Source organism: Salmo trutta, chromosome 3 (assembly GCF_901001165.1).
Source record: "Salmo trutta chromosome 3, fSalTru1.1, whole genome shotgun sequence".
In the NCBI taxonomy this organism is placed as follows: Eukaryota; Metazoa; Chordata; class Actinopteri; order Salmoniformes; family Salmonidae; genus Salmo; species Salmo trutta.
In genome coordinates, this window is record NC_042959.1 from 52,608,040 (window position 1) to 52,680,128 (window position 72,089).

At 41.4% G+C, this 72,089-nt stretch overlaps 2 protein-coding genes across 4 annotated transcripts in view; both read right to left on the reverse strand.

Moving 5' to 3' along the window:
* Positions 1 to 4,103: 4,103 nt before the first annotated feature.
* Positions 4,104 to 60,568, reverse strand: LOC115178180 (inactive phospholipase C-like protein 2). 2 transcript variants are annotated; one of them, XM_029739246.1, is made up of 6 exons: positions 60,122 to 60,568; positions 25,203 to 27,686; positions 21,140 to 21,343; positions 13,535 to 13,610; positions 8,641 to 8,750; positions 4,104 to 5,774 (listed from the first exon to the last, which is right to left on the reverse strand). In XM_029739246.1, exons 1-6 carry the CDS (start codon positions 60,368 to 60,370, stop codon positions 5,568 to 5,570), a joined length of 3,330 nt encoding a protein of 1,109 aa, XP_029595106.1. In that variant the 5' UTR covers positions 60,371 to 60,568; the 3' UTR covers positions 4,104 to 5,567. The 2 variants fall into 2 exon arrangements, with proteins under 2 accessions (XP_029595106.1, XP_029595115.1); XM_029739255.1 differs by lacking the exon at positions 60,122 to 60,568 and adding an exon at positions 48,911 to 49,104.
* Positions 60,569 to 71,179: 10,611 nt separating this feature from the next.
* The window catches only part of LOC115178188 (cysteine-rich venom protein ophanin), a 7,183-nt gene continuing 6,273 nt past the window's right edge, over positions 71,180 to 72,089 (reverse strand). For both annotated transcript variants that reach the window (XM_029739270.1, XM_029739281.1), the window contains one exon: positions 71,180 to 71,958. In XM_029739270.1, coding sequence (XP_029595130.1) covers positions 71,831 to 71,958 — 128 coding nt within the window. In that variant the 3' untranslated portion in view covers positions 71,180 to 71,830. The remainder of the gene's footprint in view (positions 71,959 to 72,089) is intronic.

A 72,089-nucleotide genomic window follows, 5' to 3' on the forward strand; every position in this document is an offset into this window, starting at 1 on the left:
AGGAAGCAACACTGATTGACAATAAATTTCACATGCTGTTGTGCAAATGGAATAGACAACAGGTGGAAATTATAGGCAATTAGCAAGACACCCCCAATAAAGGAGTGGTTCTGCAGGTGGGGACCACAGACCACTTCTCAGTTCCTATGCTTCCTGGCTGATGTTTTGGTCACTTTTGAATGCTGGCGGTGCTTTCACTCTAGTGGTAGCATGAGACGGAGTCTACAACCCACACAAGTGGCTCAGGTAGTGCAGCTCATCCAGGATGGCACATCAATGCGAGCTGTGGCAAGAAGGTTTGCTGTGTCTGTCAGCGTAGTGTCCAGAGCATGGAGGCGCTACCAGGAGACAGGCCAGTACATCAGGAGACGTGTAGGAGGCCGTAGGAGGGCAACAACCCAGCAGCAGGACCGCTACCTCCACCTTTGTGCAAGGAGGAGCAGGAGAAGCACTGCCAGAGCCCTGCAAAATGACCTCCAGCAGGCCACAAATGTGCATGTGTCTGCTCAAACGGTCAGAAACAGACTCCATGAGGGTGGTATGAGGGCCCGACGTCCACAGGTGGGGGTTGTGCTTACAGCCCAACACCGTGCAGGACGTTTGGCATTTGCCAGAGAACACCAAGATTGGGAAATTCGCCACTGGCGCCCTGTGCTCTTCACAGATGAAAGCAGGTTCACACTGAGCACGTGACAGACGTGACAGAGTCTGGAGACGCCATGGAGAACGTTCTGCTGCCTGCAACATCCTCCAGCATGACCGGTTGGTCGGTGGGTCAGTCATGGTGTGGGGTGGCATTTCTTTGGGGGGCCGCACAGCCGTCCATGTGCTCGCCAGAGGTAGCCTGACTGCCATTAGGTACCGAGATGAGATCCTCAGATCCCTTGTGAGACCATATGCTGGTGCGGTTGGCCCTGGGTTCCTCCTAATGCAAGACAATGCTAGACCTCATGTGGCTGGAGTGTGTCAGATGTTCCTGCAAGAGGAAAGCATTGATGCTATGGACTGGCCCGCCCGTTCCCCAGACCTGAATCCAATTGAGCACTTCTGGGACATCATGTCTCGCTCCATCCACCAACGCCACGTTGCACCACAGACTGTCCAGGAGTTGGCGGATGCTTTAGTCCGGGTCTGGGAGGAGATCCCTCAGGAGACCATCTGCCACCTCATCAGGAGCATGCCCAGGCGTTGTAGGGTGGTCATACAGGCACGTGGAGGCCACACACACTACTGAGCCTCATTTTGACTTGTTTTAAGGACATTACATCAAAGTTGGATCAGCCTGTAGTGTGGTTTTCCACTTTAATTTTGAGTGTGACTCCAAATCCAGACCTCCATGGGTTGATAAATTGGATTTCCATTGATTATTTTTGTGTGATTTTGTTGTCAGCACATTCAACTATGTAAAGAAAAAAGTATTTAATAAGATTATTTATTTCATTCAGATCTAGGATGTGTTGTTTAAGTGTTCCCTTAATTTTTTTGAGCAGTATATTTTTAAACCTGCATATTTAGCTAAAAGAAATCCAGGTTAGCAGGCAATATTAACCAGTTGAAATTGTGTCATTTCTCTTGCGTTCATTGCACACAGAGTCAGGGTATATGCAACAGTTTGGGCCGCCTGGCTCATTGCGAACTAATTTGCCAGAATTTTATGTAATTATGACATAACATTGAAGGTTGTGCAATGTAACAGGAATATTTAGACTTAGGGATGCCACCCGTTAGATAAAATACAGAACGGTTCCGTATTTCACTGAAAGGAAAACATTTTGTTTTCGAGATGATAGTTTCCGGATTCGACCATATTAATGACCAAAGGCTCGTATTTCTGTGTTATTATGTTATAATTAAGTCTATGATTTGATAGAGCAGTCTGACTGAGCGGTGGTAGGCAGCAGCAGGCTCGTAAGCATTTGCGTTTCAAACGTCACTCGCTCTGAGACTTGGAGTAGTTGTTCCCCTTGCTCTGCATGGGTAACGATGCTTCGAGGGTGGCTGTTGTCGATGTGTTCCTGGTTCGAGCCCAGGTAGGAGCGAGGAGAGGGACGGAAGCTATACTGTTACACTGGCAATACTAAAGTGCCTATAAGAACATCCAATAGTCAAAGGTATATGAAATACAAATCGTATAGAGAGAAATAGTCCTATAATTCCTATAATAACTACAACCTAAAACTTCTTACCTGGGAATATTGAAGGCTCGTGTTAAAAGGAACCACCAGCTTTCATATGTTCTCATGTTCTGAGCAAGGAACTTAAACGTTAGCTTTTTTACATGGCACATATTGCACTTTTACTTTCTTCTGCAACACTTTGTTTTTGCATTATTTAAACCAAATTGAACATGTTTCATTATTTATTTGAGGCTAAATTGATTTTATTGACGTATTATATTAAGTTAAAATAAGTGTTCATTCAGTATTGTTGTAATTGTCATTATTTGAAATAAATAAATAAATCGTCTGATTAACCGGTATCGGCTTTTTTGGTCCTCCAATAATCGGTATCGGCGTTGAAAAATCATAATCGGTCGACCTCTAGTCTACAGTGCCTTGCAAGCACAACTGCATAAACAAAACAAACACATACAGCATGAGAGGCTGTCTGTCCTAAAGCAAACATTGGATAGTTAATTTATTAGCCAACGCATCACCCACTAAATATCTACATTTAGACCTTTCACAATGTTACAAAGCAGATCTATTCCAAACGTTCAGATTTATTTATGGGGAATGTGTCCTCACTGGTTGTTGACGTGATCGGCGAGGCCCTGTCTTGTCTGTGGTGCGACTGATGCTAACCAGACACTGTTTGTCATGGGCATCCAGAATTGCATTCGACTGGAATCCATTCCCCTCTCTTCTTTGAGATTGTTTAACAGTAAATGTTGTATTAGTTTATACACAGGTTGCCTTGTTTTCAGGTGTAGTCATTAAAAAAAATACATTATACCCAGATTTGAATCATTGCTATAGATGGTGCAGCTCAACTGACATGAATCCCAACTCTCATTATGAGGACTATATGTTTAATTAATTAAAAGCATGACAAAAATACTGTTCAAAAAAGGTTCATCCTCAACATCACCGGGGGCACACTACCTGGCCTCCAGGACACCTACAGCACCCGGTGTCACAGGAAGGCCAAGAAGATCATCAAGGACCTCAGCCACTGAGCCACAGCATGTTCACCCCACTACTATCTAGAAGGCGGAGACAGTACAGGTGCATCGAAGCTGGGACAGAGACTGAGAAACAGCTTCTATTTCCAGGCCAACGGTCACCACTAGCTGGCCTCCGCCCATTACCATGCCCTGAACCTTAGTCATGGTTCTAACCGGGTACCACCCCGTACTCTACCCTGCACCTTAGAGATTGCTGCCCTATGTACATACTGTAGTCATTAAACACTGGTCACTTGAATAATGTTTACATACTGTTTTACCCACACATATATAAATACATACATACACACACACTGTATTCTAGTCATGGCTTATCCTATAGAATGTCTTTTTAATGATTTGTTCTAGTGTTTTTTTTTATTGCAAGGTATTACTGCACATCTTCAAATCTGTGTATGCGACCAATAAAATTTGCTTTGATCTATTCTAAATGCTATTTTGTAGTGCTGTACTCTGGTTTGACTTACAGGGGACACTCTTTCTTCTTTTCTAAGAACATGTCCTGGGGCCTTTGTCCTGTGATGTGTTGGGGTGCTTGTTTTTCTGTGCCGACAATTGACCACAACGCAGTGGTCTATCAGGGAAATAAAGTGGAAACAAACTGTGTCTATGTTTTTATGGGTTATCAGCTGTGCGTGCAGGTGTGTGTGTGTGTGTGTGTGAACATGTGCCAGACACGTCTGTGGTTCGCTAGATATCCCTAGGCTCTTTCCACTCCTATCAGCACACTGTAAACGAATCTATAGAGATCCTTCAGTTCCTCTAGCAGCTCCATGCGATGGCTGGGATATCCAGACCCTGCAGTGTCTGTCTGCCCTTGAACAGTAATAGCATTAATACAACAGAAAACAGCACACTGTAGAATGTTATTGAATGTTCATACGGTCTGTCATTGAATCTGACACCAGATACCATAAACGATTTGACGTGGTTTATTCAGAAGGTTTCGGGAATGAACAGAAAAGCAAAACCGGTATTTTTTTTTCTTCTCTCCATCGGTAAAAATGGTTAACAACAGTTATAAATACAACAACTGTCACAGCACTGAAGTTCATGAATTACTTTTTTCCCAGTGTGGGCCCAGTTAAAACACTGGTGGTGAGATCCAGAGGTGGTGGTGGGTGGCTAAAGTTGACCAGGAGCAACACTGTTTCAGCACTGTGGAGAGACTGAACAAAATACAAACTAGAAGTAACTGGTGGGGAAAAGCAGGTTAAGATGGATGGATGTGAGGAAGAGTATCTCTTTCCTCACCATCCATCCCCTTTGTTGACTGATTTGTAGCAATGAGGCACCGTCATATATGAAACAGTATTCATGAATAGGGTGCTAGTTTGTTACCAGGATGGGTTGAGAAGCTATTATTACTTTGTACACCTTACTCTAACCTCTCACGTGGAATGGTGAAACGATACCAAAACGTAGGCCTAACGAGTTACTCTTCTCCATGGTTCCTTCCCAAAGCAGTTGCTGGTTGTGTTTAAGACTCAACTGCCACCCTTGGACCACACACTGAGGTTTAAAGTCTCTATCCGTCCCTCGTCTCGACAAAGGAACTCTCCAGTGGGAAAGTGTAAAGGACACCACAATTTCACATCTGTACAGACAAATAAAATAGTTATTTTTCATGGACGAGCCATTTCCTTTACAAAATAAATCTTATTTCTCAAGAATACAATAATAAAATGAAGCACGTTGCAAAAAAAGTAACAGAACTCCATATATACACATACTATTTTGGCAGACAAGAACAAGTTCATTATTGTAAACAGCTCTCGCCTCCCTTTTCTTCTTTCCTTCTCTCCATTGTTCCTGTTTCCTATTACATTCACAGCTCTAATTTCTGGTTGGTAAGAAACCCATAAATTGTGCTTAAGAAATCCTTGGACCGTTTAGAGCAGCTCTCCTAGGGTCAGACCCTGGGGTCTGCCTGTAAATAAGTGCACTGTCTCTACAGTAGGTCACTGCTTTAAGACTGTCCCGTGGCTGCAAGTTCACTTGACCCTCCTAGTTGACCCGCAACATCTTGCTGTTGGACGTTGAGGTGGGCAGGAGGGGTTAAGGGCTTTTTGTGTGGTACCTGGTTAAGCAAAGGGAGGTTTGAGTGAGATTGGGGTGGGAATGGAATGGTTGTATACGGCACTGGAATAAGAAAAGTTTTGTGTGGCAACGGCACTAGAACAGTTTTACTGTAGTTAGGTTTGTGTGGGACTGCGGTAAGGAGGTTTATGTATGCCACTAGGGTAGGGCAAGGGGCTGGGGGGGGGGTGAGTGCCACCACGGTAGGGCAAGGGGCTTGGGGGGGGGGGGGGGGGGGGGTTGAGTGCCACCAGGGTAGGGCAAGGGGCTTGGAGGTATGAAGAGTTTAGGGCGTAAGCCTTCAGTTGTCCTCCTCAGAGAGCTCGTCCTCCCCCGTGGCTTTCTCGGGGATGGCGTCCAGGCTGCGTGGTCGGGTCCTGGACTCGGAGCCTGCCGTGCTCCCTGATGGCCCGTCTTTACTGAGGTTACAGGTGAGGGCGGCATAGTGGATCTGCTTCAGGTTCTCCTGGACCTCACTCTTTGCGTGCTTCAGCAGGTCCGCCTGGCCCTGGAGGGGAGGCAGGGACATGACAAGAATGGCAATATAGAGACAATGGAGCATGTATCAACAACTTGAATCTCCAGTTTAAACAGAAAGACAAAGGGTGAAACCAATTGTACCTTCAAAAAGGTCACAAAGCGAGAGAGTAGTGTGGTACTAACTATTTAATCTTAGTTGTATGCGGTCAGACATTGGAGTCCTACATCTCCCCAATCCCCACGGAGCGTAACCGCTGCTTCTGTGTATAATGAATTATGCAGCGTAGCCAAACACTCACCAGGCACCAACTCAATTTCCCGGGGACCATGTATAAATGATGAGCCCAAACGCTCATGAGGTGAGCATGCAATTAACGCATGCAAATATCACAAATAAATATGCGGAAGGTCATTCCTCGATAATTACCCCTTGCATTGACACAGGGATTAAATGAACGGCATAAAGACAAATACATCAGACAGTGTGTGCAATCTAACTAGCTCAGACATAGGCTCTTATTCCACCGCGCTGCAGCTGAAAAACAAATGTCAATTTAAACCTAGCTACCTTATGTCCCTTCTGTAAACAAACTCTCAAAAAACATTGTTTTTTTCCTTATTTAGTGAAGCTCAACTGCACTGTGGAATCATAATCTCTAAAGTGTTCGCTCTGAAGTTGTTTCTTGAATATAAACTCACTGCTTATGTCTGTCCTCAAAACAAACATTAAGTTAAACCTCTTACATGTAACTAAATGTAATCGAAAATGTAATCTACGTAATCCCCAAAAGTAATTATTTATCATGAGATAAACAATAACTAGTAATGCGGCATACTCCAAGGTTAAACTCTCACTTTTCTAGTAAAAATAGTTATAAATTGCAGAGGTGTAGTCACTGTTGAGGACACAAGCTTAATTACACAGATCATATTTTGATTATTTCCTATTCAACAAAACTATGTATAAGGCTTGAAATTTCATTTTTTTCAAATCCATTAAGATTTCACTTTCCTTATAACTTTAAAAAAACATATTTGTATATTTAGTGTTAGAGAAAAGGTGCAAAGTTTCTAAAGGTCTCTCGATCAAAACATCGACCACATCGCTTTGAACGTCTCTCAGAGCTCTAGCTTGGCTTCCTGAACTCGTTAGGAACACGCCTTTCATCTCATTTCAATATTCTCCATCTACGACAAACAAAGTATTTTTTGTTAATCTATTAATTATTTTAAAAATATTACATTAGTATTCAGACCCTTTACTCAGTACTTTCTTGAAGCACCTTTGGCAGCAATTACAGCTGAGTCTTCTTGGGTATGACGCTACAAGCTTGGCACACCTGTATGTGGGAGTTTCTCCCATTCTTCTCCGCAGATCCTCTCAAGCTCTGTCAGGTTGGATGGGAAGCATTGCTGCACAGCTTTTTCAGGTCTCTCCAGAGATGTTAGATTGGCTTCAAGTCAGGGCTCTGGCTGGGCCACTCAAGGACATTCAGAGACTTGTCCCGAAGCCACTCCTGTGTTGTCTTGGCTGTGTGCTTAGGGTTGTTGTCCTGTTAGAAGGTGAACCTTCGCCCCAGTCAGAGCTCTGGAGCAGGTTTTCGTTAAGGATCTCTCTGTACTTTGCTCCGTTCATCTTTGCCTCGATCCTGACTAGTCTCCCAGTCCTTGTTGCTGAAAAACACCCCCACAGCATTATGCTGCCACCACACTTCACCGTAGGGATGGTGCCAGGTTTCCTTCGGACATGACCCTTGGCATTCAAGCCAAAGAGTTCAATCTTGGTTTCATCAGACCATTGAATCTTGTTTCTCATGGTCTGAGAGTCTTTAAAGGGCCTTTTGGCAAACAGGCTGTCATGTGCCTTTTATTGATGAGTGGCTTCCGTCTGGCCACTCTACCATAAAGGGCTGATTGGTGGAGTGCTGCAGAGATGATTGTCCTTCTGGAAGGTTCTCCCATCTCCACAGACGAACTCTAGAGCTCTGTCAGAGTGACCATCAGGTTCTTGGTCATCTCCCTGACCAAGGCCCTTCCCTGATTGCTCAGTTTAGCCGGGCGGTTCCTGCTCAGTTTGGCCGGGTGGTTGGTGGTTCCAAACTTCTTCCATTTAAGAATGATGGAGGCCACTGTGTTCATGGGGACCTTCAATGCTGCAGAAATCGTTCAGTACCCTTCCCCAGATCTGTGCCTCGACACAATCCTGTCTCAGAGCTCCATGGACAATTCCTTCGACCTCATGGCTTGGTTTTTGCTCTGACATGCACTGTCAACAGTGGGACCTTATATAGATAGACAGGTGCGTCTTTCCAAATCATGTCCAATCAATTGAATTTACCACAAGTGGACTCCAATCAAGGTGTAGAAACATCTCAAGGATGATGAATGGAAACAGGATGCACCTGAGCTCAATTTTGAGTCTCATAGCAAAGAGTCTGAATACTTACAAAAATAAGGTATCTGTTTTTTGTTATTAACACATTTCCAAAACATTTCTAAAAACCTGTTTTCGCTTTGTCATTATGGGGTATTGTGTGTAGATTGCTGACGAATGTGAAAAAAGTCAAGGGGTCTGAATACTTTCCGAGGGCACTTTAGGCTTCAGACAGGAGTTGATAGACAGTCGGAAGAGCGAATTAAACGGTAGGAGGGACATCCCTGCTGCAAGTGGTGTCAGATTTCACATCCTGCTTCATACAGGCAGAAGAGACATACTCCTGTGTCTGAGAATCAGGGCTACCACTCAATGCAAGCCATTTTGATCTACGGTGTCCACAGATCGATTGAAAACAGTTTATTGGTAGCTAAAATAGATTAAACAAAAGCTAAAAACTGTCACAAAAAAAAAAGATTGCAAAAACAAATTACTCAAACTAGGTGGTCATTATCCTTACCTTGAGGATAGTTATGTTCCATGTGAAGCTCTCCACAGCCTTGGCCAGCTTCCTGCCCTTCAAGCCCTCCTTTACCGCCATGTCATGGAGGTTCTCATGGAACTCCATCGCTGGGGACAGAGGGGTCAGGGGACACATGAGTTTTACGCTATGTATTCACTGACATTTGTCACAGAGGCTAGCATTGACGTACAATGCTCAATGCATTTATATGCTAGGTTTTCATGAAATGCCAATTGGGGTTAGGCAAGTGTCAGCACTATGGGAAAAGCCTTAAGTTAAGGCCTTCACACATTTGGTTTCATTCTTGACGTGTGAGACAATGATAAAACACCAACACACTTTAGATGATCATACGTTAAGTATTCATTTCGGATTCAACCATCTGTCTCTGTCAGTTTTGTATGTTTGTCTCTCAGTGTGCATACAGTACTAGAACTACCTGGTTCAGTTTTTGTTTTCATTGTCTATAGAAATTACACCAGCCTGAAAACAGCTGCCCAGCAGACAACATGAGGTAGGAAGCAAAGCTGGTGAGGTCAAGATGGAGTGCGATACATCTTCTCTTGAGAGCGTGAGAGAAAGAGAGAGCAAGACTAGCATGGGCAGGGCAGACAGACACGACATCGCCTCACTGTGGATTAGCATCAAGGCGCTGAGCAGAGGAGGGACTTGTCTCCCAAGGAGCTCCCTTCCTCCTCTCCTTCCCCTCTTTCCTCCTCTCCCTCTCCTCTCACTGCGTGCTGCTCTCCGTGTGTTTGAGTCACGTTGCAGTGGAGTCCACAACATCAGAGCAACAGCTGAGGGTCTGGCCGTTAAGGTGCTCTGTAACGGGAGCTTGGTATACTACTAATAGCTTCACCAGACTCAGCTGATGGCAGACACACACACACAAACACAAGCTGAAACGGTCGTACTGAGCATGCTCAGATCTATCGCGGCGCTCTATCAGCTCTGGGTCGGTTCCCAGCCCTGTTGGTATTGTTTCCATGGCAACACCAAATACCGTACATTTGAGATATACAGTGGGGTGGGTGTGGGTTGGATGGATGGATGCTGAGGAGAGGAGATTCTGAGGTCTGTGATATCGGCACTCCAGCAGTTAGCACATACCTGACCTAGATGAAGAGTCGAGACAGAAAATGGCCAAAGAAATGTTCACAAATTAGGCCCTGGTTGAGGCTAGTGTTGTATTCTCTTACAGAGAATGCATAGGGCATATACTTTTTTTTTTTTTGACCATACACAGCGCTAATAATCTGTTCCTCCCAGTCTTTTTATGTTGTGCACTGTGAAACATCTGAATGATTCCAGAATGATTATCCCCCACCCTCAGGTGCTGTGCTGCTGTAACTACAGTCACTACTGTTGTACTCATGAAGCATGACTGTGCTGAAAAGACACACACCAACTCTCAGCAGGGGTTGCTTAGCAACGCAGTGTAGAGTTGGGGGGGGACTAATTCTGTAATTCTGAGCAAACCCTTTCAAACTCAATTCTCTGCAAGCTTATGCTCGCTGACAGAGACTGTATAGAGCCACCAAAAGGTTCTCAGTCACCTTTGACAGTCCATAACCGAGGGGCAGGTAGGAAAGGGGCTTGCCGTGGCCGATGACAATACAACAGGGATTAGCTTCTTTATATGGTGTAATCTTCTCCCTCGTCTGCCTGGAGCTCAATAACTCAGCATAATGAACTTGGACCAGAGTGCCCAGTCATAGGAAATATTTAATGAAACCGTTTCCCCAACCTGTATTGTAGCCTAGGCTAAAATGTTTACTAGCTTTATTAATAATGGATTGAATCGCAAAAGCAACACATTGATTGAGTGTCCCCAATCCTCCTGAATAGATTATGCATTTGACCCTGTAGAATAATCACCATTACTGTAATCGGGTTTTTCCATTCATCTTATCTTCCACATTTTCACTTAAGCTTGTTTTTTTTAGGCAGTTTGTAAAAGTTAACCTTAGCGTTACTCTGTCCAGACTAGGTGTATTTTGGGGTTCAGCTATTGAATTGTCCCAGATGTTATTTGGTACCTGGGTGAGTGTCAAGTATTGCATTTGATCTGTGCGCTTTAGACAGTAAGTCTAAAGGGGCGGCAGGGTAACCAAGTGGTTAGAGCGTTGGGCTAGTAACCGAAAGGTTGCAAGTTCGAATCCCCGAGCTGACAAGGTACAAACCTGTCATTCTGCCTCTGAACAAGGCAGTTAACCCACTGTTCCCAGGCCGTCATTGAAAATAAGAATTTGTTGTTAAATAAACAAAATAAGTACTGATCTTTGTTTATTGTTACCCAGAGGGTCTTTTGAGGCGGTTTGCTCTCTCTGAGCGGTTATGATGGATTACTCCGAACTCCAGTAGCTTTTTGCTGGAATGTTCAGCTCACTGTCCGGAGGGAATACAGTTTGTATTGACCCATTTTCCACTCACACTCACAATACGTATCGATGAAATTACAACATCCAGCCCAGTAGATTTGATATGGTGCCTGGTAGTGACCAGAAAGAAGCCTTGGGCGGCTAATGTGGAAGCCCATGTTTAACTTGTTTAGTTGTCTTGTGTGCCCATATTAACTAATGAAATAATACAAATACATATGAAGCATTTCCTAGCTTCAGTAGCCTATCGTTTTGGCTCAGCTGAGTGGCCTAGTTAGGTACATCTTAGGGATGGGAATTTGAAAGAATTTCTGTGTTTGAGTACTCATGGAAATAATTAAGTACTCACATGTTAGTGTGAAACAGGGCTGAAGGCAAAAAAGTTTACGCTATGCTGGTTGTTCTGATACACAACTGAAAACCAAACTTAACACATTTTTCACTGCACTTGACATATTCTTTGTGGAGTACACACACACCTTACCCGAGTTTGAAATTTGTCAGTGCTTATAAATGTAACCTACTAAATAGTTGCATTTGTGAATTTCGAGTACTTGTATTCAAGTAATTAGTAAACAAATGCAAACTTTAAATCCAGTACTGTGTATGTGTGCCCATCCCTAGTTACTTTTAGGTTCATTTTTTATAGACATTTCACAGATTAGAGGCATATAACCATACATTGAAAAAATGTGATGGTTTCATAGCAACTTTGAAGAGGAATGCTTTCAGACTATGGACACAATATACTGTAATACTATAGATCTAGCGAACACCAAAAAGTGAACCATCTGAGCACAATTCCGTATCACCCTGCTGCCTCGAGTAGGAGTTGTTTTTGTTGTCTCTTTCAGCACCATTCGTTCAGGCAGTTCACATCTTAACTTTCAGACTACCAACGGCTAATGTCTCGGGCAGCAGCAGGTCCTGTAGGTGTTGTGATGAATACTAAGAGAGGAGATGATGGCCAGAAGCCATTGATTTTGCGACGCACACCTCAGTTAAAAAGACACTCCTCCGCCCCTTGATGAGCCAAGACAATAGACTATGAATATTTTATATGTCATCCATCTGGAAACCAATAAATCCCAACCCCCGGAACGATGGCCTGTTTTCACTCACTCGGCGCTCCAAGCAAGTTACTCCATGATAAATGAAACATCTACAATGCTTAGATGGGAAACGTTGCTGAAATACGCTGCATTAGATTAAAAAGACACAGACGTCTAAATTATCCTCTCATTCAATATGATTTTATTTGTACTGTAGTAAATCTACAGGTCAATTCTATGCTGCTTTTAAAGCACACAATTTGGTTTTGCAGAGTTTGCACCACTAGAGCTCTTTCCGGAAAAATCCACCTTGTTGAGTTCCCCTCATAATGGGGGAAGGAGAGGGTGAACATTCTGACAGCTTCTCAAGCCAAGACTCTCCCAACCTTGGAGCGAGGGGTGGGATCTCTGCCAGCGTGTTCCATTGATGAGCTGCCAATCACACAATCAAGGCTCCAAGATCCTCCCGATCCCCCACGCCCCAGAGCAGACTGGATTAGCACTGCCCCTGCCCAAGTCAAGTCAACACATTATGCAGGGCCAGAAGGCTATTCTCACAGAGACTCACCAGAGGAACGGGATAAACAGTACTAAGAGCACAGATATAATACAATTGCAAGAGCACACAAGCTGCAATATTCACACCAAAGTGCAAACGCAGAATTCTCCTAACAATGAGATCAATTATTTTCTAATCAATTGCTAAAATTCATTTTTTTTTTTTTGTATAAAATATTTTCATCCATTCTGGTAAATGATTCCCGTTCATTTGTTATAAATGAGATTGATCTCATTCTGCACGTCTTGTAGTGGTGCGGTTCCTGGTGGAAACCAGGCATAAAGAGACCGCAGCCGCCTGCCAGTCTTTGATGTTGTTCTGTTCAGAACCTGGGTGTTTACCACCTCAGCTGCAACCCTCCTAATTAGAGGAGCAGCGAGGCCGACGCCGTGAGAATCATCAAAAACCAGGCACATCCAAAGCAGCGTTTCAAAGCATCCGGGTCACAGAAATGAGCATGAATCAAATGTTAATAACTCTTATGTAACAGGGCCGGCATAATCAGTCCATCTTTTTTGTTAGCTGCCGCTCTCCATGGCATACTTCAGAGAGGGGGGATGATTGTATATGAAAGGAAGAAGGGAAGATCTGAGGGACAGTGGATCTTTGCAGAGAAATGGGCATTTTATGCTAAACGTCGCTCTTTATTCAGCTATATCCCTCTCGAGCGTTGGGCCAGTAACCGGAAGGTTGCTGGATCGAATCCCCCGAGCTGACAAGGTAAAAATCTGTCGTTCTGCCCCTGAGCAAGGCAGTTAACCCACTGTTCCCAGGGTGCCGAAGACGTGGATGTCGATTAAGACAGCCCCCCTGCACCTCTCTGATTCAGTTAAATGCGGAAGACACATTTCAGTTGAATACATTCATTTGGACAACTGACTAGGTATCCCCTTTCTTACCTGCTTTCTGGGTCAGCAGTATTCGGTCGTAGACTCCCTCAGAGTTCTCCAGCAGAGTCTTGCTGGTCTGGATCATCTGTCAGGAGAGGAGAAAACACAGTCCATTTGAACCTTTTTATTCCCTTTACAGCAGCCTGGCATCCTGCGGTGGTGAGCAATCTTCATTTTTTTGTTTGTGGAGTATGTATCCAGTACGGGGGAGAAAGAAGCCTAGGCCCTTATTACAGAGATAGAGGGCCAAGCAGCGGGAGTTGTGCTGAGGCACGGTAAAAACCGAGGGAGGGGAGTGTATCAGAGCATGTTATTGAAAGATGCAAGACAACTAGGGTATTACAGTAATTGCGTGTTACCGTTATAAAAGTCCTGTTTCAGAGTTGGTCTGAAAACGTGATTTCAAGAGTAGGTTATTAATGTTTATAACAAAAATCTGTTGTAAATAGGAGGCCTTGTTCGGAGGCGTAACACAGCCTTATCTGTGGCATTACAGCTGGGTAGCGGACTGCTACATTTAGCTCCCTGCCTTAATTGAGTGCACACACTTCTGACCTCCATGACTGTGTTGAAATTGTCATTGTGGCTCTGATCACAGATAGAAGTGCAAATGGGCCTCTAATGCCTGCCCTAAAAAATAAACACCCCAAAATACATAACTGGTACATCGGGGGTATTTCGGGAGGTTAATGATGCGTGTGTTTACTGTCATGGATCCTGGTAAATACCCACTGCACGACCCAGGAGACATACACACGGGTACGACCATCTGGATCTTTCTCCCTTCTTACCGTCTCTCGGAGTGCAATTAATATGATCATCTAAAGGAAATGATGTATCATCTAAAATTAGAATAGGTTTCTTAATGCGATTCTGGGGCGAGATGACACAGTTACGGCAGCCTTCCGTTTCAATTAGTGCCACGGGTGCTGGGCTTTATGTTCGCTGCTCTGCCGTAATTGACTTGTACATTCCCTCAGTGACTTAAGAGCACTGCAAGGTCACATAATAAAAGCAGGCAGTCTTGTTCCATGGTCAAGGCAGACCGGGCGGGGGGCTTGGGGTGGGCAGCTATTTCAGCAGCTGCTCCAGTTGCCAAGTCAATCTCTGACGGTCGGCCAGTGACCCAACATGCCCCCCTCCGCCCCTGAGATCGATCCTTTTACTGTGCCAGTTTTCCAGCCAGTGAGAAAGAGGAGAGTACCTACTTAGGAGCGATGTGACAGGAGATAAGGGGATCAGCAGCACTGTGACTGTGTGTCTGTGACAGCCTGTCCATGGTGGACTACTGGGCTGGGCGTTCCACTTCAGGCAGTGAAAATGGAGATGAAGGTTTCAAACAGAGACTCCAGCCCTCTACACCCAAGTGGGGATATTAGGTAATAAAGCAATTAGAAAATGTTCTTTGGTTATACATCATTTGAAAATTAGGACTGACTTACAAAATTATTCGAAAGCACTGACAATTAATAATATGGCCTATATATTTATTGAGGTGGGCATCAAACTTAGTTTTACGAGGGCAACCCAGAGCATTCCTACAGTCTGATGAGTGTAACACGTCGTGACTAAGCTGAGGGAGGCGGGCGGGGTGTGTGAGGGAGGAGGGGGGAGGCTGTTGGTGACAGTCCACAGCTGCAGTAACGGGGCTGGAGGCTGTCAGGCACACTGATTACTTTACTAATGGGTGAAGAAATTACAGCCTTGGTGACAGACACAGCAACACGGGGAGGTATTTATAGTGGATTGAGAGGTAAGCAGCTGAACTGAACGCTGGCTTTGCTCGCTAAATACTAGCGATGGTGATTTGTGTATTTTGTGGTGCTACTGGTAGTGTTTTACAAGGCTTCAAAATTGTAATGGTTATCATAAACAAACTACTACTTTGTAACACATTGGTACTTCCCTTCCTTTTATTCTAGAAAAATCTACACAATACATTTACAACACGAAGAACAGCACATTCAATTTAGACAATTTCTGCAGAGGAGCACTTTGAAGATACTTGAAGAATCAACATATACTTTTCATCTGCAAACAAAACCAGACAAACCCATAATAGAGTAGTTTATCTCTACAGTTGAAGTCGGAAGTTTACATACACCTTAGCCAAATACACTTAAACTCAGTTTACACAATTCCTGACATTTAATCCTAGTAAAAATTCCCTGTCTTAGGTCAGTTAGGATCACCACCTTATTTTAAGAATGTGAAATGTCAGAATAATAGGAGAGAGAATGATTTATTTCAGCTTTTATTTCTTTCATCACATTCCCAGTGGGTCAGAAGTTTACACTCAATTAGTATTTGGTAGCGTTGCCTTTAAATTGTGTAACTTGGGTCAAACGTTTCGGGTAGCCTTCCACAAGCTTCCCACAATAAGTTGGGTGAATTTTGGCCCATTCCTCCTAACAGAGCTGGTGTAACTGAGTCAGGTTTGTAGGCCTCCTGTCTCGCACATGCTTTTTCAGTTCTGCCCATAATTATTCTATAGGATTCAGGTCAGGGCTTTGTGATGGCCACTCCAATACCTTGACTTTGTTGTCCTTAAGCCATTTTGCAACAACTTTGCTTGCAAGTATGCTTGGTGTCCTTGTCCATTTGGAAGACCCATTTGCGACCAAGATTTAACTTCCTGACTGATGCCTTGAGATGTCGCTTCAATATATCCACATAATTTCCCTCATGATACCATCTATTTTGTGAAGTGCACCAGTCCCTCCTGCAGAAAAGCACCCCCACACCATGATGCTGCCACCCCTGTGCTTCACAATTGGGATGGTGTTCTTCGGCTTGCAAGCCTCCCCCTAACGATGGTCATTATGGCCAAACATAAAAAGTACGATCTTTGTCCCCATGTGCAGTTGCAAACCGTAACCTGGCTTTTTTTTATGGCGGTTTTGGAGCAGTGGCTTCTTCCTTGCTGAGAGGCCTTTCAGGTTATGTCGATACAGGACTGGTTTTACTGTGGATATAGATACTTTTGAACTGTTTCCTCCAGCATCTTCACAAGGTCCTTTGCTGTTGTTCTGGGATTGATTTGCACTTTTCGCACCAAAGTACGTTCATCTCTAGGAGACAGAATGTGTCTCCTTCCTGAGCGGTATGACGGCTGCGTGGTCCCATGGTGTGTATACTTGCGTACTACTGTTTGTACAAATGAACGTGGTACCTTCAGGCGTTTGGAAATTGCTCCCAAGGATGAACCAGACTTGTGGAGGTCTACAATTTCTTTTCTGAGGTCTTGGCTGATTTATTTCGATTTTCCATGATGTCAAGCAAAGAGGCACTGAGTTTCAAGGTAGGCCTTGAAATACATCCACAGGTACGGCTCAAATGATGTCAATTAGCCTATCAGAAGCTTCTAAAGCCGGGGCATCATTTTCTGGAATTTTCCAAGCCGTTTAAAGGCACAGTCAACTTAGTGTATGTAAACTTCTGACCCACTGGAATTGGGATTACAGGTAGACCGATTAATCGGAAGGGCCGATTTTAAGTTTTCATAACAATCGGAAATCGGTATTTTTGGACGGAGATTTTTTTTTTTTTTACACCTTTATTTATCTAAGCAAGTCAGTTAAGAACACATTCTTATTTTCAATGACGGCTTAGGAACGGTGGGTTAACTGCCTTGTTCAGGGGCAGAACGACAGATTTTTACCTTGTCAGCTCGGGGATTCAATCTTGCAACCTTACGGTTAACTAGTCCAACGCTCTAACCACCTGCTTTACATTGCACTCCATGAGGAGCCTGCATGTTACGCAGTAAGAAGCCAAGGTAAGTTGCTAGCTAGCATTAAACTTATCTTATAAAAAACAATCTATCAATCATAATCACTAGTTAACTACACATGGTAGATGATATTACTAGTTTATCTAGCCTGTCCTGCGTTGCATATAATCGCTTAAGTACACATTGCGCCAACGTGTACCTAACCATAAACATCAACGCCTTTCTTAAAATCAATACACAAGTATATATTTTTAAACCTGCATATTTAGTTAATATTGCCTGCTAACATGAATTTCTTTTAACTAGGGAAAATGTGTCACTTCTCTTGCAACAGAGTCAGGGTATATGCAGCAGTTTGGGCCGCCTGGCTTGTTGCGAACTGTAATGACTATTTCTTCCTAACAAAGACAGCGACTTTGCCAAACGGGGGATGATTTAACAAAAGTGCATTTGCGAAAAAAGCACAATCATTGCACGACTGTACCTAACCATAAACATCAATGCCTTTCTTAAAATCAATACACAGAAGTATATATATTTAAAATCTGCATATTTAGCTAAAATAAATCTAGGTTAGCAGGCAATATTAACCAGGTGAAATTGTGTCACTTCTCTTGCGTTCATTGCACGCACAGTCAGGTTATATGCAACCGTTTGGGCCGCCTGGCTCGTTGCGAACTAATTTGCCAGAATTTTACGTAATTATGACATAACATTGAAGGTTGTGCAATGTAACAGGAATATTTAGACTTAGGGATGCCACCCGTTAGATAAAATACGGAACGGTTCCGTATTTCACTGAAAGGAATAACGTTTTGTTTTCGAGATGATAGTTTCCGGATTCAACCATATTAATGACCAAAGGCTCGTATTTCTGTGTGTTTATTATATTATAATTAAGTATATGATTTGATAGAGCAGTCTGACTGAGCGGTGGTAGGCAGCAGCAGGCTCGTAAGCATTCATTCAAACAGCACTTTTGTGCGTTTTGCCAGCAGCTCTTCGCTGTGCTTCAAGCATTGCGCTGTTTATGACTTCAAGCCTATCAACTCCCAAGATTAGGCTGGTGTAACCGATGTGAAATAGCTAGCTAGTTAGCGGGGTGCGCGCTAATAGCGTTTCAAACGTCACTCGCTCTGAGACTTGGAGTAGTTGTTCCCCTTGCTCTGCATGGGTAACGAGGGTGGCTGTTGTCGATGTGTTCCTGGTTCGAGCCCAGGTAGGAGCGAGGAGAGGGACGGAAGCTATACTGTTACACTGGCATTACTAAAGTGCCTATAAGAACATCCAATAGTCAAAAGGTATATGAAATACAAATCGTATAGAGAGAAATAGTCCTATAATTCCTATAATAACGACAACCTAAAACTTCTTACCTGGGAATATTGAAGACTCATGTTAAAAGGAACCACCAGCTTTCATATGTTCTCATGTTCTGAGCAAGGAACTTAAATGTTAGCTTTCTTACATGGCACATATTGCACTTTTACTTTTTTCTCCAACACTTTTTTTTTGTTGCATTATTTAAACCAAGTTGAACATGTTTCATTATTTATTTGAGGCTAAATTGATTTTATTGATGTATTATATTAAGTTAAATTAAGTGTTCATTCAGTATTGTTGTAATTGTCATTATTACAACAACAAAAAATAATAATAATAAAAAAAATTTAAAAAAAAAAGAATCGGGCGATTAATCAGTATCGAATTTTTTTGGTCCTCCAATAATCGGTATCGGCGTTGAAAAATCATAATCGGTCGACCTCTAATTGGGATACACTGAATTATAAGTGAAATAATCTGTCTGTAAACAATTGTTGGAAAATTGACTTGTGTCATGCACAAAGTAGATGTCCTAACCGACTTGCCAAAACTATAGTTTGTTAACAAGAAATTTGTGGAGTGGTGGAGTGTATGTAAACCTCCGACTTCAACGGTATTTACCTAGTCGGCTTGTTGTTGTGTATTCTATGCAAGATAAATATTCCTCACAAGGCGCATTCAAGTTATGAGTGCCAAAGGGAGGGAAACCTGCATTCTGACAAGCAGTCAATGCACAACAATTCTTAATTCAATCGTGGGGGACAATAACAGTTTTAAATAGCATTTGTTAAAAAAAAAGAGGTGGATCCCGGCTTTCCATTCATACTTATTTCTCAACTCCTAAATACACTGAACTGCACCATTTTAAACCGAGAGTTTTTAGCAGCGGCATGGTTGAGCACGTTACCGCTCCGCAATTCACCTCGAGTACATAGAGAGTGGACCTAAACTTAACACAGGTCAATTGTAGGGTAACTTGGGGTAAAACACTTCCCTACCTCATCATTTTTGGGAGTGATGAGACCGATTACATATTTAGTTGAGCAAGAGTAGTGGCAACCAGGGAAAGTGTTGGGGGGGGGGGGGGGGGGGGGGGGGTACATGAAGTGGTTTCTGTGAGAAGTACAGGCAAGGGGCGTGTCAACATAATTGTATTCATTCCTTTTGGAGCAGTACGTCCTTTTAAAATGTCACCCAAACTGAGCTTCTCAGTCCTTCTACATAAAATGTATCCAGGGGACGACGACACACGACTGGATCTTCGTTCACCTCACATTTTCATCAAATTTGCTGAGGACACATGAGTCTAACGCTTAACTCATGATCCAAACTTCACTGACACCTGTCCATGACTCACAATGAGTGAGACACTTTTGAGTAATATTACGCATGACTCATTTGTTGTCAGGTTAGTTAGCACATAACCTTCATGCTCTGTGTGGGGGTTCTAAAGTCAAGAGAAAGACATTATGAAGACATTAGGTAAATGACATGCAATGCTATGCTAATGGTGTACTAATGCAGTCTGTAGCCTTTGACCTGTGTTTCTACAGTGGATAATAAGCTTCACCAATACTTCTCCAGGATTTATGCTTTGTACACGGCAAACATGTCTGACACAGAAAACAGCTGGTGTCAAATAGAAATATCAAAAGTATGAATATTTTAAAGCGTATTCAATACATATTCAGAGCAAATAGGCTACAGATGAGAATGAAATATCAGATGTTCCTTAAGTGTTTTTCCATGGCCACGTTGGATAATATAGTAGAGCTTTCAAGTTGTTGTTAACTTGTGCTCTGTATCGTAGCAAATACAGTAGTAATGAAATATTCAAAATGGGGGACGAAGGGCATTCTATAACACTCTTGTATTATTAAGGTACAGTGATCACGGTGAGGTGTAAGGTGTAATAGGTCTGTATTGAAATAGCCTCAATGACGCATTATAAACTGCTGATTGACTGACAGCCGTGGTATACGAGACCATATACCATGGGTATGACAAAACACTTATTTTTACTGCTCTAATTACATTGGTAACCAGTTTATAATAGCAATAAGGCACCTCGGGGGTTTGTGGTATATGGCCAATATACCACAGCTAATGGCTGTGTCCAGGCACTCCGCGATGTGTCATGCTTAAGAACAGCCCTTAGCCGTGGTATATTGGCCATATATAATTAAGGCCCGAGGGGGTGTGGTATAACTTCAGTCCTTTGTCAACATTGATTAAATTACTTGATTAAAACAACTCTCCCCTGCCCTATTACCTAACCCTCTTAACCCCATGCTACCATTCAAATCCCACTAAACCCCCTCTTGACTTGATTAGAATCAAACTAATGTTCTAGGTGTTTTGAGGTTGTTTTTACAATCAGCACATTCGTGGTGGTCTTAATGAGAAAGGCTTTTATTAAGATTAAAATATGCAGTAAGATCCCAGATTTCAAGTCCTGGTCCTAAAAAAGAATGTCCTCGATCAACTAACCTTACAAAACAAAGGAAATACATTTAAAAAACATGATACTCTTCAAACAAAAGTCCTCCTGTACTCACCATGTCATAGGTGGTGACCACCTTCTTCAGGACATCTGGTAGCTGGCCCTGGGGCTCCATGGTGGGGTACTGGTCCTTGAGGTTGAACACCAGGAGGGGGTTGTTGTCAGCCCCTGTCAGCCGGGAGGACAGGGCCAGGATGCACTGCTTCAGGTTGGCCACTGCCGAGAGGCCACATAGTTCCTTGAAGGGCACTATGGCATTCTGCAAAGGAACATGAACGCTTGGGTTGGTGTCCTGATGATGAACTAAAGACTAAGCATGTTGTTGTATTGAAGACAAAGAACACTGGACAAAGTGGAAGATGAAAGCTTGAGTTGGTTTCTATAATAGACAAGATGCAGCATATTGTACTGCTGACTAGGGATGTGACAAATTAAACCATTTTGTTAAAACAATAAGAAAAATTCATCAAATTCCATGTGAATTCACAATACAGATGCGCTGCTGCCAGCAACGGTTTGGGTCTCACGGTGCGTCCCTTTGATGGTTAAGCATTGCACCTGTACTGCCATTAATGTACCTCAATTCCACCTCGCAATGTTTGCATTTCCTTCTCAAAGTATTGCCATACAGGACTTCGCTGCTGTCGCTTGCCTTTCTCTGCCATTTTTCTAACTGTTAACGATGATGACGTAGTGGTGGAGAGTAGACTTCAAAATAATTGATTCCTCGACTCCCATTTGAGTGTCAAGATTAGATTCCGCTAAGAACTGACTCCTAAGATTTAGTATTTTTAGAACGGCGGAGACTGTGTTTTTGGAAGTACGGCAACTAATCAAACACTTGCATCTTTCATAGCGAGCTAGCGAGGGATGGAGAGAGAGAGGGGAGGGGCACAGTATAGGCAGGTCGACCAACAGTCAGAACCGTGCACTAGGCCTAGGCTATCTATCGGCAATCAAAAGCTCTCTCGCAAGTTCTTTTTCTATCTCGCAACTTCAGTAAAGCAGGGCCTATCATCAATGAATAAGCTAGGATATAGAGATGAGAGAGATGGAACAACGTCACTATCACATAGTATCTGCACATATGCATGGGTTCGCTTCACGCCGTTTACTTTCTAGATCTACATTAAAAAAATATACTAATAAAAATTTCGGTTAGGGATCCCAATTTCTTTAACGCTAAAACGTTCACACCCCTATTGCAGACAAAGTTGCAAAACAGTATTAGCCTCAATGATACTAGGGCATGACTGACAAGTGAATTATTACGGTTCAGAGTTCCTGTTTGTTTTCATTTCAGTTTGGTTTGGTTTTAGTCATTTAAGATAAAGCTCACTGCCGTGACAGTTCACTTGAGTAATTATCTCAATCAGCTGGTTCATTTAATTCATTATGAATGAAGATCAGTGATTAGATGATTCCTAATGCTTTCAATTATCTAACGTAGAAAATAACAACTGAGCTCTGTTAAGTTACCTAAGTTAATGTGGCCTATGTAGTTACTAATTAATAGGCTAGAAGCAGAAGTACAGAGAAACACCCTGTGATAGGAAGTAGTTAAGAGTACATGTTACCTTCAAAAACCTTTGTTGGTTTTTGTTAGTCATTCGATAACACACACACACACACACACAAATCCTAACCTTCCTGTGAAAGGCCCAATTTAAACAGCGTGTAAACAACCGGGAGGAAAAACAGCCACAGAGAGAACGCCCAAGATGTGTTAGTCTCATTGCCAGTGGCCTGTTATCACATAATGACTGCAATGTAAACAGAGCGACCAAAATAAACCCTAATACACAATGCACCACAAAAAAACAACCACAGAGGGGGGAACAATCGAGTATGTGACTTCCTTCTGACACATTGCTGGGAATTGATTCAGTGGGAAAAAGATGGCGAAGATCAGAAAAGACCAGCTGTTTGAAGTAGCTAGCTCATGGGGGGCCTAGTGGGAAGCTAGTGAGCACACAGGAATGCACAAAAGCAGATGGATAGTCTGAACAGGCTAATTGTCATGTGGGTACTGGGTAACAATAGCCTACTGTTCATCTTTTGGTCGATATCTTTCTGTTATGTCCTGTTTCAACCAATAAAAGATTGATCATTGCTCCTAACAGCTTACTGAGTGCAAATTTGAAGTAAGACACCATATCTGTTTTTTTGCTCTTTTAAAATAGGTGACGCACTAGTCTCGTTTCCACTTCAATTCAACATAATTTGTGGTAATCTGTCCTTTAGACTGCATACAGTAATCTCCTTCTAGAATTATTACTGACAAGCCCATAAGCGCCACAGCGCAGTATTACATAACACGTTTTCCATTTTATATATTAGAAGGTATGCTCATAAGCCACTACCTGGATATCTGAATATCAGCCCCAGTCCTCAGTGCTCCAGTGGGGATGTCACCAGACTGCCTCTGAGCTTCGAAGTATCCTCGAGTCTGTCTCGACTGTTGTGCAATAAATACGGATTAGATTAAATCTGATTAAATCAAGCTTGGTGGTTTTGTTTTCTCTTGCCAAAAGGGGCTTTCTTTTTAGATGCTACACAGCCTTTGTAGTAAATCTCGCTCTGATCCCCACTTGACTCTAGGGGTCAGTGTTCATATTCTAACAAAAACATTCCCATGTAGGCGGATGAGTAAATAAACTTGATTCAAACGACTCATCCATGACTTTATTAAAGCATGCACATTCCCCCCAAAATATTACATAATGTAGGCTAGCCTGGCCAATATAAACTGGGCATAAATTGGTGATGTTTCCCTAAGTCAATCCTTAGGGATGGATCGAAATTTACAGAATAGTTACCCAGGCCCACCTGTTTGACAGACTACATTAGGCTATAGGCTGCTATAGCCATAGATTTGTCAGTCAATTCCTCCACCGATCATGCATTCTTTAAATATCCTACCCCGTGTCAGTGAAGGGCTGTTAAGTTAAAACCAACACTCAAATTGAGAGGGTATGCCATAGGCCTATCTTCTATTTAAAAAGCACAGGCCTACCCCTATCTTCTATTTAATAATGGCAAAAAGCACAGGCCTACCCCTATCTTCTATTTAATAATGGCAAAAAGCACAGGCCTACCCCTTGTTAGCGTAAGATTTTGAAGAAAATAAAATGGGATCCGATTATGTAAAGTGATCTATAACACCGCTTTGGTCCGCAATGTTTTATGCTAGAAACAAGCTGTAAAATACCCAGGAAAGACGTGACTCCGATGTATCCTTTTTTTGACATTAAGAGGCTGAGCTACAACCTTCTATAGCCGATGAGACAAAACAGACTTTGGTTGGGAAGTAATCTAATTCTGTCACTATCAGTTGATTAAGCTGTCCACTGTGTACAATAGAAGATGTTTCAACCCAGACAGCTGTTAGGGAAACGCTTCTGACCATCTCTCGTTGGGTTAAACCACGGAAGAAAAGTGGCCAGCAGATAAAGCTTACATTTGTATGAGTCGGTAGGCCTACTCTGTCTGGGGTGGAAAGGTAGGCCTAACTTTTAAAAGAACCCATGCTCAGATTCCTAATCATTTGCAAACACGGACAGCTTCGTTGCAAACCAGACACACTGATTTGGCATTGGAGAAATATGATAAGATGAACACATAAGCTATTGCTCAGTCCATCCTTAGCCTGTAATTTTGGTAATTAGTGTGGTATTAAAAAAGATTATGTAGAATTGCATGACATTTTTATAAAAATATAAATAAATCCTCGGACCTGCAAATACAATAATAGATTCACGCAATGATTTTACTATGAAGGAGATCTTTCTATCCCTACTGTTGTCCATGGTGATCTGCCAACCCATAACCTTCTGGCCCGCAGCCCTGTGCACTATAAAGAATTCCTGCGTTGCCATGTAATACTCTGGTCTGTCCAAGACGTGAGGGTAAACGGCAGACATGTTCTCTGCTATCCACTTTGTTTTAATTATTATTTTGGGTATAGGGGATGGTCACTTTTTTTCCTCTTTTTTTTAATGTTCAGTAAGGGATTAGGTAAAATATATTTTGCTTAAGGGAGGGCCATCCAGTTTCATTTCAGAGAGGTTCGATTTTCTCCATGTAACCCTTATTACAAATAATGTTCACTCCCTTACCTGCATGTTTTCTCTGAGGTCGGTGGCTTCCCTCAGTGGCAGTATGGCTGTCTTGAAGATGTCGTCCACAGCCTTGATGACCAGCACCCTCATGGTGGCGTACTCCCGACTTCTCTTGCCCTTACGCACAGACAGTCCCCTCTTGTGAGGCTTGCCCCCGCCCCTTCGGTTGGTGATGGCCACATGGACAAACAGCCAGGCGTGGGGAAGGACTTCCCCCGTTAGCGATTGTAATGGTGTGTGCCGGAATCCCGGCTGGAGACACTCGAAGGGGATTGTGTACTGGCCGATGAACTCGTCGCCAATGTAGTCATCATCAAGCACCACGAAGCGCACCATGGCCAGCTCAGGTAGGTTTATCTGAAACTCAAAGCTTTCGTCAAACAGTGGGTTCTCCCCATTCTGATTGACCGTTTTAGTCCTTTGCTCTGCACAATCAGCAGGGATGCCATGGATCTCCACATAGACGTAAGGGTCAACAACATCTCCTTTGGCGCCTGCGCCTTTGGGTTTGGGGAAGTTTTGTCCACTTATGATCTTTATGTGCAAGAGCTGAGGAGACACACCAGGCACTGAGTCTTTAGTGTTGGCACTGAAATATGACACCTGCTCCCTCATTATGGCTGGTCGCAGCACATAACCACAGTTCCCATTCTGACGGAACCAGCCAATGTTTAGGTCCATCATCAGGCCGGGGGTCTGGTAGTTCATTGCCACGATCTGGCAACCACACTTCCAGAAGTCCTGAGGGTTCATGTTACTGGAGTCAATCCGCATTGGGCTGGGGTAGACTCTCGCCAATAATTTCTTGTTGTAGTTAACAAAGTCGCCTGGGAATTCACTGGCACAGCGACTGGCAAAAACCTCATTGAACGAGCAAAGTTCCCAGTGCCTCTGGCTTTGGAAAGCTGTTGGGAAGTCTTTGAACGCAATCGATTTACACAACGTTACCAGGTCAGAGAGGTCCTTGGACAGCTGGAACTTTTTCAGTGGGATGCTCTGTTGTTCGTCGGCTTCAATGTTCATTCTTTGGGACATCTCAGCCCCCTCATCCTCATCAGTCACTTCGCCCTCCGAGCTAATGCAGATCGTGCCCAGCTTCTTCCCCTTCAGCAGGATTTTACACTTGAGGTCAAAGGGTGAGGGCAGGTAGCTGTCCTCAGATGAGGGTGGATCCATGTGAATCTTATCACCAAGAATCTTTTTCAAGTGCTGAAACATGACCCTCTGCTGCTTTAAGGAGCAGTGGTTCTCCAGACACAATATCACGGGAAAGTCAGATGCAACAAAGGCATATTTGTTGATGACGTCACAGACACTGCGGAAGACTATCTGCGAGGTCATTGTGTGGCCAGTGTAAATGACAGGTTCATTATCTGGTCCATCCCAGACATCTAGTTCTACACTACGACAGCCCATCTTGAGGGCACGGATGTAGCCTGTAACGTCAGAGGGGCCTCTAAACTGATCCTCGATCAGGTATGTGTTGTGGGAAGCGTTGATGTAATAGTGGGACAAGGGCTGGTTCATGTCCTGACACACTGTTTTTTGTTCAGGGTCAAAGATGTGGCACTCTGGCGACATGAGATAATTGGTAAACCCATCAAGGGAGAGCCAGCCCTTGAGCTGCCCCTCTTTGGAAGGTTCATAGCTCTGAATGACCTCCAGACTGGTGTCTTCACTTACTTGTGCCATACCCTGCTCAGCCTCCAGAAACATAGTTAAGTCCTTGGTATCTAGAAATTCCTTGTTGCTAGAGAACTGGACAAGAAGGAAATACATTTCTGGTCTTGTGCAAAGGTCATGAAAGACTTCAATGAACTCCTCCTTAGTCACACCACATCCCACTTTATCTTTAGATTTGTGAAACTCCTTGAACTTGAGTTCAATCTTAATGTTTTTGAGACCAGGGTTTAGGTTTTTAATTAGCTGAACAGCAGCACATAGACTGATGTGCTTGCTGTTGTTGGCATCAGCCTCCTCAAAGAGGTCACCGAGCCAGGAGGAGCGCATGTTGTTCTGGTTGCTTTCAATCATATTCAAGGTGTGTTTCCCATAGGATATCAGGTATCTAAGCCCGGTCACCCATATGTTGGCCATATCGGCAGAGTTTGCAATCAAGTCCAAAGACTCATAGTTCTCCCCATAGATGATTGAGAAGGCACAGTCCTCTGATATCTGATCATATATTCCGTTGGTCCTAAAGGTTTCTGTGTTTTTCCCTGTCCGCACCTCTTTGATGGACTTGACATCAATTTTGGCTTTCTCTGACTCTTTTTTGGAGGGTTCCCACCTTAGAGACTGCATGTCGGCGTCCAGGAGGAAGTAGCGGTGGTAAACGCGGGAGTTGGAGCGGACCTTCTTCAGTTCAGAGCCGTCCACCATGGCGTTGATGCAGTCGCTCGCACTGCTGATCTTCTTCTCAGTGGGCATGCTGCTGAACGAAACCGTCTTCTTCCTCTCTTTGCGCTGCCTCGAGCCATCCTAAGGAAGAGAAAAGCAAAAACATGAATAACTGATCTGTAAACCAGTAGAAAATAAGTATATCACTTTAGATTTAGAGGCAAAAAGAGGAGCTGAATATTCTTTCAATCACTTCTCTGAGCAGGAAGCAAAATATTTGATTTGAGATATACTATAGGCCAACTGAAAACGTGGGAGTGGGGGTATTCCCGACTCTGTATGACTAAGCATTTGCTCATGTGTCTGGATATTGAAATGGGTTGATTATTTCACTGCCGTTTGCGGTGAAATCTATTTAACTCCTTAGCATTCCTTGATGATTGGAGCTGCCTAATGTCAGTGTTTGACTTCTAACTGCATTATCGTGAGCATTGCTTTTCATAGAGAAAACTATTTACTATAAAACAGTATTTTACCGCTCAGGCTTAACCCCTGAGGAACTATGTATTCATTAATTAAGCACAGTTTCAGATGACCAAAAGAACACTGATATAATTTATGTGAAGTATAAAACATAATGTTCAAATATTGGGCATAATGCAGCGGTATGGCAGCCTGCTAATTCTCTTTGTCCATGTTGCTGCTGGTGATGGCGGGCCTTTATGGTCTAGAGGTCATCAATGTTTCCTTTTCAGCCCTACCTCTCAGAGCCCAGAGGGAGAGAACTATCGAACTAAACTTGGTTCAATAAAGAAAATAATTACAACATTTCTGTGAAATGCGTGCAGTTAAATTCTTGACTCTGTGGAAGCAAGTCACACTCAGATCAAACAGGAAGAGGCCAGTATATGGGATACAATCAGTTGGGCTAAGGCAGTAGGGATGGGGATTTTAAATTAATTTCACTATACGAATAGCAAGAGAGGCTCAAACATTTTATTGGTCGTGTACACAGATTTGCAGATGTTATCGTAGGTGCAGTGAAATGCTTGTGTTTCTAGCTCCAACAGTGCAGTAATACCTAGCGATAAAAAAATAAAAGACAATCCAGAAAAATTAAGAAATATCAGAACGAGCAATGTCAGAGACTGGAATATTAGACAGGAGAGTAGAGAGAAAGAGACATCTCGGCTATAGCCAAGACTAGCTAACTTGTAGCAGCCACAATGTTATATATCATCCCATACAACAGTACCTGTCTTGCCTGGAGCAGCCTAGAGAAGCTATAGCTAGCTAGGCTAAATGCTGCGCTTTCTCCCCAACCCCATTCAGATAAAACAATAGCCTACCTGTTGGTTGCTCGTTGTAGCCTACTTCTCATTTTGCTAACTTTTAATTCCATAATTGTATTCCATCTTGCATTGAATTAGTGAACACTCACTCCATTTGCTACATATTGAGCCTTCGTTGCCACTTTGATTGGCCAACATAAAACAACAAGCTACACACGACACCTGAAGGCTACCGGTCAGCTACCTGTCTTTTTATGGGGAGCAGGCAGCACAACATTTTAAGATGAATTACATCCTCTAAGGAGCTATTCTAATGTCTATAAATATTTTACCTTGGATAAGTGCTTCATACTGAAACTATAGGCTGTAGAGAGCTTAAAATAACTCGGCTGAGAGGGAACATAAACAATTGTTATTGTGGGTCAATTAATGCATCATGTCTCACTCTAATATACAGTATCTACTGCTGTACATATTCTTAGTATATCTTGTTTAAATTCATCAAGTGTATATATGTATACATTGCATTTGGATTACTGTTACAGTGCTATTCGGGTTCATTCCGCCATTTTTGGGGGGATTATTTGACATTTTACTGCATTGTTAGGCGCTAGTAACATAAGCATTTCACTGCACTTAATATAACATCTGCTAAACTGTGTACGCATCCAATAAACTGATTTAATGAGATGCTAACAAAGAGGTCAAAGTAAAGTTGAGAGCAGCATACCATATATATGGTGTGTCACATGATGTGCACAACAATGGTTGTTGACATATCTTTTGTGAATACGTCTTTCCTAACGCCCCCCAACCCCTTCTATTTTTCTTGAGAACTGAGGCGTTACCTTGAAGGAACTCCTTGAACAATTGTGTTGCTCGACTTAAGGTGCCTGTCACAGTGCATTATAGGTGAACCATAATGAGTCCCCCCTAAAAAGGATATAGCCCACACAGATCTAGTAGTCTCTGTTGGCCACGTGCGTGACATTTCCCAAGTAGTCCTTGTCATTGTTGTGTTCCAGCACTTTATTTTCAACCTTCATCCAGATTCAAGCTGAACTAAATAAAACATATATTCTGCATCAATTGACTAGCATCAGATGAAGTCTTCAATGCACGCTGAAAGTGCCTGACATGAATGAACAGATTCCATTTGGTGATTTTACTAAGAGGTTCCAATTTGTTTTCACCCAATACATTGATGCCTTTTTTTTAAGGCAAGCTGGAAGTTGAAAATGGGCATTCAACAGAAAAAGACATGCGGGCGGCTAGTTCTCATGTAAGTTGTTTGTACTGAAATCAACAGCATGCATATGGCGCTTTAGATGTGAGGAAGCCTTTAGCGTCCATCGTCCTGCAACCAAAGCACTGCCATCCCTGATCGAATGGCCTGCGACGTTCAATGTCCCAAGGCCTGCCATGTGATCTTGCCCGCGCTTGTGTGCACTTACTAAGAGTAATGGCTCTCATGAAAGTCTGTGCTTCACCCCCAGGGCAAAGTCCATTGAAAATGTATTATCTTCGGGTCAAGAAAAACCTGACTTCCCTTTTTGTAGAGTATCTAGTTTTGTCAAACCTGTTCTTAAATAGAAGAGTTGAATGACAAACTTTAATATTCAGCAGTTAATGTCTATGATTGACTATGAACAACACCAAATATATACAGAACAAAAAATATGTTTCATGAGCTAAAATAAGATCCCAGAAATGTCCCATACACAGGCTTATTTCTCTAAAACTTTTGTGCACAAATTTGTTTACATCCCTGTTAGTGAGCGTTTCTCGTTGCCAAGATAATCCATCCACCTGCCAGGTGTGGCATATCAAGAAGCTGATTAAACAGCATGATCATTACACAGGTGCAGTTTTGTCCAATGCCACAGACGTCTCAAGTTGAGGGAGTGTGGAATTGGAATGCTGACTGCAGGAATGTCCACCAGATCTGTTGCCAGATAATTTAATGTTCATTTCTCTACCATAAACTGCCTCCAAAGTTGTTTTAGAGAATTTGGCAGTACCTCCAACGGCCTTACAACCGCAGACCACGTGTATGACGTCATGTGGCGAGCGGTTTGCTGATGTCAACTTTATGAACAGAGTGCCCCATGATGGTGGTGGGGTTATGGTATGGGCAGGCATAAGCTACGGATTTTATCAATGGCAATTTGAATGCACAGAGATACCATGACGAGATCCTGAGGCCCATTGTTTGGCCATTCATCCGCCACCATCACCTCATGTTTCAGCATGATAATGCACGGCCCTATGTCGGAAGGATCTGTACACAATTCCTGGAAGCTGGAAATGTCCCAGTTCTTCCATGGCCTGCATACTCACCACACGTCACAATTGAGCATGTTAGGGATGCTCTGGATAGACGTGTACGACAGCGTGTTCCAGTTTCCGCCAATTTCCAGCAACTTCGCACAGCCATTGAAGAAGAGTGGGACAACATTCCACAGGCCACAATCAACAGTCTGATCAACTCTATGCGAAGGAGATTTGTCACGTTGTATGAGGCAAATGGTGGTCACACCAGATACCGACTTGTTTTCTGATCCACGACTACCTTTAAGGTGTCTGTGACCAACAGATGCATATCTGTATTCCCAGTCATGTGAAATACATAGTTTAGGGTCTAATGAATTTATTTCAAATGACTGATTTCCTTATATGAAGTGTTACTCAATAAAAATCTTTAAAACTGGTTGGATGTTGCATTTATATATATTTTTTCAGTGTATTCCTATCAACCATGTTGAATGGCAAACTAACATGCTTTGCTGATGAAGAATATTCCAATTTAATTTTTGTCAAATGGTTGCATAGCCTAGTGTTTCAGTTGATTTTGTTGTAACACTTGAAGTTTGCTATAAGATTTATCTAAACAAGAATCACAGGCTGTGAGTACACTACAGACTTCATAGCCTACAAACAATAGTAGGCAAGGTCACATATTTTCTTTAGTACGGTATATGAAAGTGTTGACCCGTCTGATGCTGTGGTTCTCCGCCCTGGTGAAAGAATAGCAACAAGCATCCTGACATTTTATCTATTCTAGTCAGCTACTTCCTGCCCCTCGCTCTCAGGCTTGAGGTTCAAATGAGACAAAGGGAAGGCCACAGTAAGCCATGATTGGACTTTGAAAAAGACAGACAAGCCTCTGCAGGCAGCGCTAGAGCTTTTCTTTCATTCTATAGTCTGCAGGTGTACACTGAGAGGGTTAAACAAAAGGTGCAACTCAAAGGATTTCATGTTCAAATCAGTGCTGGGCGACATGTTCAGAGATATAGGACTACATCACAGAGAAATGAAAAGATCCTCCAATACACTCTATAGGTCTACATCTCAATTGTATGACCGGATTCCAAAACGTAAACTATCGCAAAAATGTTTGGGTGGTATGGTCCACAGATTGTAGCATATGTATCTTCTACCTTAGAGAAAGCTTCAGTATTCATATGAATAAGTGGCAATTGTGATGAAGAACTGCTGGTGAGCTATTTTGTTTAACACCATTACTGGCAGAGGTCTAAACTTTACTGTAACCCCCACTTGTCTGGTCTTGTAGAAAAATGACTGCAGAGAAAACACTGTCCAACAAGAAATCAGCACATCTTTCATTTACAACCTATACATTAGCACTTAGCACATCCTTACAAGCTACACATTAGCACTAGAGGTCGACCGATTATGATTTTTCAACGCCGATGCCGATTATTGGAGGACCAAAAAAGCCAATACCGGTTAATCGGCCGATTTTTTTTATTTTTTTGTTTGTAATAATGACAATTACAACAATACTGAATGAACACTTATTTTAACTTAATACATCAATAAAATAAATTTAGCCTCAAATAATGAAACATGTTCATTTTGGTTTAAATAATGCAAAAACAAAAGTGTTGGAGAAGAAAGTAAAAGTGCAATATGTGCCATGTAATAAAAGCTAACGTTTAAGTTCCTTGCTCAGAACATGAGAACATATGGAAGCTGGTGGTTCCTTTTAACACGAGTCTTCAATATTCCCAGGTAAGAAGTTTTAGGATGTAGTTATTATAGGAATTATAGGATTATTTCTCTCTATACGATTTGTATTTCATATACCTTTGACTATTGGATGTTCTTATAGGCACTTTAGTATTGCCAGTGTAACATTATAGCTTCCGTCCCTCTCCTCGCTCCTACCTGGGCTCGAACCAGGAACACATCGACAACAACCACCCTCGAAGCAGTGTTACCCATGCAGAGCAAGGGGAACAACTACTCCAAGTCTCAGAGCGTGTGACGTTTGAAACGCTATTAGCGCGCACCCCGCTAACTAGCTAGCCATTTCACATTGGTTACACCAGCCTAATCTCGTGAGTTGATAGGCTTGAAGTCATAAACAGCTCAATGCTTGAAGCATTGCGAAGAGCTGCTGGCAAACGCTCGAAAGTGCTGTTTGAATGAATGCTTACGAGCCTGCTGGTGCCTCCACTGTTCAGTCAGACTACTCTATCAAATATCAAATCATAGACTTAATTATAATATAACAAACACACAGAAATACGAGCCTTAGGTCATTAATATGGTCAAATCCGGAAACTATCATCTCAAAAACAAAACGTTTATTCTTTCAGTGAAATAAGGAACCGTTCTGTATTTTATCTAACGGGTGGAATCCCTAAGTCTAAATATTCCTGTTACATTGCACAACCTTCAATGTTATGTCATAATTACGTAAAATTCTGGCAAATTAATTCGCAACGAGCCAGGCGGCCCAAACTGTTGCATATAACCTGACTCTGCATGCAATGAACGCAAGAGAAGTGACACAATTTCACCTGGTTAATATGGCTTGCTAACCTGGATTTCTTTTAGCTAAATATGCAGGTTTAAAAATATATACTTCTGTGTATTGATTTTAAGAAAGGCATTGATGTTTATGGTTAGGTACAGTCGTGCAACGATGGTGCTTTTTTCGCAAATGCGCTTTTGTTAAATCATCCCCCGTTTGGCGAAGTCAGCTGTCTTTGTTAGGAGGAAATAGTCTTCACACAGTTCGCAACAAGCCAGGCGGCCCAAACTGCTGCTGGATATACCCTGACTCTGTTGCAAGAGAAGTGACACATTTTCCCTAGTTAAAAGAAATTCATGTTAGCAGGCAATATTAACTAAATATGCAGGTTTAAAAATATATACTTGTGTATTGATTTTAAGAAAGGCATTGATGTTTATGGTTAGGTACACGTTGGAGCAACGACAGTCCTTTTCCGCGAATGCGCGCCGCATCGATTATATGCAATACAGGACAGGCTAGATAAACTAGTAATATCATCAACCATGTGTAGTTAACTAGTGATTATGATTGATTGATTGTTTTTTATAAGATAAGTTTAATGCAAGCTAGCAACTTACCTTGGCTTCTTACTGCATTCGCGTAACAGGCAGGCTCCTCGTGGAGTGCAATGTAAAGCAGGTGGTTAGAGCGTTGGATTTGTTAACCATAAGGTTGCAAGATTGAATCCCCGAGCTGACAAGGTAAAAATCTGTCGTTCTGCCCCTGAACAAGGCAGTTAACCCACCGTTCCTAGGCCGTCATTGAAAATAAGAATGTGTCCTTAACTGACTTGCCTAGTTAAATAAAGGTGTTAAAAAATGAATAATATATATATATATATATATATATATATATATAATTTTTTAAAATCGGCTAAATCGGTGACCAAAAATACTGAATTCCGATTGTTATGAAAACTTGAAAATCGGCCCTTCCGATTAATCGGTCGACCTCTAATTAGCACATCTTTACACATTATACATTGCATAAGAGCTCATCATAGCTGTTTTAACAAAGCCAGTCAGTGAGAAATTAGCTGGAACTTTTTAAAAAATTGCCCAGTCATTCTAAATTAGGCTTGGCTTTGTGCGTAAAAAAAGGAGGACTGTTGCATCACTATTTGTTTCAAAACACCAAATTCTAGATTGAGGAGCGCACTATAAAAATATTGGTCAACACTGCATTAGATAGAAACAAACTCATCCACAAGTGTATGTTGTGGTTAAGGAAAAAACCTTAATACAGTAGATTATCGCGTTATTTTCTTTGCCGATTTTATATTGATACTGTGACTCCAAGTATCGATTTGTAACGTCAGCGATCACTAGTCAGTGTACCTGCCCCAAAACTCTGGGAACTAGCTATAGGACGATAAATACCAATCTTTTTCATTGTTTTAAATGGTGAGCCAACATGTTTTGAGTACTTTTACCTCTCATGGCTTTCTCTTGTTCCTCTGCAGCAGACATGTAGTGAAAAATGTGTTTGGAACAACAAATCACAATAAAAACATTGCAACACATATCATATCGGCACCTAAGTATCGTGATAATATCTTATCATAAGGTCCCTGGAAATTCCCAGCCCTTGCTAGGAGAAACATTGTCTCTACATGAACAAACTCTTTAAAATGTTACTCGTGCCTTCAATTCTTTTGGCATTTTCAGGAAATGCCTTTAACTAGCAAGTCAGTTAAGAACAAATTCTTACTTACAATGATGGCCTACCCCGGCCAAACCCTAATGACGCTGGGCCAATTGTGCGCTGCCCTATGGGACTCCCAATCATAGCCGGTTGTGATACAGCCTGGAATCGAACCAGGTTCTGTACTGAAGCCTCTAGCCCTGAGATGCAGTGCCTTAGACCACTGCCCTACTTGGTAGCCCCAAGACATCTTAAGGAAAGGTTAAAAAAAAGTGGTTGTTTTTGCTCTTGGCAACTTGGATCATACTCGTACATCACGGCTAGCCTGGTTTTGCCATAAACGGTTAGTAACATTATAGCTTTGATACCTCAGGGCCGTTACATCTGCAAAATCTTAAAAGTCAAGCTTATCAGCTGGCAAAGTGTGTGGAATTTATGAGTTAGATTTAGCCTAGTCTACAAATGCAGGTGAAAGTCTCAACCATGACATTCTTCAGGGTTTGACGGCATGAAGCCATGAAAACTGTATTCCTTGAAGCCATGGCATTCCAGAGACACATTCATCTCTTGCATCAACACGTCACATCTGGTGACAGGACTCTGGCCATGTTGATCCAACACTTTCTTGCCCTTGCTCTGTGGTGTAATTGAAGGGAGGGCAGGATGTACTTTAAATGGGTACTAATCAACCTCAGGGACCCACCACTTCATTTTTACCCCCTGCAGAACCTAACCAGAGTTTCACATACATCTCTGTGCTGTGAGGAAGGATCTAATCTAAAAGTAAAGTATTCAAAATAAGTACATCACTCCAGACAGAACTGCTACTGGAGGAGCTCCATGTGATCTGGACAAGAATTTTGACTTTGTCTTTGGGAGTTTTCATTCGTGTTGGCCTTGGTGTGGCTGCCTGCAACAGTAGTAGTGTTCCTGTTGAATGGCCAACGGCTTCCAGGCGAGGACTACTAATCAGGATTTCCTCTTGCACTCAGTGAGGACTGGCTTCAGCTCCCCAAGCAAGAAAACGATACCACAGAACCCCCCCCCCCCCCCCCCCATCTGAACTGTGGTTATTTATTTCCTGTCTTATGTAATGGCCAAAGTCAGGAGGGTGTTTTTCGTTACTTACACATGATTTCATTAAGGCTCAAAATTATCCTGAAAGAGAAACATTTCTTGATACTAAAAGGAAACAGAATCCTCAAGAACATAATTGTTAGGGATGATAACCACAACCATACAATCTCCAATGTTTTAATTTAGCCTACTTGCTCAGCAGAGATTTACTTTTTTTGCTTTATTACCAGCATACTGGTACACAATCCATTTCATTAATAGATTTTTAACTGGATAATAAAATGTCCCAATTTCTGAAGTAACACAAAATCTGTTTTGTTATTCGAAAGATGATGCTGTATCCAGACAATCCCAGGAGTCTGCTGATCTGAGGTGCTGTCGTAATTAAGAATGACACAGGCCCAATTATCATCACGCATAGGCCTGCGTTGGCAAAGCCTGATTTCCTTTGCAAATGTATAGGCCTAATACATAGGCAGGTCAGATTCTGCAAAGGTCTACACCTGGAGTTCCAGTCATTTTGTACGTAGGTATTTCTGGGAAAAGTAAAACCACAGAGACATGATGTTCGATAAATGTAATAACATAGGCCTAGCTAAACCTGTGCAGGGCTTAGTGGCGTGGGGAGATTTGGAGAGTATTTTTGTCTCCCCGCATTACATTTCAGTGTGTTCGGCTGCCAAAAACCCCCATAGAATTCTGAATTCCTTAATAGACTGAAACCCCCTTTACTGGTTCAATGAGCAGTTCAGGACTGTCTGTACATCTGAAGTAATCACAGGGGACCCATTAACAGTCCAGACCAAGCGCATTGAATAGAGCTAGCAGTCTTGAGCATCACACAAGAGACCAACCACAACTGCTGCATAATGTGATCATCGATATTAGTCTACATCTATGCTAGGCTAAATACTATTGAATCATCAACACCGATATGACTTTTATAAAACGCTTTAATCATTCAAATGATAATGTTACCAAGGGACATTCAACAGCACTAAACTCCAGAAGCGCAGATGGGTTGGCAGCTAAATGTGTAACCTGAAATCTTATTATAGCATAAAGGGGATATTGCTCATCATTTTGTCCCTTATCTTGCTCTCGTCTCAATAACATCAAATGCTCAAAAGGGAAAAGAGCATTGGCTTTGACATCTGAGCCCAGACTGCGGACCAGACTGAACTTTCTCCCGACTATAACGTGAAGAAGCCTCCCTATGTGGAGAAGGCTTGTGCCCCCACTCTGTGACTACAACCTCATCTACCACTCTGACCTCCAAACACCAGGGTTCATTCACATCCACAGAGCAGATTGAGACCATCATCACATGTTAAAGAGCACATCTGAAAACAGCCATTAGGAGTCAGCCATGCTGGCTTAGGTTTTACTATATAAAAAGGGGGATTTAGATGCATTAATAGACTGGGAGTCACAGCAAATATCAGATATGTTCATGGTAGGCTATTTTCAGGGTTGATCACATTGGCAAACAGTGCTTTCAAGAATATTTCATATTTAGGAACATGGTGGGTGTTGGATGTAGGAACATGGAGGAAAAGCCTGTTTTAGGTGGAACATATGGGCCAATGCTTAAAATACAAGACTTTCAATACACAGCTGGATGTGGCTGTTATACCACTGAGGAACCTGACAAATGCCCAGCTGTTCACACTGTAATTCGGTATCAGACCTCAAGAGTCAAATCAACCATAAAATACATGTATTTATTTTATTTATTATTTGACCTTTATTTATTTATTTATTTATTTAAATAACTAGCATGGGAGCTATAGAGTACATTTCCTGAATTGTGTGTGCCTGAACTGATATTAATTAGCTTAAAAACCCTGTTTTGAAGCTAAAGCCATGGTCTTTCAGAAATGAATATTGCAACGTCTGCTTAAGCTCCAGGATCAGGTGTCTCTCTCAAAATTGAGGGCTTAGTTAAAACTCATTCTGCTGCTCTCCCTGTAAGAAACTAGACCCCATTTGCAAACGTTCATGCAAAATGCATGCTTTTAGTGTTAAGGAAAGTTAATTGTGGGTGAATTGAATCAGAATCAGCTTCATTCACCATGTACATTTGATAGTACGGGAATTTGACTCAAATGGTGCTGTGCACAGTTACAGACAGACAAAAACATTTGAGGTAATAAAGCTAGAATCCTTAATTTTTCTAGGAGCACATTGACTGTACATACATATCCCAACCAGAAGCCATGATTACAGGTAACATCTGAGGTAAAGGCTCGAGCTGCCGCTTTCAAGGAGTGGGACACTAATCCGAACGCTAATTAGAAATCGTGCTAAGCCCTCCAACGAACAATCAAACAGGCAAAGCGTCAATACAGAACCAAAATCGAATCCTACTAAGCTGGTGTAGTAGGCCCTAAATATTGTCAGACTCCATCCACCCAAGTAATAAACTGTTCTCTCTGCTACCGCATGGCAAGCAGTACCAATGCACCAAGTCTGGAACCAACATGACCCTGAATAGCTTTTACCCGAAGCCATAACACTGCAAAATAGTTTGTTAATATACTCAGCAAAAAAAGAAACATCCTCCTCTCACTGTCAACTGCGTTTATTTTCAGCAAACTTAACATGTGTAAATATTTGTATGAACATAACATTCAACAACAGATATAAACTAAACACGTTCCACAGACATGTGACTAACAGAAATGGAATAATGTGTCCCTGAACAAAGGGGGGTTCAAAATCAAAAGTAGCAGTATGTATCTGGTGTGGCCACCAGCTGCATTAAGTACTGCAGTGCATCTCCTCCTCATGGACTGCACCAGATTTGCCAGTTCTTGCTGTGAGATGTTACCCCACTCTTCCACCAAGGCACCTGCAAGTTCCCGGACATTTCTGGGGGGGGAATGGCCCTAGCCCTCCCCCTCCGATCCAACAGGTTCCAGACGTGCTCAATGGGATTGAGATCCGGGCTCGTCGCTGGCCATGGCTGAACACTGACATTCCTGTCTTGTAGGAAATCACGCACAGAACGAGCAGTATGGCTGGTGGCATAGTCATGCTGGAGGGTCATGTCAGGATGAGCTTGCAGGGAGGGTACCACATGAGGGAGGAGGATGTCTTCCCTGTAATGCACAGCGTTGAGATTGCCTGCAAATGACAACAAGCTCAGTCCGATGATGCTGTGACACACCGCCCCAGACCATGACGGACCCTCCACCTCAATCCCGCTCCAGAGTAAAGGCCTCGGTGTAACGCTCATTTCTTTGACGATAAAGGCGAATCCGACCATCACTCCTGGTGAGACAAAACCACGAGCACTTTTTGCCAGTCCTGTCTGGTCCAGCGACGGTGGATTTGTGCCCATAGGCAACGTTGTTGCCGGTGATGTCTGGTGAGGACCTGCCTCTCTCAGCCTATTGCGGACAGTCTCAGCACCCCCTCTCTCAGCCTATTGCGGACAGTCAGAGCACTGATGGAGGGATTGTGCGTTCCTGGTGTAACTCGGGCAGTTGTTGTTGCCATCCTGTACCTGTCCCGCAGGTGTGATGTTCGGATGTACCGATCCTGTGCAGGTGTTGTTACACGTGGTCTGCCACTGCGAGGACAATCAGCTGTCCGTCCTGTCTCCCTGTAGCGCTGTCTTAGGGGTCTCACAGTACAGACATTGCAATTTATTGCCCTGGCCACATCTGCAGTCCTCATGCCTCCTTGTAGCATGCCTAAGGCACGTTCACGCAGATGACCCTGGGCATCTTTCTTTTGGTGTTTTTCAGAGTCAATAGAAAGGCCTCTTTAGTATCCTAAATCTTCATAACTGTGACCTTAATTGTCTACCGTCTGTAAGCTGTTAGTGTCTTAACAACCGTTCCACAGGTGCATGTTCATTGTTTATGGTTCATTGAACAAGCATGGGAAAGTGTTTAAACCCTTTACAATGAATATCTGTGAAGTTATTTGGATTTTTACGAATTATCTTTGAAAGACAGGGTCCTGAAAAAGGGACGTTTCTTTTGAGTTTATATACTGTGTACTCAGACCCCTTGACTTTCCACTTAGTTTTTTTCCTCAGAAATCTACACAATACACCATAATGACAAAGCAAAAAAAGAAATCTGAAATATCACATTTACATAAGTTTTCAAAACCTTTATTTAGTACTTTGTTGAAGCACCTTTGGCAGCAATTACAGCCTCAAGTCTTCTTGGGTATGACGCTAAAAGCTTGGAACACCTGTATTTGGGAGTTTCTCCCATTCTTCTCTGCAGATCCTCTCAAGCTCTGTCAGGTTGGATGGGGAGCGTTGTTGCACAGCTTTTTTCAGGTCTCTCCAGAGATGTTTGATTGGGTTCATGTCCGGGCTCTGGCTGGGCCACTGAAGGACATTGAGACTTGTCCTGGAGCCACTCCTGCATTGTCTTGGCTGTGTGCCCTTCTCCCTGAGTGTTGCGCGCTCTGAAGCACCGCTCACTCATATGGCTCTCCATCACATGATCAGGTCTTTCTCACAGGTTACAACTGAAGACAGACACATCGGGGATGCAACTGCGCGCCTCCTTATCCAATTCGGATCCCAAATGAATACAACCACTAGCATCCCAAAAACGATTAGCACAATGTGGCTGATCAGAACGTTTAGCTTAACAGTTTTATAGTTTATTTATTCATATTATAAGCGCAGCGATGTGTACATGGCAGTATGATATAAGTGCAAAATGTTCCATTAGCGGGAAAACCCCATTATCAAAAGTCACCGCAAATGCGATGATACATGTAATGCTTTTATTATAAAAGGTGCATTTTTATGGTGAAAATTATCTTCCCCAACCTTGAAACTCACGTGCTGTTATGTATGCCGGTTAGGCTCTACACCCTTTGTAAAGCAGATTAATGTGCTTAATTTTAAGAAGTTATTTGCCCACTTTAGTTGTGATACAAACCTTCAAAACATATAGGCCTATACTACGAGGTGATTCGACAAAGTCGCCAAAAAATAAAAGGCATTGTTTCTTGCTTTATGCTGAGCATCATTCAGTGATAATATATACTTCACAAATGATAGTCTGATGGGTGACAATATTAGCCTATTCTTAATTGAATCTTGTCTTTACATATACTAAATAATATATGCGTGAAATTGGTTTGGATTTCGAATGGACCATTAAATCATGCACCTGTCTCGAAACAGGGGCAGTGGAAAAAAGACATGTAATCTATTAAATAGCAAATCGAGAATGCTTTTCCCATGGGTCATTTTCATGCCACCCAGGTAGGCTATACTCCTGTTGTAATGATAAGCAATGTGCTTAATATTAGGAAAGTTGAGAAAATAGTTGAGAAAAATAGTAGGCCTAGCCTATAGAAAGCTGATAGGATCCTCCTCTTTTTAGTAGAGGCCATCACTCTGTTCTCACGCAATTGCATAGCCTATAGAAACGTTGCACAACATGAGCTCATGGGCTCTCATGAAGTGTTTGATTAGATTTTCGATTACATTTGCATTGATGTCAGAGTTATTAGAGGGACAAGAGTGCTGAGTACCAGGCAGTTAAGCAAGTTTGGTAGGCTACTAATGACCATCAGCAGCATCAGAGCATGGAGAAGCCTAATTACCGTGACTAAATGGTCACGTAGACTCTGACTGCCTTCATGACTCGTGACCACCGGTGTGGCGGTAATACAGTCACCGCAACAGCCCCAACTACAGGTAGTAATGCTTATTGCTATTAGCATACCTGATAATATGGACCATGCATAGGCTATTTGTATGGTCCAATATGTTAAAATAATTCTAACAAAAACCCAATATGTAATTGGAATAATTTCTAGAGGAGGACATTATATTTTAGAAGTGTCAGCATCATTTTATTTTTCATTCAATTTGAAATAGAATGTCCTGATAAAAAGTCCTTATACATAATTATCTGGAGGCGACCCCGGAACCCCAAAACCAGGGGGCGAGGGACGTGGTGACTAAAACAGATGGCAGTTGATGAAAATACATTCCAAGTCAGGATATAAAGATTTCACCAGTAAAGGGACATCATTGCACCAACGTTGTTTGACGTAAAAGCATACAGCGCCACCTTAGGATTTTTTGCACAGCTCTGGGACACCATCAGCCCAGTATAGCTGGAAGCCTGGTATATCCACAGCAGCTTCAGGTGTGTCGTCATTTAGACAAGATTCAGGGAAGCAGAAGTGACAGAAGTCCTTTTTTGTTCTAATCAGAAGTTGTAGCATGTCGATTTTGAGGTGAGTGAATGCACATTGGAGAGGAAATGACCTAGGAGCAGGGAACGGAGACCTCACCTTCAACCCTGGCGCATCTCCCCCTCTTTCTCCAAAGCACAGTCGCATAGCCTCAGAAATCCGACTCGTGGTCTGGGGTTTTCAGCAGTATATCGTCGGATGAGGACAGAATCTCAGGACAGAAACCACCTGGTAACTTGTCCCTAATATTCAGTAGCTCATCCTGGGTGAAAGAAATTGAAATCCAAAAAGTGAACTAACAAAAACAGTAAACACACGAGCAGCTCCAAAACCCTGGTGGGTTCCTCACTGGGTGCCTCACACACGACAAAGCATACCTGTTGTGGTAATTATCTGGGCCTGGTTCTTTTCTACTGCAGTATTCAGATTGCCCATTTCAATTAGTTCACAGCTACTTCAAAAACATTTGACTATAGCGATACATAAATTCACATGTGGACTGGAGAGTGTTCTAAAACTAAGCAATTACCAATCCCAGTGAATTGGGCCATTTCCGCTACACCAGTGTTTCCCAAACTCTGTCCTCGGGACCCCAAGGGGTGCACGTTTAGTTTTTTGCCCTAGCACTACACAGTTGACTCAAATAATCAAAGCTAGATGATTATTTGAATCAGCCGTGTAGTGCTAGGGCAAAAACCAAAATGTGCACCACTTTGGGTGCCGTGGAGAGTTTGGGAAACACTGCACTACACCAATCAGTTCTTATTTCATAACGAACATACACCCCTTGAGTGAACATATACTGAGCTTTAGGAAAGCAGAATGACAAAGGGCCAAGCTGGGTTACCAATCAGACAGGCATGACAAAACAGAGACAGACAGTCAGAAGAGAACTGCTGCAGCTGCAGGACGTCGATAGAGCCCCTGAAGCTACCCAAATCCACATTGATTGATTTAGCTCCAGTCAATCCCTGATGCACTCCTCACACAGAGTGTGATTTGAGTGATGCAATCAATGGATACATCACTAGTGTGTGAGGAAGCTAAGCAACTTCACAGACACTTTCACAGCTAGTCTAGCAAGAGGCTTGAGTCCTTTAATCCAGGTTTATTTTTCCACATTAGAAAAAATGTCCCCCGCCCCAAATCAAAGAAGGTCCTGTGACCCACCAGGGAACTTTGGCGACCACCTGTGGGGGGGTGAGACCCACATAAGGGCTTGACAAACTATTTTAGATTTTAGATTTTAGATTGCAGATTACTGATTTAGTACTGTAACACAATTTTTACATCCCTGTATGATGCAAGAAACCACTTTACAAAATGAAATGCATTAGTATATTTTTTAACATAGAGAGTCAGACAAAAATGTAGGCTACTGTCTGCATATTGGCTTCTTTGCATATTCCAGCCTGTCTCAAAATAGAACACGCTCTCCTGAAGGATGGCTCTTTTAACGCTCTCCTGAAGGATGGTTGGCCACTCTTGGTAGCCTATAAAGTATTGCAACATTACAATCAAATACTTTTTATGCCTTATAAAATAAGTTCCTCCAGGGCTCGAAATTGGAGGTGATAAAACAAATATGTATTTGGTTCAAAACCGGCTCTGGGGACAGTTCTGGGAGGACAGATCAGATCGTTTAGCTTACAAAAAAACGTGATTAGTTTTATATTTTCATATTGTAAGCTCAACAATGCACACATGGCTGTAGGCGACATGCAAATGTTCCAAAATGCAATTAGAGGGAAAACGCCGTTTTCAAAAACTATGACTAGGATTATGCCTTTGGCTGTTGGACAATAAAACAAAATAGATTTTTTTTAAAAAACAGAACATGAGAAAAATGCTGGTTTCAATAGCATGTTAAGTGTTTATAAAATAATTCCCTCAACATTTATAAAAGGTTGAATTGTAGCTACGCTACTTTGAAAAAAGGTAATACATGCTTCATAAAATGACATAAAACATCCAGATTTTAAACAATTATGATTAAATAGTTTTAAAATGCTGACCGCCTCCGCTCAGATTCAAGTTGTCCTGGACAAGAGGACAAGCGTTAATGTCGAGCCTTGCCCTAATTAGGAACCCTTCTTTAATCTGACCTGAACCAGATTTGTATTAGACTATAATGTGATTTGAGAAACAATAGCCAATATGGTAAATGAAAGGTAGACCTATGTGCAATATCAGTGATAACATTGCTTTACGATGGGAAAGTGTGACCTCTTCCGTTTATTCAATGGTCTTCAAGTAAAGAAAAAACATGAAGATATGAAATCAAAAATCTTTATAAAATGTATTAGGTAGAAGTAAATTAATCCACAAATATAAATTCATATACATATCTCAAATGACCGTGTTTTCATTAATTTGATTATATAATCTTAAAGCTCATTCAAAAACAGTATAGGACTGGATCCAGGAAGTAAGGCAAAATGTGCAGTTATCGTATTGATACCCATGCTAGCAGATCCCCATAGACTTCGTCATTGCGCTAACACTAGTTAGCATTGGCTCACAAAACTGCCTCCAACTTCCTTCATACTGGACAGACATAAACATGGTATCCACAATTCATCTGACTCTTACCAAAATATCACTTTAAAGAAGCAAGCAGCAATAAATCATAGGTGTCGTGTCACACAATTTATATCCATGAAGGAGAGTGAGCAGCTTCAATATAGTTCAGCATCTTTAATGAGACAAGCCTAACTCATCCTGCTGGAAGGCTTCTTAACACCACAGTACTGCACTGTGAATAAAATTAGGCCCTACTGTTTAGTTTTTGCCAAGGGTATCAAGATGCCCAAAGCCTGCATAAACTTTGTGATTACGGTTTTGCTGATTTATCGGCTGCATAGCTGGAAGAGACCAAAGGTCAAACAGGAGAAGAGAACGGTGCTGGGGCAGAGGAAATGTGGTCAGGTCAAAGAAATCCATATGCCAATCATGAACAAATTAGGATGTGAGAAGAGAAATCTTGTGAGATCAATAATTGTACTAAAGTTCTACAGTACAATGTCAATGCGTCGTGACAGTGACTGCCTTTCTAGCATTCAATCACAGATCAAAAGATGCCGGCCATGTTTGAGATCGACTAGCCTACATTGCAGCCGGTGACTGCAGACTGAGCAAAATGTACGCTATCGAACAGTTGTCATATCCTGGGCCAACTCTTGAAGATGTATGGCAGGGGTCAGTAACAGGCATCCCGTGGGCCAAAACCAGCCTGTGAGTGATTCCCCCCCCTCCAAAGATTTTTGTAAAAAAAAAACAAACAAGACTAATATCACCAAGGATTTCATTTTTTCTGCAAAACATGTACTTAAATCACCAGGAATTCAGTTAAAATTTATATCAAGTATTCCCACAAATAAAAAGAGATGTGATCGGGTCAATATAAAATCAGGTACAAAACTGTTTTCAAATACAATAGATTTTTGGGCTTACTACTCAATTTTGCAGTGTACAAATAATTATGTTCCGGACCCCCGAACAGCCGCTCTGACAAAAATCAGACCACAGCTGAATCTAGTTGCCTATTCCCTACCACTATACAATTCAAAAACGGACTTGGGTTTAAAGTGAACAGGTGCTAAGATCTGTCAGAAATGTGTATACCTGCGTTATGGCGCTCTTATGCACTTCCCTTCAATTAATGGTGGTCTACTACGAACATTACCCTGGTAAAGCCACTTGAGTACTGCCAAATCATCTGTGGTCCCGATGAAATAACAGGTTATAGCTGGTAGCTCTCCGTCAAGTCCCCAGCCCTGTAAATGAGTGACGCCTGAGTGGATGAATGAATAAATGATACATGGGGGACGGACAGTCTTCCAGTGGTGTGTATTCATGAATGCGAAGGATAGCCAGACTTCCCCCAAAAATTACCAAGAAAGAAAACATACCAAAAAATGTATCTTTGTTTTTCATAATTTTCCTTCAAATCACAAGAGGCTGAATGCATCTCATGTGAGAAAGTATCCGAGCAAGCGAAACAGCGCCCCTCTGTCTCTATGTGTTGGCCATCGGTCTTGTCCGAAAGAGTATGACGCAGCCCGTAGCATTGAATGCAAGGGAAGCCAGCAAGTATTTGGCTTCTTTTGATAAAAATAGTATAAAATAATAGCTAATCAGCGTCAGCTCAACTGTGAATTGGTTCTGGCGCACCCCAAAAAAATTACAAAAAATAAGTGTCAATGGAAGCCAGTTTGGGTTTGGCGTCACTCCTATCAAATCGCATTGAGAGCAAACGTCATTGACAGAAACAACTTAAATTGTTGCATCTCGTTGTGTTGTCCTCTGGTGGCAAGCTAGCTAAAATTGTCCCCTTGCTAAATTACCCATGGAGATAGGGATTTGGACTTGTGTTTTTACTTAATTCTCTGTACTGGTCAATGCTTATAACGGCGATTCTGATCCAACCATCAATTCATACATTGTGCCCCTGGACTGTGAGGGTGATAGTTCAATATATACCTAGATGTAGAATGCTAATGTTAATTGGCTAACATTGCCCATGAAAAGGAAGTTAGGCTAGTGAACAAGCATTTTATCCAGGTAGCCTAGGACCACAAAAAAGAATAGTGTACTGTATGACAGAGTAATAGACTGTTTCATCAACATGAATGAGGAGGATGGCATTGGCCTCTCCAAGTAGGGCGAGTCAACATGTTCTCTCTACTTGCACGAACGCATACGCACACAGAAATCAGAACCATGGACAGCCACATATTAGCTTACGTTGATTGGACTAAATCTTTTTTGGTAGTCACTGTAGTAGACTAAGCATACTGTAGGTGATTTGATGATGAAGTTGAAATGGTGCTGGAATAGTGGAGGCAGCTCCTCTTTTCTTTGCGACTTGCGCCAACTCTCCATGGTTCTAAATCAATAGTTGTTTAGTGGTCCGAAAATGTCAGAAACATTACTTTGCTTGACCATGCTGTAGGTCATGTAACTGTCAGTTATATGCAATATGCTTTGGGGACTTCACTGGACAGAGGTTGCTGTCTGTTGTTTTGATGAAACAAAGGTGTGGTTGAATTTATTCTGCTACGGTCTTCTTATTGTCTCTGCCTTTAGGCCTCTATCACAGTCGCAAGACATATGAAGTAACAGGTTAAAGAGCAAACAATGCAATTATCACAACACATAGGTTGTAATATTGCTTTTTTTCCTGGCTTCCCCTGTGATTTTACCCACACACCACTACTGCGGTCTTCCCTAAAAACGTACTACTGCTCCTCTGACCTATGACCAAGTAGCTTAGCATGAAAATGGGTTGGCTTTTGAACTTTCTATGTCCTACACATATTTTCCGGCTTTTCACTGACAGCAAATGTTGCGCAGCATACTAAGCTAAGAGGCCTAGGCTCTGTCCTTTTAACCGAGGCAGAATATTGACGCAGTGCTTAGTTTCTAATATTCTTGCAGCCATTTATATAACATGGTGAAATATGAATTACAAAAAATATGATGAACAGTGATGCACAGTGCATGTGTGACAATTATGTATGCCTACATGCATCCGATGGCCGATTACTGAAATAGCAACCATAATATAGCTTACCCAATGATAAGTAAATACAGGATCAATGAGGCATTGCTCCCGCAATCCATTTGCTCCATTTTCCCTTCATAGCTCTTAGGGCTGACTCCATTAAGTCGACTGGTCGATTGTTTGGTCGATAGGCTGTTGGTCGACCAAGATTTTTTTAGTCGAGCAGTGGCAAATATAAAAACAATGTATGGCACACGAGGCACCCGTCTGATTCACGCCTGTATGAGCGGACTAATCCATTGCAGAGGCCGCGGGGATGGCACACCAGTAGGACATTTACATATTAATTCCCATTATTTCTAAAATCTACAATGTTTGTTTGGTTAAGGTCATTTCTGTTAATGCATTCAATATATTATTACTACAGTCTTACCATTGTCATTGTAGGAGTGGACAACCCAGGCTTCACTGGTTTATTTCGTTCCGTTTACGAGTTGTCAATTTATTCAATGTCTTGTTTGTACTGTAGTGCTCCTGTCAATCTTGACTAAGGACACGCACCTAATTACACATAGAAGTAGGCCTATAGACTACCTGGCCTGCATGCAAATGTAGGCCTATAAATGTGCCCCTTTGGGGATCTGATGCTATTTCTCAAAGTCATTTTTTCTTCGCCTCAAACAGCAAGTAAACAAAGACTGTTTTTACATCTATTGAGAATGCCAATAGTTCCTCAATGTAGCCTATTTGAAAAATCTTTCCAGGTCTATCCCTTTTTGATAAAAATGTCATGCTCTGATCCGGTGTAAATGTCATAAAGTAGACCTACCTGATCACTTCTTATCCCGCAAATAGCCTACAGCTTTGTCTGTCTCTCCGGAGCTCACTGGCACAGGAAACTGAGGGCCCAGAATATTTTATACAATGTTACAAGTTTGCTAGCAGGAGCTTTGGGCCTGACCAAGCTAATAGTTGACACAATGTTTCAAGTTCCTTACAGACAGGCCATGCATAGCCAATGTGATTCATAGGATATTTTTATCAGGATATTTTCTACCTGCGGACCGCAATGTTTTTATTTGCTGGCTTTATGTACACTATTTTTACATATCGGCAAATGGCAACAGAAGTTTAAATTTGAATAGTTTTCATTCAGATAGAATTTTGATTAACCACATGACATTGATTGAGATATATAAAACTGTTCCATGAAAATGTGAATTTGAAAATCATAACTGGCATGTAGATCAGTAGGCCAGCAGCAGCAGGAGGAAGAGTGTCGGGAACAGGTTTTTTTTTCTTCAGGTTAGGCTATATTGATCTCTGGCTCCCTCTTCAGTAATTTGTGTGTCTTCATTTTTAAATCGCAGTGCTTAAAGCATCAGACAAGCTCAGTAGCCTACATATAGTTGACTGTATTCAAACATAGGGTGTGTCTATATATGGAAAAACACATGTTTTACATTTCTACCAATTGATTGGTCGAAAGAACAGATGACTCTCGATCGACCAAGATATTTTTTAGTCGAGGACAGCCCTAATAACTTTGCACATTTTAATCATGAGCCAGTCTGTTGCTAATTGATTTAATTTGGAGGGTAGCTAGGGATGGGCACAGTTATTCAAATATTTGAATATCTGAAACGGATGTTAGTATTTGAATACTTGTGTATTTTTTTTAGGCCTAATTTAATTAGGAATGAAAATGCCTTGTCTTAAGTAAATTATCCACATGACACTGTTACATACAAGGATGACATTTGAAACTCCTAATTTTTTATTTTTTTTGAAGTAAAATGTAGTGTATGACGTGTGCCCCATAATGTTTTTTTAAAAAGACATGCATACTGGTAGCCATCTACGCCGGTAACCTACACACATGTTGATTTTGTCAGCCAATCAAAACTGCTCTACAGTCCAAGGTTCCATGTGTAGCAAGAGATCTCTAATCAATGCAAAATGGAAAGAAATTACAGAATTAAACATCAGCTAAATGAGAATGAGTGGGCTACAACAAACAAGGTAGGCTGTTTAATCTGAATGATGATGTTATTTGTTTACAAGGACAGGGAGCGCAGCATATTGTAGCCTCATTTACCTGGATAGCTAGCTGGCTAACTTTGCTCAGCTAGCTATCGATTTGATGCAGTCAAGTAGGACTGAGTGATATGGCCAAAATATCATAACACGGTATTTAAAAAAAAAAAAAAAAAAAGTGGACGTTATGACAATATTTTATGTTTTTGAATAATACAAGTTATACATTTGCTTTATGAGTAGTGTGTGACCCTATAGCGGCAACACATACATTCTATGTGATTGCAATGGGTATTTCTCCATTCTGTTTTATACCGTTCAATTAAACGTCAACCAAAAATTATTTTACGCATTTATCAATTTCTGCATTTCCTGCACTCATTTGAGATCATGTCCACACTGCCATGTAGGGCTGCACGACCTGGGCAAACAATCTAGGCCTTATTTTTAACCAAATGTTGCAATTGCGATTTTGACTTGCGATTTAGAGCAAAACACTTGGGTGAACTGTTGGAATCATGGAAATATAATTATTCTAATTCTATAGTTCGAATATAATATAGTGGGCACTTTAAATACAGTGTTTGACATGACAACAAATTAAAATGCCAGGGAGGAGTTATTGTGACAGGGTAGGAACCAAAGTGTTGAGAAGTGTTTCCTAGGGGACCCAATAGTCTTTGGCTACATTTAATGTTCGCTGGTATTATCAGGCTGTATATCTAATCACGTTTTCTCTGACTCAGTATATTTATTAGCTAGCTAGCAATTAGCATTAGTGGCTAACAATATTTAGGCCAAACTTGCTGTTTGTAGATGTAAGAATCACAAACTAATAGTGTAATTATAGATTTATATTAAAAAGCAAAGCAAAAACAGCATCATTGTCATCAACATTGTTGCATGCTCTGCATTGACCATGCAGACTGAACGCAAGTGTCTCGTGGTCGAGGAACAACAAATTTGCACCTTGAGAGACAGGGGGCGGGGCTAGGTCTGTGTGGATAGCGACATGGAGAGAGCTGAGAAAGATGACTAAAGTAGCTTTGTAAACTATATCACATTTAACAAACCAAACATTCAAACACCGTTACAGAAGGTAAAGTAAAAACCCAAACTGGTCCGTGCATCAATACCGGTATACCGCCCAGCCCTAGAGTCAAGACAGGCACTGTTATGGGCTGATTGACAAACATAAAATTAGCTGCTGGTTAACTAACTAGCATGAGCCAGCGTGGCTACTTTCTAGTCGGTCTCTCTCCATCTCACACTCACACAACCGAACCCTCCTCTGCCTGCTGCTGTAGCAGCATCATAGTGGAACCCTCTTCGTCTCCCCCTCGCGCAAGGCTCAGGTTAAAAACATGTATGGGGGAAAGAATCATTATATTTGAGGGGGGAAATAATCATGATATTTGAGTAGTGAAATTATTTCTAATGCCCATCCGTAATAGCAGCCACACACCAGACATTTCCAACCTAGGCTCAGAGCATTTCGTATTATTCTGTGCATACAATTCTGAGACACTGCATTTAGTGTGATATGTAATGTTTCGTATGGCATTTATTATTTTGTCGATGTCCATCATCCATTTCGTATATGTTACAAATTGCAATTCGTACAATATTTTACATATTTGCAAACGTAGGATATGTTACGAATTCCAAATTGTTGTGGCTAACGTTAGTTAGGTGGCTAGGGGCTAGAGTTAGGGGTCAAGGTTAGGGCTAGGAGTTAGGTTAGGGTTAAGGTTAGGAAAAGCGTTAGCTAACATGCTAAGTAGTTGCAATGTTGTTAATGAACTAAAATTGTCCTTGATGAGATTCGCACACAACCTTTGGGTTGCTAGATGTTAGGGGTCAAGGTTAGGGCTAGCTAAAAGGGTTAAGGTTAGAAGAAAGGTTAGCTAACATGCTAAGTAGTTGCAAAGTAGCTAAAAAGTAGTAAGTAGTTGCAAAATCTCAAATTTTGCTAAAATGATAAATGATGAGATTCGAACACACAACCTTTGGGTTGCTAGACATTCACGTTATACACCCACCCCGACCATACAAACCCTCCTTTCGTTTTTGCCTCAAGTCATCTTCCATCTTATGTAACCAAAGCAAATGTAACATATCATTCCAATTTCAGTGTCCAGGATTTACATTTACCATGTTACGTCCAGGATTTACATTTAACATGTTACGTCTAGTCTATGAGACCAGTGACATTTCACATTCAACTGGGTTTGGTTAGCACTAGGGTGCAAGAAATATCAGGCATCATAAACTGGTGTAGGATTGTGTCATGTAAACTACTCAATATCGACGAATAACCCTGATCTTGAGAAAAGGGAGAAAAATAAATTGCTGCAAGGGATTCCTAAGCTAACTAAGTAGCAGTATAAGGCTCCCCTTGAAATAAGGAGCATCTGAATTGGAAGAGAATGTATTGCTACTTTTGTTCTGCCTGGACCAGATCAGAAGACTGATTTATTTGCAGTGGACAGTTGGAAAACTCCTAGGCCTACATTTTGCTTGGATGATCACTAATCAGGGACATGCTCTGAGCTGTGGTTTGGCAACAAGATATAGAAGATAATTAATAGCCATCAAACAATGGAGGGACCTTGTTAAGTGAAATATCTGTGAAAAAAATGATTTAGCCACAGGTTCATTCAAAATCAGTCATTTCCAAAGGTTGGTCAAAACTGAACAGATAATTTTAAACTGTTAGGCCAAAGTGACTTTCACTTGAGTAGTTTTCTTTTAAGATATCTTTACTTTTACATAAGTATGACAATTGGGTACTTCTTCCACCACTGCTGACCACATCCTCTCATCACTGCAGAAAAACTATTCTGCTTTAGTAGAGAAGTAGGTTATTATATTACTCAGGGATTGGAACCTTTTCAAATAAAAAAAAAAAAAAAAAAAGAACAAAACCATTTTGAGGAACAGAAACAAAAGTGATATCTAGTGTTCGGGACAGAACCATTATTTTCAAATCTTAAGAACCGGTTAATAATGTTTTTCCTTGTTCCATGTTCTAAAAATATTACACATTTCTGGTGCATCATTCTGTAATAACGCATGTAATATCCTAAACACATTCCAATTCACATCATGATGTGCAAGGCTTCATGTCAAGCCCCCTCCATCCTCACCCCGCTCTCTCCCCACATCACAGGAGGCATAATAATGGCCGGGAACGAAGCAAACGGAATAACATCAAACACGGAAACCATGCGTTTGACATATTTGATACCATTACACTTACTCTACTCCAGCCATTACCACAAGCCTGCACTTATCTGACCAATCAAACATGTAAACAAATATCTTACCCGTTCCACAGCAAGCTGCTCTCTCGGTGAACATTTGTTGAGTAAATAATCTAAATGTAAAAACAATGTTGACTTCAAAAGGTTAAAAAATGAAGGAAAACTTTCAAATTGTGCAAATGGGGATTTGCGCTCCATAATACAGTTGAAAATCAGCAGTCATTTTATGAGTGTGAGGACAGAAAGTGAAAGTGGCCACAATCCACAGGCCACAATCAACAGCCTGATCAACTATATGCGAAGAATATGTGTCACGCTGCATGAGGCAAATGGTGATCACACCAGATACTGACTGTTTTTCTGATCCACACCACTATCTTTTTATTTTATTTTTTAAAAGGTACTGTATCGGTGACCAACAGATGCATATCTGTATTCCCAGTCATGTAAAATACATAGATTAGGGCATAATGAATGTATTTAAATTGACTGATTTCCTTATATGAACTGTAACTCAGTAAAATCTTTGAAATTATTGCATGTTGCGTTTATATTTTTGTTCAGTGTCATTTCTAAAAAGCATGGTGGTATCACTTTCTATTCACTCTGACATATTTGCAAGGCTACAGTGTAAGGTGGAAGTGGAATGGAGAGATGTGAGCGTGTAATATGGCTACACAGTTATGAACAGGTCCAAGACCTGTAGCAGAACCCACTGCTACTAATGGGAGTTGTCCATTTTAACTCTGGTCTGACAGGGCCAGCATGATTAGCCTGGAAATTTGCCCAATATTGATTTGCATATGGACCAGTGTTGTATTATACCAACTTGTCAAGGCTGGCAGAGAAGGCTGTTATTGTGTAGTCTTACAGTCCCTTATTGCATTTGGGACATTGGTGGTAAGCCACATGTGCAGCCGTCTTCATCGACCTGGCCAAGGCTTTCGACTCTGTCAATCACCGTATTCTTATCGGCAGACTCAACAGCCTTGGTTTCTCTAATGACTGCCTCGCCTGGTTCACTAAGTACTTCTCAGATAGAGTTCAGTGTGTCAAATCGGAAGGCCTGTTGTCCGGACCTCTGGCAGTCTCTATGGGGGTGCCACAGGGTTAAATTCTTGGGCCGACTCATATATATATATATATATATATAAATCTCTCAATGAGGTCGCGCTTGCTGCGGGTGATTCTTTGATCCACCTCTACACTGACGACACCATTCTGTATACATCTGGCCCTTCTTTGGACACGGTGTTAAAACCTGTTGGGGCTAGGGGGCAGTATTTTCACAGCTGGATAAAAAAATGTACCCGATTTAATCTGGTTACTAATCCTACCCAGTAACTAGAATATGCATATACTTATTATATATGGATAGAAAACACCCTAAAGTTTCTAAAACTGTTTGAATGGTGTCTGTGAGTATAACAGAACTCATTTGGCAGGCAAAACCCTGAGACAGATTCTGACAGGAAGTGGATACCTGATGTGTTGAATTGCCTTTAAGCCTATGCCATTGAAAAACACAGGGGCTGATGAATGTTTTGGCACTTCCTATTGCTTCCACTAGATGTCACCAGCCTTTACAAAGTGTTTTGAGTCTTATACTGTGAGAGCTGACCGAACAAGAGCCTTGGAACGGTGATGGCCCATTAGACACCTGGCGTGCGAGTTCATGTTGGGTACTCTCGTTCCAATACGTTTAAAAAAATAACCCAATCGTCCGCCTTGAATTTTATTCATGTTCTGGTTAAAAAAGGCACTAATGATTTATGCTATACAACGTTTGACATGTTTGAACGAACGTAAATATATTTTTTCCCCTCGTTCATGACGTGAAGTCTGGCTGGCTTAGATCATGTGCTAACAACACGGAGCTTTTTGGACATAAATGATGAGATTTTTTGAACAAAACTACATTCGTTATGGACCTGGGATTCCTGGAAGTGACATCTGATGAAGAGAATCAAAGGTAATGGATTATATACATAGTATTTTCGATTTTAGATCTCTCCAACATGGCGGTTAGTCTGTATCGCAAAGCGTATTTTTCTGGGCGCAGTGCTCAGATTATTGCAAAGTGTGATTTCCCATTAAGGTTATTTTTAAATCTGGCAAGTCGATTGCGTTCAAGAGATGTAAATCTATAATTCTTTGAATGACAATATAATATTTTACCAATGTTTTCTAATATTAATTATTTATTTTGTTGTGCTGACTTGACTGCCGGTTATTGGAGGGAAACGATTTCCTGAACATCAACGCCATAGTAAAACGCTGTTTTTAGATATAAATATGAACTTGATAGAACTAAAAATGCATGCATTGTCTAACATAATGTCCTAGGAGTGTCATCTGATGGAGATTGTAAAAGGTTAGTGCATAATTTTAGCTGATTTTATGGTATTGGTGACGCCAGTCTTTGAATTGACAATACATTACACACAGCTATTGTCAATGTACTCTCCTAACATAACCTAACTTTATGCTTTCGCCGTAAAACCTTTTTGAAATCGGACAACGTGGTTAGATTAAGGAGATGTTTATCTTTCAAAGGGTGTAAGATAGTTGTATGTTTGAAAAATTTGAATTTTGACATTTATTTGGTTTCAAATTTGCCGCTCTTGAAATGCACCTGCTGTTGATAGGGTGCGCCACGGGTGGCACGCTAGCGTCCCAAATAGCCCCAAGAGGTTAACAAACCTCCAAACGAGCTTCAACACCATACAATACTACTTACGTGGCCTCCAACTGCTAGTAAAACGAAATGCATGCTCTTCAACCGATCGCTGCCCGCACAACTAGCATCACTACTCTGGACGGTTCTGACTTAGAATTTGTGGACAACTATAAATACCTAGGTGTCTGGCTAGACTGTAAACTCTCCTTCCAGACTGACATTAAGCATCTCCAATCCAAAGTTACATTTTGAAATCGGCTTCCTATTTCGCAACAAAGCCTCCTTCACTCATACTACCAAACATACCCTCGAAAAACTGACTATCCTACTGATCCTTGACTTCAGCGATGTCATTTACAAATTAGCCTCCAACACTACTCAGCAAATTGGATGCAGTCTATCACAGTGCCATCTGTTTTGTCACCAAAGCCCCATATATTACCCACCACTGCGACCTGTATGCTCTCGTTGGCTGGTCCTCGATACATATTCGTCGCCAAACCCACTGGCTCCAGGTCATCTATAAGTCTTTGCTAGGTAAAGCTCCACCTTATCTCAGCTCACTGGTCACCATAGCAACACCCAACCGTAGCAGGTATATTTCACAGGTCATCCCCAAAGCCAACACCTCCTTTGGCCGCCTTTCCTTCCAGTTCTCTGCTGCCAATGACTGGAATGAATTGCAAAAAAAAATATATAATAATAAATTAATTAATTAATTATTCAGTTGGAGACTTATATCGCCCTCACTAACTTTAAGCATCAGCTGTCAGAGCAGCTTACCGATCGCTGCAGCTGTACACAGCCCATCTGTAAATAGCCCATCCAACCAACTACCTACCTCATCCTCATATTTGTGTTTCTGCTCTTTTGCACACCAGTATTTCTACTTGCACATCCTCATCTGCACATATATCACTCCAGTGTAAATTGCTAAATTGTAATTACTTCACCACTATTGGCCTATTTATTGCCTTACCTCCTTACTTCATTTGCACACACTGTATACATATTTTTCTATTGTTGACTGTACGTTTGTTAATACCATGTGTAACTCTGTGTTGTTGTTGTCACACTGCTTTGCTTTATCTTGGCCAGGTCGCAGTTGTAAATGAGAACTTGTTCTCAACTGGCCAGCTGGTTAAATAAAGGTGAAATAAAATAAATTAAAACGTGATCATTTGCTGACTGGATCCTTTGGCAGTAGACTACCTTCGAACCAGTCAGTTCTTGCACGACAAGTGCATTAAGCTTTGTTCAATAGTAATGAGAGGTTTGTTGACACAAAAGGTTTCCTAAATGTGGGCTTCCTGGACCAACCAAGAGCTTGGTGAGTGAAGGTTTGTGCAGTAAATCTTGGGGGGGTAAATACAGATTTCTCTGCTCTCCAATACATTTCAATAGACATAATTGACCTATTAAAACAGAGGATATTGAACATTGAGTCACAGGAGTGGACATCAGATAAAATAAATCGTTTTTCACAGCTGGGAAGTGAGAGAGGTCCTTGTGTGGTCGAGAGATTACTTGGAACTTTACATGGCAGAAATGTCAATATTTCCTCCATCAATCTCCAGGCAGAGAGAGCATCAAAGTTCAAAGCTTTCAATGTGCCAAGAAAGTGCTGCCCACAAAACCTGGCTTGGAAAAGAGCTTAACTGGAAAGAACTGTGTTCATTGCTGGCAAATCAACAATAACACAATGAAAAGGCTCACAATGAATAACATAGTTGATTGACAGCCTCATCTACAGTTGGTCCAGAAATTAGCTGGTCTAAAAATATTGATGCAACTTTGGTCACAGTGTGGACTATCCATTCATAAGGCTACACAGTTGACTTGCAGATCTGATACGTTTATCACTAAGAAGGCTAGAGCAGGGATGGGCAACTCCAGTCCTCAGGGGCCAAAGAGGTTGTCACACTTTTCCCCCAAACCCTAGCAAACACATCTGATTAAACTAATTGCATTCTAAACTAAAGATCATTAGTTGATTATTGGAGTCAGGTGTGTTAGCTGGGGCAAAAATGTGACACCAATCAGGCCACACAGGACTGGAGTTGCTCATCCCTGGGCTAGAGTGTAAGCCATAACCAGCTTAAAATCAAAAGATCCATAGCAATATGGGATAGACCTAGGCCTACATAAGCCATTTCCATTAACTTGTCCAGTAATTTTGTTGTTGACATTTTGAAAGTTTGCATAGAAATTGCAACAACTGCCTTTGTTTCTACTGAACTGTCTTGTGACAAAAAAAAAGTAATGACGTCAACCCCCTCCACCAAAAAATGACAATGTTCACAAAAACCTTGAGTGCCAAATAAAAAAATCAAGTCGTTGAACTGTTTCCATGATCCATTTAGGGAATTTGCGCATTAATAAATGTGACAGTCTGTATGCCTTCCCACCTACAGTATGTTTCATGTCTCAGGTAGCCCGCAAAAGCCAGCGTGGATAGAATGCAAGAATTTACTCATCTTTGCCATATTCTAATAATTCTCACGTGCCAACGTATCGCCATGGTCTGTGCTATTGTGAAACTTGCACTCCTGTAGAGCTGAAATAATTGGATTGTAAAACTTGCATCCAGCCAACCAGAAAAGCAAGGCAAAACAATTCAGGCATTCTTGAAAGTCAAGACAATCCTTGTTCTGCAAATAAACTTTTATAGTTGGGGGGAAAAAATTATTTTGCAAGCAGTAGACACTTAGAATTAAAATGTGTAGTGAAGCTTTATAGTTACGTGTGACTTCACGTGCCCAGAGTACCTTCAATTATTCATTTATTCTGTAAAACTGTTTCCATCATCATCATTTCTTACAATGAAGAAAGTTTGACAAGACAAATCCACCCGTTGAATGGATAAAAAATGTTGTTGATCTTTAGAACATTTCTTCGATAGCTGCCGTTTCCATTACAAGTCGCCATGTTTTTTTTTGCGACATTGACCCAGGTTTATTCAACAAAAGCAATGGAAACCTGCCTAGTGAGCAGCAATAAGAGAAATACAAAAAAGCTGTGAGTTTAGCAATGTGATAGCCTCAGTCTGAAAGACCTAGGCTACAGTTGAATGCAATTTGTAGGCCTATTTAGGGATTTGTAGCCTTCACTTTCAGGGAAAACAAGTCAAACAACCTTGCAACACAGTCAATATGAGAAAATAGGTGAATGCATAATTTCCTTCATGAGGCCATCTGTTGTTGGCTAATATTGAGGCCAACTGACAACACTATCTAAATGAAGACAACGGAATTCAAAGCTGAGAGGTCTTAATGAGGAAAAGCCTTGTCTCATGTGATGAAGTGCTTACCAAACCAATGTGTTCAGAAGCAACAATGGCACCAATTTAATTTGGAAACTGTTCTTAACCACAGGAATTGGTCCCGACTTTCCCAAATTTGGAATGGCAACATATGGTAAACGTCAAGCACTCCAAATTGTTGCTTGAAAGATGCCGCAAACGGATCACTTTGGTCTCCAAATTCAGTTTATGCAAAGCACTCAAGCAATGCTTTCCAACAGAACAGAACGTCTTTGTAAGAATGCCTGTAGCCTAGACATTGTTGGCCCATACTAATTCCCTATGTCCTCATATTAAGGTGTTTATTAGTCCCCCCCATCTTCAATTTCATTCATTAGTCAGTGAGGACTTGGCCTAGGCTATTTTATAACAAAAACACTCAATCTGATAATGTAGGTTTATCCCCTCCTAGTAGTAGCCTAACCAGAATTCAGTCAAATAGTGCAGATATTTACCATGAGCTGACAACACAGAAGTTACTTAATTTTCTCTGAATGGTGAATTGACACTTGCAATGAAATTCAGACAAGACCTCTACTTTCACCTGACTGTTTGCATTGTTAATGCATGTGTGAACAGTGGTTTTTGGATTGCAAGTGCTCATTTGGTCGAGGTTGCTGAACCAATGTGCATAACATGTACACTTAGTGGAAGATCAAATCTAAGGATGCATCCATTAAGCTAACAATCTAGCCAACCATGGACCTCTTTTTGTGTTCTCAAATCTGTGTAAATCTGCATACAAATATGCTTTACCTTTATAATGCTGCTCCTGCGTGGTATTCCGGATTTGGAATCCAATCCGATAGAGGAGTTGTTGGCCGTTTCAAGCCCTGGGCTGTCAGGTAACGTTTCTGATCCAACCATGTCTGCTGGTATCCCACAGTCCCCATTGAAGACCGATACTTCGCACTGCGTCTTCCCGTCTGTTTTATCACTGGGCAAAGCCACCGAATCCCCAGTGTTCGATGGAGATGAGCCGTCGTTCTCTCCAAACTCCGCCATAGGCACTCCACGCACACAGACAGACCAAGCGTAGCTGTCAAGCTGCTGTGTAGGTGTTTCACTTGCAACGCTGTTGTATTTATCCAATGTTCTGGCTTGCTAGCTAGCTACCTCGTTATAACAACTGCACAAAAACGTTCCGTATCATCATTCGGTCCATATTTGACTGGTATTTAATGTCGCGTGCTCCATGGATTGTGCTCTGTAAAACAAAACATCAACAAGAGACATTGAATACCAATAGATTAAACTGTTCAATGCTAGACATTATCTGAAATTGCATGCACACAAAATGTCTAATAATGTGACTTTGAATGGTAGCTGACTAACGTTAGTTAATTACATGCAAACAGTGCAATTGCATTCAATGGCATTTTCAATTTGCAAAGCTGTCGGTATAACATTGCAAAATTAGATTTCATAATGGATGCATTAGCTAGCTACATCGTCTCATTTGAAATTATGTCTGGTAAGTCATTCGATAGTTAGCTGCCTAGCTATGCAACGTTAGTAAATTAGTTAACGTTAGTCAACAAGTTAGCCATATTTGCGATCGTCTGGGATAGTGGCTTGTTTGTTAGCTGCTGTGTTGTATATCTAGACTAGAGCTAATTTAGTTATAGCTAGCAAACTTAGTCCTTACTCAGTCATGTTACGTTAACTAACTGACAAATTAGCCCACATTTAATCAACTTGCCAATAGTTAGCTAACATTAACTAACCTGGCAGACTAACGTTACAGCCAAATATTTGTTTTAACTAACCCTCTCGTGTATCTGTTCTACAGCCACACATGCCAAAATAATTTCATGTTATCACACTTGCCTTGCTTGATAAACTATTGTCAAAAGAGAACAAAGTTCCATTCTGTTGTGCTATCCAGCTGCAACGACGAGACTACTGTTCAGTCCATGCATCACCACCAGTTGCTGCATTAGCTAGCTGGCAATGCTGCTAACGTGAGTTAGCAAGTAGTCACCGACTAAACCCAACTGTCAATACATTTGCTATCTAAATATTTATCTAGCGAGCTACCCGTTAAGCTAAAGTCGAAAGGTGAACGAACTACTTGTAACAGGCAGCAACGACAACCTTCTGTCAATCAAACCTTGCTAATAGAAAAGGTATGTCTTATTGAAATACATGAAAACTGCTTTCATCGATCAAACCAGTTCTTTATAATTACACTAGAAGACTACACTGGGCACAGTTTTGCAGCCACCGCGCCTACATCTTGGCACGCTCCCACGACAGCAGAAGAAATACATTTTGGAAGCTATAGAAATGCATTTATTAATGTCTAAACACTTTTTTCCCACGTGTATTCTATTACAAACATCTTAATGCATACTTTACAATTATATTATGTGAGTTAAACATACGTTATATATATAAAAAAATATATATCCTTAAAGTATCATTTTTGAAAGTACTCATGTCCCTGTCCCCACTACAACAACAAAATACGTATGCATGTAATTCTGTCCTTGATATATTTAACTGAAATACTGTAGAAATCCATTCATTCCTTTGGAGGATTCCTTCTGTGGAGTGCCAATATGGCCGACCAGTGGCTTCAAAGAGACTCATTGGCCAATACATACCATTTTCCATCCAGAGTTTATATACAGTGCATTCAGAAAGTAATCAGACCACTTCCCTTTTCCATAATTTGTTACGTTACAGCCTTAGTCTAATATTGATAAAATTATTTTTTTCCCCTCATCAATCTACACACTGCACCCCATAATGACCAAATTAAAGCATGTTTGTAGAAATTTGTGTACATTTATTAAAAATAAAAAACAAAAATACCTTATTTACATAAGTATTCAGACCCTTTGCTATGAGACTCGAAATTGAGCTCAGGTGCATCCTGTTTCCATTGATCATCCTTGAGATGTTTCTACAACTTGATTGGAGTCCACCTGTGTAAATTCAATTAATTGAACATGATTTGGAAAGGCACACAACTGTCTATGTAAGGTCCACAATTGACAGTGCATTTCAGAGCAAAAACCAAACCATGAGGACAAAGGAAATGGCCGTAGAGCTCCGAGACAGGGTTGTGTCGAGGCATATATCTGGGAAAGGGTACCAAAACATGTCTGCAGCTTTGAAGGTCCCCAAGAACACAGTGGCCTCCATCATTCTTAAATGGAAGAAGTTTGGAACCAACAAGACTCTTCCTGGAGCCGCCCGGCCAAACTGAACAATCAGGGGAGAAGGGCCTAGGTACGGGAGGTGATCAAGAACCTGATGGTCACTCTGAGTTCCTGTGGAGATGAGAGAACCTTCCAGGACAACCATCTCTGCAGCACTCCGCCAATCAGGCCTTTATGATAAAGTGGCCAGACAGAAGCCCCTGCTCAGTAAAAGGCACATGACAGCCCGCTTGGAGTTTGCCAAAAGGCCCCTAAAGGACTCTCAGACCATGAGAAACAACATTCTCTGGTCTGAGGAAACCAAGATGGAACTCTTTGGCCGGAATGCCAAGCATCATGTCTGGAGGAAACCTGGCACCATCCCTACGGTGAAGCATGGTGGTGGCAGCATCATGCTGTGGGGAGGTTTTTCAGCGGGAGGGACTGGGAGACTAGTCAGGATCTAGGGAAATATGAACGTTGCAAAGTACAGAGAGATCCTTGATGAAAACCTTCTCTAGAGCGCTCAAGGTTCACCTTCCAACAGGACAACGACGCTAAGCACACAGCCAAGACAACGCAAGAGTGGCTTCGGGACAAGTCTCTGAATGTCCTTGAGTGGCCCAGCCAGAGCCCGGACTTGAACCCGATCAAACATCTCTGGAGAGACCTGAAAATAGCTGTGCAGCAACATTCCCCATCCAACCTGACAGAGCTTGAGAGGATCTTCAGAGAAGAATGGGAGAAACTCCCCAAATACAGGTGTGCCAAGCTTGTAGCGTCATACCCAAGAAGACTGAAGGCTGTAATCGCTGCCAAATGTGCTTTATTTAGTACTGAGTAAAGGGTCTGAATACTTGAGTTTTTATTTTTAATACATTTTCAAAAATGTCAACCTATTTTTGGTTTGTCATTATTGGGTATTGTGGGTAGATTGATAAGGAAAAAAACGACAATCAATTTTTGAACAAGGCTGTAATGTAGCAACATGTGGAAAAGTCAAGGAGTCTGAATACTTTCCGAATGCATTGTACGTCATTGATCAAAACACATCGTGAAACTGAAACATCACTAACATCACATTCTTTTGGAGAGATTGGAAACCCAAATTGGTCTACACGGACAAGTTCTGGCCTGGTTTAGATCTTATCGATCGGAAAGATATCAGTTTGTCTCTTTGGATGGTTTGTCCTCTGACAAATCAACTGTAAATTTCGGTGTTCCTCAAGGTTCCGTTTTAAGACCACTATTGTTTTCACTATATATTTTACCTCTTGGTGATGTCATTCGGAAACATAATGTTAACTTTCACTGCTATGCGGATGACACACAGCTGTACATTTCGATGAAACACGGTGAAGCCCCAAAATTGCCCTCCCTGGAAGCCTGTGTTTCAGACATAAGGAAGTGGATGGCTGCAAATGTTCTACTTTTAAACAAAACAGAGATGCTTGTTCTAGGTCCCAAGAAACAGAGATCTTCTGTTGAATCTGACAATTCATCTTGATGGTTGTACAGTCGTCTCAAATAAAACTGTGAAGGACCTCGGCGTTACTCTGGACCCTGATCTTTCTTTTGACGAACATATCAAGATTGTTTCAAGGACAGCTTTTTTTACATCTACGTAACATTGCAAAACTCTGAAACTTTCTGTCCAAAAATTATGCAGAAAAATGAATCCATGCTTTTGTCTCTTCTAGGTTAGACTACTGCAATGATCTACTTTCTGGCTACTCGGATAAAGCACAAAATAAACTTCAGTTAGTGCTAAACACGGCTGCTAGAATCTTGACTAGAACCAAAAAATGTGATCATATTACTCCAGTGCTAGCCTCTCTACACTGGCTTCCTGTTAAGACAAGGGCTGATTTCAAGGTTTTCCTGCGAACCTACAAAGCATTACATGGGCTTGCTCCTGCTTATCTTTCCTATTTGGTCCTGCCGTACATACCTACACGTACAATACGGCCACAAGACGCAGGCCTCCTAACTGTCCCTAGAATTTCTAGCCTAATGTCTGCCTACCCATGTGAGAGACGCAGACTTGGTCTCAACCTTTAAGTCTTTATTGAATACTCATCTCTTCAGTAGGTCCTATGATTGAGTGTAGTCTGGCCCAGGAGTGTGAAGGTGAACGGAAAGGCACTGGAGCAACGAACCGCCCTTGCAGCCTCTGAGAGGTTCCCCTCTCTCCACTGGGATTCTCTGCCTCTAACCCTATTACAGGGGCTGTGTCACTGGCTTACTGGTGCTCTTCCATGCCATCCCTAGGAGGGGTGTGACACTTGAGTGGGTTGAGTCACTGACATGATCTTCCTGTCCCCCCCCCCCCTCAGGTTCGTGCCGTGGGGGAGATCTTTGTGGGCTATTTTATATTTTATTTTATTTCACCTTTATTTAACCAGGTAGGCACGTTGAGAACAAGTTCTCATTTACAATTGCGACCTGGCCAAGATAAAGCAAAGCAGACACATACAACAACACAGAGTTACACATGGAGTAAAACAAACACAGTCAATAATACAGTAGAAAAATAAGTCTATATACAATGTGAGCAAATGAGGTGAGATAAGGAAGGTAAAGGCAAAAAAAAGGCCATGGTGGCGAAGTAAATACAATATAGCAAGTAAAACACTGGAATGGTAGATTTGCAGAAAGTGCAAAGTAGAAATAGAAATAATGGGGTGCAAAGGAGCAAAATAGATAAATAAACTAGGGGAAGAGGTAGTTGTTTGGGATAAATTATAGATGGGCTATGTACAGGTGCAGTAATCTGTGAGCTGCTCTGACAGCTGGTGCTTAAAGCTAGTGAGGGAGATTTTTGTAGTTTGTTCCAGTCATTGGCAGCAGAGAACTGGAAGGAGAGGCGGCCGAAGGAGGAATTGGGTTTGGGGGTACCCAGAGAGATATACCTGCTGGAGCGCGTGCTACAGGTGGGTGCTGCTATGGTGACCAGCGAGCTGAGATAAGGGGGGACTTTACCTAGCAGGGTCTTGTAGATGACCTGGAGCCAGTGGGTTTGGCGACGAGTATGAAGCGAGGGCCATCCAATGAGAGCGTACAGGTCACATTGTTGGGTAGTATATGGTGCTTTGGTGACAAAACGGATGGCACAGTGATAGACTGCATCCAATTTATTGAGTAGGGTATTGTAGGCTATTTTGTAAATGACATCGCCAAAGTCGAGGATCGGTAGGATGGTCAGTTTTACAAGGGTATGTTTGGGTATATACTCAGCCTTATCTCAGGATGGTAGGTTGGTGGTTGGAGATATCCCTCTAGTGGTGTGAGGGTTGTGCTTTGGCAAAGTGGGTGGGGTTATATCCTGCCTGTTTGGCCCTGTCCGGGGGTATTGTCGGACGGGGCCACAGTGTCTCCCGACCCCTCCTGTCTCAGCCTCCAGTATTTATGCTGCAGTAGTTTATGTGTCGGGGGGCTAGGGTCAGTCTGTTATATCTGGAGTATTTCTCGTGTCTTATACGGTGTCCTGTGTGAATTTAAGTATGCTCTCTCTAATTCTTTATTTCTTTCTCTCTCTCGGAGGACCTGAGCCCTAGGACCATGCCTCAGGACTACCTGACCTGAAGACTCGCTGTCCCCAGTCCACCTGGCCATGCTGCTGCTCCAGTTTCAACTGCTCTGCCTGCGGCTATGGAACCCTGACCTGTTCACCGGACGTGCTACCTGTCCCAGACCTGCTGTTTTCAACTCTCTAGAGATAGCAGGAGCAGTAGAGATACTCTGAATGATCAGCTATGAAAAGCCAACTGACATTTACTCCTGAGGTGCTGACCTGTTGCACCCTCGACAACCACTGTGATTATTATTATTTGACCCTGCTGGACATCTATGAACATTTGAACATCTTGGCCATGTTCTGTTATAATCTCAGTGGTTATAATCTCCACCTGGCACAGCCAGAAGAGGACTGGCCTCATAGCCTGATTCCTCTCTAGGTTTCTTCCTAGGTTCTGGCCTTTCTAGGGAGTTTTTCCTAGCCACCGTGCTTCTACACCTGCATTGCTTGCTGTTTGGGGTTTTAGGCTGGGTTTCTATTCAGCACTTTGTGACATCAGCTGATGTAAGAAGGGCTTTATAAATACATTTGATTTGATCAAAACACATTGTGAAACTGAAACATCACTAAGTAACAGCTCCATTGGCACAAATTTAACTAGACAAATCAATATAGGTTACGATCTAGGTTTTCTCTGAATCGCCTATCAATTATAAATCATCAAATATGTTGTAGAATGTTATACATCAAAAAGGAATGTTTGAATTATACAAGGAAAACCAGGGATGCTAGACATCCCAAGCGGGAATTAAAAAGTATATATATACTAAAATCATACTTCATTAACATATTTAAGTGTATTTAAATTGGAGACATGTTAAATATTTATTGCATGTAATGTCAATTTTATTAGCGTTTAGTTTATTAACTACATTTAAAATGATCTAAATTGGGAAACTTTTGTGATTAAGTATATTCTTTGTATATTAGATAAAGAGCATAACAAATGTACTTTGAATACACCTTAAGTACATTTTATGTATACAGTATTTCTCACAATTAGAAATATACTAAAAGGGTATTTGAATTAGAATTCCTGTTTTCTTTACAAAACATTTTTTTATGTTTCAAGTATAGTTTTTCAATACACTTCTGCTCATTAATCACATTAGCTATATAAAGGTTACCTTGATTGACCATGGCATCTTCTCAGCTATTTAAAAAAAAAAAGTTACCTTTATTTAACTAGGAAAGTAGGTTAAGAACAAATTCTTATTTACAATGACGGCCTACCACGGCCAAACCCAGACGACGTTGGGCCAATTGTGCGCCGCTCTATGGGACTCCCAATTACGTCCGGATGTGATACAGCCTGGAATCAAACCAGGGTCTAGCAACTCCAGTGTAGATTTGTCCTTGTATTGTAGGTTAATGTCCTGCTGAAATGTGAATTCCTCTCCCAGTATCTGTTGTAAAGCAGGCTGAAGCAGGTTTTCCTCTAAGATTTTGGCTGTGCTTAGCTCCATCCCGTTTCTTTTTATCCGGGAAAAACTCCCCAGTATTTGCCGATGTCAAGCATACCCATACCATAATGCAGCCACCACCGTGCTTGACAATAAGGGGGCAGTTACTCAGTGATGTGTTGGATTTGCCCCAAATATAACGCTTTTCGTTTAGTTTTTTTGCAGTATTACTTCAGTGCCTGCATACAATATGTATTTTTTTGAATATTCTGTATATTTGTATTCATATTTTCACTCTGTCATTTAAATCATTATTGTGTCACGACAATGTTGTTGATCCATCCTCAGTTTTCTCCCGTCACAGCCATTAAACTCAGTAAGTATTTTACAATCACCAATGGCCTCATGGTAACATCCCTGAAGAGTTTCATTCCTGTCCTGCAGCTCAGTTCAGAAGGACGACTGTATATTTAATGTATCTGGGTGGTTTAATACATATTCCACAGCATAATTAATAACTTGACCATGCTTAAAGAGATATTCAATGTCTGGTTTGAGATTGTTACCCATCTACCAATCACTGCCCTTCTTTCAAAAAGATCCTTGGTCTTTGTAGTTGAATCTGTGCTTGAAATTCAATACTTGACTGAGGGACCTTACAGATGTCGTATGTATGGGGGACAGAGGAAGGGTTAGTCATAAAAAAAATCATATCATATCATATCATTTTGACATTAGAGTATTTTAACAGGTTAACTCAGGTTAACTCACGACAATTAAATACATTTTAATCCCACTTTTTAACACAATAAAATGTGAAGAAATACAAGGGGTATGAATACTTTTGCAAGGCACTTATAATGTACTTGATCACTCACAAGCAGAGTTTTTTTTTTTTATTATCAATGCGGGGCCTCCCGAGTAGCACTGCATCGTAGTGCTAGAGGCATCCCTACAGATCCAGGTTCGAGACCCATGAGGCGGCACACAATTGGCCCAGCGTCGTCCGGGTTAGGGGAGGGTTTGGCCGGCTGGGATGTCCTTGTCCCATCGCACTCTAGTGACTCCTGTCCTAGGCCGGGCGCATGCACGCTGACTTCGGTCGCCAGCTATACAGTGTTTCCTCCGACACATTGGTGCGGCTGGCTTCCGGGTTAAGCGAGCAGTGTGTCAAGAAGCAGTGTCGCTTGGCAGGGTTGTGTTTCGGAGGATGCTTGGCTCTCGACCTTCGCCTCTCCCAAGTCTGTACCTTGGCTGCATTCCAAACACTTAAAAGACACACCCTATCCCCTCAGCCCTCAAATTAAGTGGACACTTCTGATGACGTCTGACGAGTATACGCAAGGGGCGAGGGAGGCAGGAATGATTTTTAAATGGACCACCCTTGGCCAGAAATTCGTCACTCATTCATCCAGCGATGATTGTGTTTTCAGCCACCGGTAACTTGTGGGTGCTTTATATGCTCTACATTCAATTATGATTGCATGTCTACTTATATTAAATATATAATTATTAATATACACCTACAAATTAGCAAATTAATTAGCTAACTAACGTTAGCCTGCCTAGTTGGAAATTCTGAAGGAAAATGTTTAATTTCTACAATTTCAAAAACATAACCAAACAAAAACATATTTTCTTTTTACAAGACGTGTTTGTGCCGTCATGTGCATTAGTAGCACAATTTCTAACTTACAGTATTTGCATTCATTTTACTTACACTTGTATGTTGACTTCTCCATTGATGTTGTATTTAAGTTTTCGCTGACTTTTCTTAGCGGATGTACAATCGTCGCAAATTGAATTATGGAGAGTTTCAGGCCCCTGTAGTGAACATAATTATACACTCGCAAAGCCAACTAAAAACGAGGGCTGAGGGCCTTACGTTGCAAACTTCCCTTGCTTGGCTAATCATTTGGACCACCCTCCAAGATGGCGACGGGGATTCCCCCAAGGGCATAAGGCGAGGGTGAGTGGACGAGGGTGTGTCTTTTAAGTGTTTGGACCATAACCCTTGTCTCAAGGTACTCCATACCGGAGTTGCAGCGATGGAACAAGACTGTAACTGTCACTACTTCCGCCGAAGTTGGTGCCTCTCCTTGTTCGGGTGGCGTTCGGCGGTCGACGTCACCGGCTTTCTAGCCTCCACCGATCTACATTTCTTTTTCCATTTGTTTTGTCTGTATTGTACACACCTGGTTCCCATTTCATTTGAATTATTTCCCTATTTAACCCTCTGGAGCCATCATGGCTTTGTGCGTGTTTATTGTTGTCAGTTGTCTCGTTTATGTGATTCTGGATTTTCGTTCTCCTTGTTAGAGGATTATTTTTGAGTGAAGTTACTATTATTACTCATCTCTGTGTCCTGCGCCTGACTCCGCCTACCCACATCACCTAGACTCTGACAGTAACTACCAATTGGATATCACGAAATTGGGGAGAAAAAGGGGTAAAAAATTATATATATATTTTTTTTAATCAATGCTTCAATTTAAAAACAACTCCAAGTGTATTTTGAATTAGTATACTAAAATGACAATTAAATCGTTTCAAATTGAAGTACAGTTTTAATGAGTGTGTTTAAGTTTAAAGATAGTGAACATATAGTATACTAAAAGACTGAAAAGCAATTAATTTAAATTATATTTTGAATAAGTGTATTGAAGGTTGACGATAGTATATTTATAGTATGCTAAAAGCTTAAAAACAATTAATTTAAAGTACACTTTTAATAAGTGTGTAATGATAAGTGTAATGATATTATAGTTATAGTATACTTAAGATATACAAGAAAAATACATCTCGTATTCAATGTGTATTATTATAATTTTTTGTATACTTGTAATATATTAAAATCTTACACATTTTTCGCTTGGTATGTTAATCAGCAAATGTTAAGATCTTGGATTTAATTCAGATTGTGTCAATCCAAATGATTTCCTGGGTAAAAATATAGCATTTTGTGGTCTGAAAAATGTCAATCTGAGACGTTATCAATATGCTGTATTTATGTCAATTATCAACAGAAGACTATATGTTCCTTCAATAGCATAGCCTATAGAGTTATTGAAACAGATAACAGTATAATTCATTGTTTTGCTTGTAGCAGCTCTTATTCACTTTAGCTATTCAAAAAGGATCCTTACAGTTTACATTCTAATATTTTACTCAAAGTTAACCATGTCTGAGTTTATGTGCAGGAGGGTAGGCATTGCTGAAGTTTATGTAGCCTACAAATTAGACATGACCATAAACAGTTCAATTGAACCTTTTTGCATCAATTTCCAGACATTAAATATACTGCAGAATACCTTACCTCTATATCAGCGTGCCAGTTCCACCTTGTGTTGCCTTCTCAGGGTTCTTATTAAAGTCATGTGCAATTTTATTCTTATTAAGGATTAGTTCACATAAATCAATTGTTAAAAAGACCTATTGATCAGTTCCAGGATGTTGTAAGGGACATGAGAAGGGACGGTGTATATCAAGCCTGCAGAGAGTCATGTTATTCTGATACAGAATTTACTGTTGTACAACAGAGGCATCTGGTGGTGACGCTGACTATCTGAGTGACTAGTTACTGAGGCCTTTGGTTCTATTTCCATCACCTCAGTTGCCAATTTAAAAACATAAGAAGAGGTTGCGCTTTGAGGGGTTGTAAAACCATTAACACAGACTCCATGAATTAATCTTCATGATCATTTAATGTGATTGAGGAAAACAATAAGGGTTATATAATTCTGTCACGTGAAAACGTTTCATGTTGATAGAGAAAATTATGAGCAGCATTCCTTGCATTTCATCAAACATAAAATGATGCCCTGAATCAACTTAAAGTTCAATGTCTTGAGGTATTACAGTTCTGTATAACCGTATTACTGTGTAGTTTATTAGCAGAAATTGAATTCTCAAAATGTTCACTGTTACAGTAACTGATGGAAATATTGCCTTCTCAAAATGTAGAAGATATTCTTATTCAACTTGCATGCAAATCAAATGCAGATTTTTTGGGGGGTCAAATTGGTATGAAGACATTGAAATCAATAAAAGGGAACAAAATAAATTGCTACGCTTCCAACTAGCATTAGTTACTATAGGTTAGACACCTTATATTACCCCCAGAATAAGAATAATGTTTTAATGTTTTAACTGTACCTTAGACCTACAGTGATAATTAAGATATTATTAGTGATAGTTAGTATTTTTCAAATTAACTGACTTCACCAGAAGTACAGTAGAAAGATCAGCCAGGTGTATCTTCTCATAGACAAGGAAACAACAGAGGAATCATTCAAAGTTATCTTTCAGTGGACCATTTTGAAGAGGTCTGGCGGTTTCATGTGATTTGGGAGGTGCACAGGCAGAGGGCAGGACACCAGGCGTACACCAAAGGATTGGTGCACCCGGCCTGTTTTTTCATGGCGTCACAGTTGGCATACTTGTTTACGTAAGGACAGGGATTGGCTGAAATGACACATGAGAATAAACATTGGCAGTCAATTCATTGTATGTTGACAGTTTATAGTTGGTGATTATTGTACATTGAACCGTGTGAACATGTTTTTAAAAGGCATCACTAACATTGCTGAGTCATA

Bases quoted from the DNA above. Each gene is read 5' to 3' on its own strand.
- LOC115178180 (XM_029739246.1), bottom strand. From the start codon at position 60,370: ATGGCGGAGTTTGGAGAGAACGACGGCTCATCTCCATCGAACACTGGG. The intron at 27,687-60,121 runs GTAAAGCATATT...TCTCTTCCTTAG, and splicing joins GCAGGAGCAGCATTATAAAG to GATGGCTCGAGGCAGCGCAA. The intron at 13,611-21,139 runs GTGAGTACAGGA...CTCTCCTGACAG, and splicing joins TGGTCACCACCTATGACATG to ATGATCCAGACCAGCAAGAC.